Genomic DNA, 72,089 nt, shown 5'->3' on the forward strand with positions numbered 1-72,089 from the left:
ACATTGCACAAGCATCGACTATATAGATATAGCGTAGTAAGTGCACTGCAGGCGTAGTGGCGGCCTCAGCAAAGAACACAGGCATGGAGCGACGCGCCCGCATGACCTATCACCGGCAATGCTATCGCGTAAATTGATATATCTCGTCACGGCACGGGCACCGTTTTCTGCCCGCCGAGGTGCCGGCGCCACTGGTACTCACCTGCTCCGGCCGCCGAGGTTCAAGTGACGGCGTATCCAGTAATCTGAACCCAAGCAGGACACCTGTTACCGCCAAGCAGTACGCTAACAATAAAGAGGTTCTTATACTCCGACCGGCAGCTCATGCGGCGTTGACCCGTAGTGCCGTTGGAAGCTCACCACACGCTTTTAATACCACAAACGCGCCGCCGACATTTCACGCCCGTAGATCAAAGTCGACGGGCGCAGGCTCTACATGCTACGTGCCGCAGTCGCGCACTGCCTGCACAATCAACGACGTGGGCGCGAAGAGACACAGACGATAGAAAGGAGCGTACTGGCAAATCTGCACCATGCGCGCTAAGTGGGCGACCTACTGCACACAATCGCACGAGCTAGGGGATTGGCGCCACGTACGCGCCAACTAGCAGATACCGCGCACAAAGAAGCGCCGCCGGTTCTCGCTCAAATGATCGCTGTACAAACACTCACACACGCGCACCGTAGTAAACCCTTAACGAGCCGCCACATTTTCAGGCCGCGGTTAGGCGGCGAAGCTTAGCTCACCTCGCACTGCACGTAACTATTATGGTAGTGGCTTGCGCTTCGGGGATCATGTCGAATGCTCACATCCGCCCAATTAAAGACGCGGCAAAGTCCCTCATTATATAAAACCCTAATTTTTAAGTACACTCGCTTGACTCTGAGCACTCAAGTCGCCTCGATTACGACAAAGCTCGAAGAAACACAGTGATCGTGCAAAATGGTTCTGGACGGCCAACAGTCGTACCATGTTGTACCGAGACCTTCAATAAGTCATATCAGCGCGTCTCCTCACTTAGAACACTTGCACACTCAAAGAACATGTAATAATCGTTCAAAGTCACTTACCGTGGAGGCTTGGGGGTTCAAAGCAGTGAGAAACATCAACCACGGTAGAAGAATGTGCCGTCCTGGCAAACGGCTGCTGGATCGCAGCTTTCAACACGCGCGTGCGCGCTCCGAAGGCTGGTGTTCCTCCGCGCGTAGTTCCGACTTCGGCGTCCTCTGCAGCACCAAGGCGCGGCTACTCCGAACAGAAAAACAGCGCCGACACACATTGCGCGGGATATTTCGAATCTGACTGCAGAAATATTCCTACTGAAATTGTCGCTGCCGCTGACTGCCTTGTTTGTCATGGCTGACTTATTCTTTTCTCTGTTTGGCTCGTCTCAATTTCCCCTACGCCACCGTTATTCCTTGAAAACCCCCATTTTACAACCGCAATGCCCCTTCAAATGGGGTCGGGGGTACAATAATGGTTCTAGCTTATTTTACTTCTTCTCGTGGGAGCACTCATTTTAAGCTAGGGGGGAAAAATGGCATATCAACTGTTAAAACGCCCATATGGGCTCATTTGTGTTTACAGTGTGTGAGCGTCGGAAGACGCCAGGCGCGTCGGTTAGCGTTGGACGCGTCTGCTTACGTTGGCGGTGCCAGTGCGTCGAATCATCGAACTATACACGCTGTTATTCTCGGCAAAGTGACGTATCTTGCGCGCGCGCGTTCACGTTAAGTCTGACTATATTTATGCCTAAACGGGTGGATCGGTGTGCCGAAGGTGAGCCCTTTCACGGGCGAGTTCTCGCCGCTGCTCGTCGAACACTGCCAGTTCCTCGGAGAAGCGTACAAAGCGTCGCCGCCCCATCCGTTTTCCGAGAATGAACTGAACGGAAACGAAGCCGTCGTAGTGCGCGAAACCATTTCATACCCTTTCCCTCCCCGGCGGAAGCGACACGGGTTTGATTGGACGATCCTGCGCCAGTACAGCCAAAGCCACCTAGAAAAAAATGTAAGGCCTCCGCATCACCTCCTCTCCCCTGTCAATACGTCACGAGAGTCGGATGGTAGCGGTGGATGGGGGAGCGCTGCGCTTCTAGAACGCGGCGCGCGTTCTGACAACAAATTTTCTCCGTGGCTGCAACGCTAGAGCGGCAACGCGTGGAGCATTTGCTTGGTGGCTTTGGTGGGGCATGCTGCACCGTAAACGCGATTGCTTTTCTTCGATTGTGCGTGGTTCGTCGTACACGGAAGCGCAACGATGCCTGGCTGTTGTTGCGAACCAAACTGCAAGTCCGATTATGACGGAGGACGAAGTGTCCGAGTGCACAAGTTCCCATCTGACCGAGCCACTCGGGAAGCATGAACGAGAGCAGTTCCTCGGAATGACTTCTCGCCAACGAAGTACACAGTGGTAAGTATTTCTTCTCTCTATTGTTATTCTGGGTTTCCAGACGAATAGGTTTCGTCAGCATAGTGCGCAATGCATTCGTGCACGCGTGCACAATAGATGGGTCTCTGCACCTGTCAACGCGTTTGTAAATTCAACGTTTTCTTCGAGCTTCATACCTGTAACGGCTTGTTTTTTTTTTATTTCAGCTCTGTGAAAAGCATTTCTTGCCATCGGATTACTTGAAGACGACATCTTACACGGACGTCAAGACAGGAAAAGTGGTCGAATGTCCATGAAAAACATCCGTCTGAAGAAAACTGCAGTTCCGAGCACGTTTCCCAATTGCCCTGCCTATTTATCGCGTCCGCAAGTGTGCGTTCGAGAAGCGCCGGCTGCCAAAAGAGCGCGCTTGGAAGCCACATATTTGCAAAAAGAAATAATGCTTTCTCAGCAAACCCAAGCAGAAGAGGACGCCAAAAATCTGGTTGGTAGCTTTGCGGACTTGCTGAAGGCCTTGCCAAGCTTTCAGTGTTCGGACTTCTGGACAGTTTTGAACAAGGGTTCCAAGGTTTTCTTTTTGGACTTGTCACTTCAATCTGCTCCTGCAGTCCGTACTTCGGTGATCGTGTCCACAGACCTGCGCGTCGAAGTATTTTTTGGTGAAACGGGTGTGAGGAAGTGTGGTGACGTTTTAGTTCCTGAAAAGCTGTGCGACTTGAGAGATTTGAAAAGTGTGTTACACATGATCGAACACACACGTACGGATATCAGCACTGAGCGTTCTGAAAAGGCCCGTCATCTACTGACATTGGTTTCGACATTGCTAGGGGAAGGAAGTGGAAAACATTTCGCATGCGAGTTGCAAGAATGGCATTTGGAAGGGCTTAAATTCTTGAAGAGTCAAGTTGATCTTGTTTTGAATGATGCTGGCCGATATCGCCCCGATTTATTGGTTTTTGCTAGCCTTTTTGTTCACAATTTCACCTCATGCATATAGATTCCTGAGAAGTTCGATGAAGCTTAAGATGCCGCATTCTGATACGATCAGAAGACTGTTCATCGTACGATGTACGCCCTGAAACGGAGCAGCAAGAATGTAGCTTTCTTTCCTATGCAAAGCGTATTGTAAGCGCATATAAAGAGCATGAAAAGACTGTAACGTTAATGATTGATGAGATTTGCCTTCAATCATTTTTTTATTAAAAGGCTGGGTTGGTTACTGGTGCTGCGGTAAATTCATCGACTGCAGCAAAAACTGCCCACGTATTTATGATACAGAGCCTGCTTTCTTCGAACAAGGATGTTGTGCACATCCTTCCTGTGGCACAAATCGATGCTAAGGCGCTGCACGACTTCCTTCGGAAGATTGTTGTTGATCTAGAGGCATCTGGTTTTAGAATAATCGCAGTGATCTCGGACAATAACTCCATAAACAGAAAAGCCATGTCCTACTTCGCTAAGCCGGCAAGTGTCAGCATTGTTTACCAGCATCCTGCTTACCCATCACGACCCCTGTTTTTTGTGGTGGACCCAGTTCACATACTAAAGTGTATAAGAAATAACTGGCTGAATCAAAGAAACATTGGCAAATGCATGTACTTTCTTTAACCGAAGAGTGATGAGGCTGAACCAAAGATACTTACAGCATCTTTCAAGGTATTATGCCAGCTGCACGAAGCTGAAAAGCATGAGCTCTTGAAGCTAGCACCAACGCTCACTTTGAAGGCACTGAACCCTCAAACATGGAACGGCAGAACGTTAAACTGGCCTTAAAGATTTTTAACTCATCTACTGTTGCTGCTCGCAGTGTTGCAACGTTCCAGCATGCAAAGGAAACCTCTCAATATGTCGACACCATTTTGACTTGGTGGAACATTGTTAACGTCAAGACGCCAAGAGAAGGAGAGCGGTTGCGAGATCAATTGCAAGATCCAATAGTTTCATCGTCGTGTCCTCAACTCGAATTCTTAGATAGAATAGTTCAATGGCTTGATCACTGGAGAAGCCTCGAACATGACAATGGCCATTTGACACGTGAAACGCACATAGCCTTCAGCCACACTACCCATGCCTTGCACGAACTTGCCATATACTGTCTCAAAGAGCTTCATTTCGAGTATGTTCTTTTGGGCAAATTTCAAACTGATAGCTTAGAGGATCGCTTTGGAAAGTACCGGCAATTGTCTGGTGCCAATTACTACGTGTCTATAAGGCAGATATATGAATCTGAAAACAAATTGCGTTTGCAGAAGGTTCTGGACCTGCCAGATTTGGACATTCTACTACCACCGAGCGCGAACACGTTGGAGACAAGTGTAGATTCAGGAAACGGCCAGTTTCAAGTCACTGTGACCGACTCCGACATTGAGAAAAAAACGTCAAGGCTACCGGCACTAACCTATGTTGCTGGCTTTTGTGCCCATGCAGCTCTAAAAAAGCTGACATGCGCATCTTGCAGTGAAAGCCTTGTGATGCAAGACGTCGATCTAGATGACCCTGAGAATGCATTAATCACGAAGATGACAAGGGGTGGCCTGAAGTTTCCACGAGCAGGTGTAGTTAATGCTGTACTCTTTACTGAAATTATATTGGACAAGCTCAGGACACCAGAATATGCCGTACGATTTTTCAGCCTTCCTAGGCGGAAAGATACTCTTGTCGGCCTTTTGTTCGCTACCCTTCATGACTTTGAGGATGTCGATGTGTGTGATTTCGGTCATCCTGCACAGGAGGTAATGGGGCATGTTGTAAGTGCTGCAGCGAATACACTGCTGCACAACTTGTGCCGCACAGAAAACGACAAATTACGCAACGCCAAGAACGACCAAAAATTGCAGACCTTGAAGGCCTGAGATGTTTCTCAATATTTATTTTTTATTCATGAAGCTCTGTTTTGTTGAACATCTACGTATGTTTGTGTTGGCAGAACCCTTGTAAAAAGAAACCTGTAGCGTAGCTAGGACTTATTTGCCTACATTATCAAAATTTAAACCGTGCATTTTGGCCAATTCAAATGTTATTTGAGTGCATTGTGCTGCCTGTTTATGATTCGAACTCTCCATGCTACCGCAATCCATTAATTGCATGTTTTCCTTTAGGACTGAGAGAGGCCTCTCGTTTTTTACTTACTTTTCACAGTTATCCCAGTATTTTATGAAGACCAATAAGGCCTGCAAACAAGGCGGGTGGAAATAAAATAACCACAAGAAATGGTACAACAAAGACGGAAGCTTATTCTATTTGAGAATTAGTTGTGCGTGACTCTATAATAATAAAATTTTAACAATAAAATGAACCTCGATATTCGTGTGTCCAGCGAGGACTGTTTTCCGCAATGCAAGAGTGAGGATGATAATTGTATATGGAAGACTTAAAATGTTTGCTTCTGGATGCAGTTCTTATCATTTGTGAATAAAGTATATTCTGTTTCTTCAATACGCAGTTTTCCTCTTTCTTTCTTTCCGTCTAAGGTTAAAGTGACTAAGCTGCATGCAGTTTGCTTGTCTTAGTCACGACCAAACATCACAAGCACAATAAGGCAGGTCGTGTTGCGATACACGCAAAAAAGAAATGTCGCCAGGCAAGTAATCTAAGGAAGGTATGAAATAATGTTGCTTTCTATGGTGGTGTTGACTGCGGTGAACCAGCGGCTCCCCCTTATTTTTTGCGTCAGCTATACGTGTCTTGCTTTCGAACCGAAGCATATGCATTTATAAGGTGCTGGCACTTTAAGGACAGCACTAATTTTCCCATGCCATAGTATCCGCGACGCGCAAAGAGACACCCTGCAAGCGCAACGAACCTAGGCGCGGAGAGGCCGACGGCGTCGACTGTCCGGCTCATCCGACTAGCGTGACGTCACACCGGCGTGCGGAGGCCTTCCTTTTTTTTCTAGGTGGCTTTGGTTGAGCCCGGCTTGCAGCTGTTGTGACGTCAGTGCCCTAGCGGGAGGAGCGGGAGTTAGGCCGCAGTACCATCTGTGCGACCGCAGGCGAGCGCACGAGCTTAGACCCGGCTATGTAGCTACGCTATGCTATTATAAGAATAGCTACGCTATTCTTATAACAAAGAACCGGGCACTTCACCCACTACTGTTAAGTTGATGGCCAAATAAAGCCGTACTGTTGTCGCTCCACCTGCCATGGTTGCTCAGTGGCAATGGTGTTGGGCTGCTGAGCACGAGGTCGCGGGATCGAATCCCGGCCACGGCGGCCGCATTTTGACGGGGGCGAAAACACAGTGTGCTTCGATTTAGGTGCACGTTAAAGAACCCCAGGTGGTCCAAATTTCCGCAGTCCTCCACTACGGCGTGCCTCATAATCAGAAAGTGGTTTTGTCACGTTAAACGCCATATTTAAGACTGCAAGGGTCGCAGAAAACTGGAAGAATGCAAGCATTATACTAATCCGCAAAAAAAGATGATAAAGAACTTCAAAATTATAGGCCCATTAGCTTACTCCCAGTATTATATAATATATTTACCAAAATAATCTCCAATAGAATAAGGCCAATTCTGGACTTTAGTCAACCACGGGAAAAGGCGGGCTTCAGGAAGGGATACTCTGCAATGGATCACATCTATGTTATTATTCAGGTTATCGAGAAATCCGCAGAGTATAAGCCTCTCTATACGAATGAATGAAACCACGTTTATTCCACATTAAAATGCGCCGAAGACGCTGCGGTGGAAAGAGGAGGGGTGTTATTGGAAAAGGGGAAGGATAAGGCTGCCTCCGTTTTATTAATGAACGTCCTGGAGGCAGCTAAGTGGGGGCGGCACGACGCTTGTGGCTGTCGCGGAGCCGATCGCGGACGGGTGGTGCTGCAGGGTCCTGAAGGAACAGCAGCAGTGCTCGCCAGAGCTCGATGGCATGGTCCGGAGACGTGGTATCCGGGCAAGCCCAAGTCCGGAGAGAAGAAGGCCAGGGTCCCCGCTGTATGGTAGCCAGGGCACGAAGCCTTGGTGGGATGTAGAGGGGGCACTCCCAACAAAGGTGGTTTAGATCAGCACGACATGTGCACATGGAACAGAACCCACTTACGGGTGGTGGTGTGCCACCCTTGTGGAAACGGTTCAATAAGTGAGGAGTAAGGAGGGTACTTGTCTGGATTCTCCGAAGTAAGACTGACTCTCGCCGTGTCAATACCTTCGGTGGAAGCGACGGTATAGAGAGTGGATTGCCCACTGCTGCGAGGTAGGCGGCATGCCGTTTCATAGATTACGAAAAGGCATTTGATTCAATAGAGATACCAACCGTCATAGCGGCATTACGTAATATAGCTATACAGAAGGCTTACGTAAATACCTTGGAAAATATCTACCGATTTTCTACACCTACCTTAATTCTACACAAGAAAAGCAGGAAGATTCCTATAAAGAAAGGGGTTTTAGCACGTAAACCCCATGATTTTCTTTTTCGCTCCGCGTTGCGCTCCCCTTCCGTCAGACGCAATAAGTCAGTGCCAAACGAGCACTGAGGCAGGCGGAAACGGATCAAAAATTTGGAGGACGCTTAAGCCTCGCCTTCAATAGTGGAACGCGATAGCGTAAACGCACCCCGTTCGAACCGCCCACTCATTCGGTCGGCATGCTCTTGAGTCATGCAGAGACACACGGTGAGCGCTGAGCAATGCAGCGTTAGGCGCGGCAACGAAACTTGCGCCTGAGCAAGCGGAACGAACCAAACAACTTGGTGTCACGGAGGGATAAACGATCTACGCGAGCCAAACATCGTGATCGGCACGTAAAGCCGGACCGCGACGCGCCATTAAGGCGGACGCGATCATGAGGCTGATGCCTCGATAGGATCATCCTCTATCTCGCTTGGGAGACCCACGCAGACGCATAACTCCTCGCTAGGAGCACGGCACACATCGCAGGAGATGCTTTCCCACCAGACGCGCTACGGCGGAGCGATCACGTAAGAGGCGTCCCGCTTCGGACGCTGCACCTAGGAATCGCGCTGTGAGCGGCAGGATCATCATCATCATTATTATTATTATTATCATCATCATCAGCCTGGTTACGCCCACTGCAGGGCAAAGGCCCCTCCCATACTTCTACAACTATCCCGGTCATGTACTAAGTGTGGCCATGTCGTCCCTCCAAACCTCTTAATCTCATCCGCCCACCTAACTTGCTGCCGTCCCCTGCTACGCTTCCCTTCCCTTGGAATCCAGTCCGTAACCCTTAATGCCCATCGGTTGTCATCCCTCCTCATTACATGCCCTGCACATGCCCATTTCTTTTTCTACATTTAACTAAGATGTCATTAACTCGCTTTTTTCCCTCACCCAATCTGCTCTTTTCTTATCCCTTAACGTTACACCTATCATTCTTCTTTCCATAGCTCGTTTCGTTGTCCTCAATTTAAGTAGAGCCCTCTTAATAGGCCGCCAGGTTTCTGCACCGTACGTGAGTACTGGTAAGACACAGTTATTCACTTTTCTCTTGAGGGATAATGGCAACCTGCTGTCCATGATCTGAGAAAGCCTGCCAAACGCACTCAAGCCTATTCTTATTCTTCTGATTACTTCAGTCTCATGGCCTGGATACGCGGTCACTACCTCTCCTAAGTAGATGTATTCCCTTACCACTTCCAGTGCCTCGCTACCTATTGTAAATTTCTCTTCTCTTCCGAGACTGTTAAACATTACTTTAGTTTCCTGCAGACTAATTTTTAGACCCACTCTTCTGCTTTGCCTCTCCAGGCCAGTGAGCATGCATTGCAATTAGTCCCCTGAGTTACTAAGCAAGGCAATGTCATCAGCGAAGCGCTAGTTACTAAGGTATTCTCCATTTACTCTTATCCCAAATTCTTCCCAATCCAGGTCTCTGAATACCTCCTGTAAACACGCTGTGAATAGCATTGGAGAGATCGTATCTCCCGGCCTGACGCCTTTCTTTATTCGGATTTTGTTGCTTTCTTTATGGTGGACTACGGTGGCTGCGGAGGCGCTATAGATATCTTTCAGTATTTTTACATACGGCTCGTCTAAACCCTGATTCCGTAATGCCTCCATTACTGCTGAGGTTTTGACTGAATCAAACACTTTCTGGTAATAAATGAAAGCTATATATAAGCATTGGTTAAATTCCGCACATTTCTCTATCACCTGAATGATAGTGTGAATATGGTCTATTGTTGAGTAGTGTTTATGGAATCCTGTCTCGTCCTTTGGTTGAGAGATGTTTAAGGCGTTCCTGATTCTATTTGCTATTACCTTAATAAACACTTTGTAGGCAATGAACACTAAGCTGATCGGTCTATAATTTTTCATGTTTTTGGCGCTAACTTTCTTATGGATTAGGATTATCTTAGCATTTTTCCAAAATTCCGGAACGCTCGAGGTCATGAGGCATTGCGTGTACAGGGTGGCAAGTTTTTCTAGAACAATCTGCCCGCCTTCCTTTTGCAAATCTGTTGTTACCTGATACTCCCTAGCTGCCTTACCCCTTTGCATAGCTGCCAAAGCTTTCTTTACTTCTTCCGGCGTTACTTATGGGATTTCAAATTTCTCTAGGCTATTCTCTCTGCCATTATCGTCGTGGGTGCCACTTGTAGTGTACAAATCTATGCATAACTCCTCAGCCACTTGAACTATCTCATTCATATTAGTAATGATATTGCCGGCTTTGTCTCCTAACGCATATATCTGATTCTTGCTAATTCCTAGTTTCTTCTTCACTGCTTGTAGGCTTCCTCCATTCTTGAGAGCATGTTTAATTCTATCCATAGTATACTCCCTTATGTCAGCTGTTTTACGCTTGCTGATTAACTTCGAAAGTTCTGCCAGTTCTATCCTAGCTGTAGGGCTTTCATACATTGGCGCTTCTTGATCAGATGTTTCCTCTCCTGCGATAGCTTACTGGTATCCTGTTTAGCGGAGTTAACACCGGCTTCTATTGCACACTCCTTAATGGTGCCCATTAGACTGTCGTTCATTGTGTCAACACAAACGTCTTCTTCCAGAGTTAAAGCCGAATAGCTGTTCTGTAGCTTGATCCGGAATTCCTCTACTTTCCCTCTTACCGCTAACTCATTAATCGGCTTCTTATGCACCAGTTTCTTCCATACCCTCCAGAAGTCTAGGCTAATTCGATTTCCTACCATCGTATGGTCACTGCAGTGCACCTTGCTGAGTACGTCCGCATCTTGTAAGTGCCAGGGTTAGCGCAGAGTATAAACTCTATTCCACTTCTAGTCTCGTCATTCGGGCTCCTCCACATCCACTTTCGGCTATCCCGCTTGTGGAAGAAGGTATTCATTATCAGCCTATTATTCTGTTCTGGAAAGCCTACTAATAACTCTCTCCTGCTATTCCTGGCGCCTATGCCACTTGTCTCCAGTCTGCTTCTTTCCTACCTTGACATTGAAGTCGCTCACCAGTATAGTGTATTTTTCTTTGACTTTACCCATGGCCGATTCCCCGCCTTCATAGAAGCGTTCGACTTCCTGGTCATCATGACTGGATGTAGGGGGTATACCTGTACGACCTTCAATTTGTACCTCTTAAGTTTCACAACCACACTTGCCACCCTCTCGTTAATGTGTGTGAAGTGATTTTAGGAAAGGAAACGGAAGAGATGAGTGCAGCGCCGTAACTGTCTCTCACAGGAGGACACCTCAACAGCACTGCACGGGGAAGGGGGAATGGGATAAGAACATAGCTGGTAACATACAGGAATTCTATAGTATTAACCCTCTCGTTAATACTATAGAATTCCTGTATGTTACCAGCTATGTTCTTATTAATCAGGAATCCGACTCATATAGTTCTCGTCTATCCACTAAGCCCCGGTAGCAAAGGACGTGCCCACTTATTTTAGCACTGTACATGCTTCATTTGTCCTCCTAATTTCACTGAGCCCTATTATATCCCATTTACTGCCCTCTGATTCCTCCAATAGCACTGCTAGACTCGCCTCACCAGATAACGTTCTAGCGTTCAACGTTGGCAGGTTCAGATTCCAATGGTGGTCTGTCCGGATCCAGGGATTCTTAGCACCCTCTGCTGCGTCACAGGTCTGACCGCCGCCGTGGTCAGTTGCTTCACAGCTGCTGGGGACTGAGGGCCGGGGTTTGATTGTTGTATTCATATAAGAGGTTGTGGCCAAGTACTGCACCAGGGTGGCCAATCCTTCTTTGGTGAGAGTGCGTTACCGGCTCTGGTCACCGGGATCAGGCCTGTTTATGCAATTTTACCAACACGCGGATTTTTTTTTAATACGGTGGAAAATTCACGGCACCGGGATTCGAAGACTCGTCCTCTTGCACGCGAGGCGGATGCTCTACTCTACGTCACCGCTGAACCGCTGCACCGCGCCACCGCAGGAGGGAAGAGTGGCGTCGCCTAAACACGAGGGTTTGAGGGACGCACGCTGGAAGTTGGAAGGGGAGAGAGCAAGAAAACTTATTAAACGCTCAACGTGTGCGCAGAGCGTATAAGGGTTCTGCGTGTGCGCCAAGCGCAGGAGAAATTTACCGGAAACGTACTTTGCTATTCGTTTAACTGCGTCTTCTGTAATTTACATGCTCACAATTACCAATATGCACCGCAGTAGAACTTTCTACGGAAAGTTTCTAAGGCAACACCGCATTCACTAGAGGCGCTTTTGTCCCATTTCAACCATCGAACTGATGGCTGAGTGGTAGCGTCTCCGTCGCTCACTCCAAAGATCCTGGTTCGATTCCCACCCAGCCTATTTTGCAAGTTCTTTTTATTTATGAATTGCCTTCCACCATTTTCGCGCACGGCCAACGTCGCCGACGCTAACGACACCGGCTTTCCTGCGACACGAGCTCCTTAACGCTGTCGCGTTAAAAGGCATGATCGCGCTCTGGAACCCGGTAGAAAATGGCAGATAGTTTCATTTTCTGAACGCGCGAGTGCACGACGTGGTTAGCAAACAGACGAAACGGATGTAACGTCCCTCTTTGCTACTGCAAAATGTAAAGCATTCGGCATGAGCGCATGGTTGTCTCCCTAAACATCATATTGTCTAGTGGAGCAATAGTTGAAACAAAAACTAATACAGCCTTGAATAATTCTCGAAGTGTCGAGGGGAGTGTTGTTTCAGCAATGAGAATTACGTAAGCGCACTAGTTTCCTAGCTTGAAGTCAACTCTCCGACTGGAAGGGCGGCTCCCTTAGAAGAAAGGCGCGAGCGTTTAGGTTGAAATTTCAGCGGCTTTCGCGGCGCGCAGTGGTGTAGTATACTCTTTAGATACGATCGTCAGCGCTCATTGTATACATTGCGCTTGTCTTTTTAAAATGGCTAAACCTGGTGGGGGGCGCTATATAAAGACGTTTTCTTGTGACTATAACTCCCACCCTTACATCCTTAGTAAAATGTGTTTGAGGGAACTAATATACCTGTAGGTGAGATAGATTTTTTTTTGGAATTGCACCTTTCCACTCCGGTGGGTGTTTTGACAGAATGCGCACTACCTTTTCTTATTACAGTGACATCCGTTATTCTATCACCACCCTCGTCATTTGGATGTCCATCAAAGCGATACCGATGTGTTTTCCGAGACGTTTATAAAAATTGGTTGACACTTCCTTCAAAGGAATCAGTCATAACACGATGAAACGCGTATTATGAGGATCAGTGGCAGCTTTCTTGCACATTAAAAAATACAAGTCGCCGTAAATATACACAATCCTTTATTGATTAAAGTTTCGCTAGCGAAGACAAAAGTAGTGACGGCGATAGCAAACACGCCAGGCATGTGCTACTGCGCAGGGTAAACAGAACCCCGGAAGCTACCGGGCGCCGTATGTTGTACATCCGACGCGACGGTCAGTGCGTGTGTGGCCAAACTGTGTCGTTAGAGCACGGAGTCCACGGCTAGAGCTCCGGCGGCAGTACGTGCGCGCGCCCATGCATTTCTTTAAAAGGTGCGTTAGGCGAGCGCGCTCATCATATGGAATATCTGGCTGAAGGCGTGCATGCGTGCAAAAGCGACCGACCGGCGGGGCGAGCACACCGTTTTCCTCCGCATCCCCTTTCCGACCGCTCTGTTTTTTTTTGTCCTATTTTCCGGAGTTAGACATTCAACACACAAATATACAGGCTGGCAACTAGGGGTTTTAGTAGATAGCCACTTCGCCGAAGCTGCCGCAGATTATAATAGAGCACCTAATAAAGCGGTGGTGCGCATACATAGCAGTTACGATAGACTGACGTCATGTTCCTTGATGAGCCACACAAACAGAATAATTAAAGGGGACCACATGCCCAGGGGCTCAAGTAGGCGTCAAAGTTAATTGAAGAACGATACGTAACCAGTGTTCCGACTGCAAGCTGATCCGACCATTGGTTTCGAACCCCGTTTCGTTAGCACTGTAGCCCGATGCGCCGTCCGTTGGACAGTGGACTACTCAGTGATCCAAGTTGGCGGGAGAACGGTTCGAGAGTGATCCTCAGAGTATCCTCATCACGATAATCGCATTAAAAATTATTTGCCGCAATTGACCTGTTCTCAATATTTCAGTGAAGATACATCAGACCTCTTCAATTATTGTTGCTGCTGCCATAGCAAAATAACTGAGGGGACCTGTGATGCGTCTCTGCAGATAGTCATGCAAAGACACTGCCAAGGAGCTCCTCTCCCCTTGAAATAAAAAAAAATCAAGAAAAAACGTTTTCACTTGACGCAACTGATCATTTCTTCAATACCTTATTGCGTTTCCTCAAAAAGCTTGACAAAACTGAGGAATATTCAAACAGCTAGGCAAAATAGCTGCTTTTGCGTAGGCGCAAGGAATTGCACACCGCCGAAATGGAACACTTAGTGAAGAGCCTGTGAGAACATAAATGACTACTCGTACCTTGTCTCAAGCAATGAAATATACGTGAGTCCGCGTGCCTTCTGGTTTCAATGCTGTTTCATTTCTTACGTTATGCCGCGGATATTTAAATGCAGCAAGAATATCAAATGCCGAGTTTCCGTAGATTGCTTCTCTAAAGACGAACCTTTCGCGAGGCAAACGAATTTCAGCGGCCCTTCCGAGTTCGCCAAAAAAAGTGTAGTTGAGCGCCTTCGTAGTGCAGGGTTAACATGGGCTCTGAACGAGCCATCGCTGCCCCCCCCCCCCCCCCCGGACCGCTTCTCTTCATTTCATTCTTTTTTATACTTTCAGATGAAGGCAACGTGTGCTTTGATTTCACCGTGTACGGTCTCCGAAAGTGGGGGGAGTGCAAGAAGGGCTTAAAGTGCAACAGAGCGATTTCCAAGTGCGAGAGAACCCGCAATCTGCCCTTCAAGCACGACGACGACGAAGACAATACGGCAGTCATACTTGCCTATTTGTAACACTCGTTTCCTGTCCTATAACGGCGCCTCGACCATGTGTCGTAGTAACACACGTTCACGCATGCGCGGAACCAGCGCAACTACTGTACACAAGACCCTTACAGACGCGCAGGTCCGTACAGATGTGTTTACGACCTATACAGACGTACGCAAGACGCTCCAACGTTTTTGTCAACTGCAACAGCCAACCATATTTAGTGCCTGTTGAGGCTGTCTCACTAATGTCCAGAATTAGTTAGCGCTACTAAGCGTATGTCCGATAGAAGCACGAAGGCGCCCTTTGCAGCAGCATCACAGAAGCAAAAGAACACGGCTACGCTTTTTGAATAAACGCCGCCATATAAGCCAATATTATTTAGCCCTTAGTCATTTAAACAGCGGGAGACCTGAACGGGGAGAGAAATAGTTCAGTAAATTGTGACAGAAGGAAATAAAAACGAAGAAACGAAATGAATATCTGAATGTACCACTTCTTATGTCGCTGTTGTGTGTGCACGAAGAAACCATTTGGAGGACTGCTGAAGGTCATTCAGAATTTTTAAATAAAGCTTACTTCATTTATGTTCGAAAAGAAACAAAAAGCTTTGGAGGACGCTTAAACTTCGTCTTTAAGAGTGGAACGCGGTAGCCTTGGAAGACCTACTGCTTTTCATGCTTCCCGGCAACTGCAGCTTATATAACCGTAACGTTTACGGAGAAACGCTGGCTGCGAACGCTATGCAAGCCGCGGAACATTCAGGTTGAAACGCGGCCTCTTGCATGGGCCCATCTCCTGTTATTGTTTCGCACTTTTAATATTGAAGTGTGAGAAAATCTAACATAAAGGATGCGCTGTAGGCATTTTTTTTTTCATTACATTTGTTTGTGGCCTGCCGCTCTCAAAATTCCAAGAAATAACAATGTAAACAATGAAAGACTAGTTATTAGCAATATTGGTGGCAGAAGAGTGGTTTTGTTTGCATGGTTCGGAATTTGGCTTTTCCTTTGACCAGTCGACAGCAGTTTCTGCATGCGACCTTCACGTAGATTACGTGACGCAGCGGTTCCAAATGTTGTATGAAAGTCTTCTGAACATCAGCAAATTTTAGAGTCAGCAGCGTAGAGAAAACGAACGCGATCCAGCAGGTAAGGTGACCGTGTAAACTTTGCTAGAACAGAGCAATTTGCGAAAGCAAGGGCTCGGCTTTTGATAAATTGTGAATGTGAACTGGAAGGTTTGCAAACTAATCGCAGCAACCCTCTGAACCTGGTTTTTGCATGTCGCCTTATTCTTCGTTGAATGCTTCGTTTATTCTTTACAGTGAAGCTGTTAAGGGCTACTTCCCGCACTATTGTGTCCGCGTGTAGAAAAAAAGAAATCCCGAAGATGGTGGAATTTGTGGCCGACCCGCGGCGGAGGTACAGTTCGCCATTAAGGGGCCTACATACAGAGCTTCGCTGGCCATCCTTCCTCACAGAGTGGAAGGGCACTAATAATTTTTTTTTGTCGCACGTAAGAGTACAGGAGGAGCCAGCGCTTGCAAAGGGCGCCAACAACTTGCATACATTTAGTGAAAAAATACATCTTCTTTAAAACTTCTTCGCTACGTGTCCTATAAGTGGGTCTGTCACTGTGTCCTTACTTAATTTGCCGTACTGGCATGAAAGCCACCTACATTTCCCTGTATTTCCCACTTTCCTTTTCACCAATGAGGAGTAGCAGGCTAGGGATACGCTTTCCGGGCCAACCTCTCCTCCTTTCTCTCATTGAAGACTACTCCCTGCTGGCATGAAATCAATTGCCAAATAAAATTATGTGCAAGCAACCTGCAGCACGTCACGTGGCATATGTGCACAATGCTACTAACAGACAGCTCGAGTTTTATATAATGACGCAGATTCGGTGCAGACACACTACAAACTTTGCTTCGAATGCCTTAAACGTTGCCATATCATAAGAAGCCAACAAACACTGACACCAAGGATAACATAGAGGAAATTACTTGTGCTTAACAAATAAAATAAGAGACGATAAATTATCGTTTTGTTATCGATAAAGTTATCGTTTCTTTATTTCATTTATTGAGCACAAGTAATTTCCCCTATGTTATCCTTGGTGTCAGTGTTTGTTGGCTGCTTATGATATGACTAATAAAAATCGGGCCCCTCGGTTAACCCCCTTTCTTCTCGTTAAACGTTGCCAGTGGGATGAAAACCGCAGCGGCGGGTGTGGTGTAACTGCATGTCTATCGATTGATTTAATGGAATTGAAATGAATTGAATTGCCTTTATTTTCATATACGCACAAATTGTGGGGAATTTAAGGAAGAAGTTGAACACAACAACATGACGGGCCTTAAGCGTCTGAGGGTAGCAGCGGCATGCACTGTTTCAGGACCGACAGCACAGACAATACATTACAGTACAATACAATGTTGGCACAACTTGTGCCTGCAAAAAAAGAAAATTTGAATTTAAGACGAAACACTGCAAAAGACCGAGCAATCCGCAGTTTACACATAAGGAAAAAGCTAGGAAATTCCAATAAGCAGCCTAAAACAGTAAATACGGTCATGGTCAAATTTCCTTGAAAAACTCACACAAACGCGAAACAGGGCAGGAGGTAACATCGATATTATTGCGCATGAGTGCGTTTAACAGGCGTGGTAAGCGATGATGTAGCATTCGAAAAGCGTAGTTGTTCGACGACGTGGCACATGTCCGGGTGATCATGTGCGGTTTCTGTTTCTAACTGCGTTAGGGACAGTTCTAACAACTGCGTCGTTGAAGTTTCCGTTTCGTGACGTACGCACTTATACACGCTACTTGCAAAGTATACGGGCAATGATCTCAGCCAGATCATTGCTCGTATACGTGTTTGATTCCTCATCAATTACACCATACAATTTAAAATGTACAGGTACCTCGGGCTCCATATTGCTTTTTTAGGGATAATTTTATTATTTCTGAGACAAACGGGACTCCAGCGACACGTTTTTTTGTTTATTTGAGCACACATCACCCGCCATCCCGAATTTAGCAGGACATTGCCGACGTTTGAGTATACGTCCCGAGTCCCGGCTTGACACAGTCGGTGACGGACAAATTACTAGATTTTAACTTTTCCTGCTACTGAAAAAAACACACTAAGTTCCTTTTAATAACGCCTTACAGCTATGTTACACGTAGTCCGGTTTTGTCTTTTGTCGTGGTTCTACCTGTGTTGTAGGCTCTAACCATTTACAGCGTACCTGTGTGAACGTATTGACAGCTGTGCTAGCCACGCAACTACTGCACCTTTGTTACTGTCGGCTACAACATCGTATAGGACAAAAATATACGTGCGACTATTTTTGCACGTATACGAACTGATGGTAACGGATTCTGTAGTCACCGTACTTATACGGCCTTCTCGCTCGCCATCCTGACAACGAGCAAAAATTGATACTAATTATAAGCGCGTCTATTCTGTGTCGTCACGTTTTAGGGATACAGAAAGCTGGCGTTTGCGCACAGGGTAAGGCTCCTCTTAAACCTGCCCCAGTACCCATATACACAAGCGCTTTTGTACTTCACTCCCATCAAATCTTCGAGCTCATGCTCAGCCTTACAATGGCAATGGAAGGTCTGTATCGCAAACACGCTAAGTAAAAATAAAAGGAGGCTCAGTAAGAAACTGAACTTATTGTGTAGGTGCGTTTGTTTACTCATAATAGCTTACATGCGTCACTGACACAAACACACATATGCGCACCCTGTATGCTGGATTGGCTAAGGATTGAAGCGACTTGGTTTCTTTAAAGTGCCCCAGGTAGACCTCACCAGAAAGAGGCAGCAGTATATCTGGCGTCAAAAACACGGTATTTAAAAACCTCGGCTTTACAAATCAGCTAGCACGGGCTGCGTGGCATAGAATACGAATTTAACACTACTCGTGAAACTTTTCCGCGCTCTTCTGCAGTTGTGGCTGATAACTAACCGATTAACCTGAGCTCCATGCGAGTCCCACGACATCAGGCACATGCGCTGGCTGCGATGGGCATTGTATAGTGGAGATTTCCTTGCTTTACCTTTAGTAGACTTGGTGTTCTGTTCTGTTCCCTTGGGAGCACTTGCTCCCAGATGCGCAAGACATCACTGTATCTGTCAGCTATGGCCATCGATGTAACATCATCATGTAGTATCGGCTGCTGAACAACCGTTCCAATCGGCAATCAAGGACACCTCGATTATCCCAGCACCTAGTCAAAGCCATCAACAATCGAATGCTGTCAGTAGGCGTGTACCGCTTGGCTTTCGAGGAAGAAACCGCACTTGATGATGGGCCGCATGACGTTCTGAGTTGGGAGTCGGGACATCGTCGGGGCAACACAACTTTTGTGCGCAAACATGGTCACGTTCGGGATAAGGCCTAATCCTACATTCTGCGTTTATTTTAACGTCCGTTAGCCTGAGTACGCGTCTACGAAGGGTGTTATGGTAGTTCTGATTTCACAACGCTGATTCCGGATGCATTATATGCCCTTTTTTTTTCTTTTTTCGCGTTGTGATCTCAGTGTTGTGAGCGCGCACGTGACTAGTTGTGCGTATAAATATTGTGTTGCTTTCATAAAGTTGCAGGCCAGGTTCCCAGTGCCTGCTCCGTCGTTGCCTTTTTTTTAGTTTTTATCACCTGTCTGTACTGTGTGCCTCAAAACTCCGCAATAAGAGTTGATATAATCTGGTATACGAACCCTCATTTGGCATCACGTAGCCTTGACCACGCACGTAAGGTATTCGATCTCGCATGCAAGACTGCTAACTTTTCAAATTCATTTTCCTTAAAAAATTATAATGAATGGAAGCAGGTTCCACTTTTTATTGCGAGTACCGCGGACGAGTTAGCCAATTGTATTGCATCAGAATAAAGAAATTAGACAAGCTTGTGGACATATATATATATATATATATATATATATATATATATATATATCCTCACAGAACTTTGACATTTATGCATAAAAAGAATATATGTGCACAGTTATATTACAGTGCGTTAATTTGTCATGAGGGGCACTGTGATGCTAACGGCAAAGGTTTGTACATAAATGTATATTTATGTCCTCTGGCTTTCGTCTCTGTCTTCCTCTGTAATGTCTAAAGGCCTGAACCGTAAAATAGATAAGACGGAATGATGATCTGCCCTTCTCACTTTTTACCTTTCCCTCCACCCTTGACCAAATCATCATCATCATCATCATCAGCCTGGTTGCGCCCACTGCAGGGCAAAGGCCTCTCCCATACTTCTCCAACAACTCCGGTCATGTACTAATTGTGGCCATGTCGTCCCTGCAAACTTCTTAATCTCATCGCCCACCTAACTTTCTGCCGCCCCCTGCTACGCTTCCCTTCCCTCGGAATCAATTCCGTAACTCTTAATGACCATCGGTTATCTTCCCTCCTCATTACGTGTCCTGCCCATGCCCATTTCTTTTTCTTGATTTCAACAAAGATATCATTACCTCGCGTTTGTTCCCTCACCCAATCAGCTCTTTTCTTATCCCTTAACATTCCACCTATCATTCTTCTTTCAATAGCTCGTTGCGTCGTCCTCAGTTTAAGTAGAACCCTTTTCGTAAGCCTCCAGGTTTCTGCCCCGTACGTAAGTACTGGTAAGACACAGCTATCATACACTTTTCTCTTGAGGGATAATGGCAACCTGCTGTTCATGATCTGAGAATGCCTGCCAAACCCACCCCAGCCCATTCCCATTGTTCTGATTATTTCCGTCTGATGATCCGGATCCGCCGTCACTACCTGCCCTAAGTAGATGTATTCCCTTACCACTTCCAGTGGCTCGCTACCAATTGTAAATTGCTGTCCTCTTCCGAGACTGTTAAATATTACTTTAGTTTTCTGCAGATTAATTTTTAGACCCACTCTTCTGCTTTGCCTCTCCAGGTCAGTGAGCATGCATTGGAATTGATCCCCTGAGTTACTAAGCAAGGCAATATCATCTGCGAATCGCAAGTTACTAAGGTATTCTCCATTAACTTTTATCCCCAATTCTTACCAATCCAGGTCTCTGAATACCTCCTGTAAACACCTTGCCCAAATATAATCACCTAATTCGTGCATGCAGAGCTCGCAGCACCCGCAGAGGCTGCCTTCAGTGTTGAGTCGACCGTGGTAGGTCTCCACAGATACATTGGGGCACTTGGTGTTTTCGCACATGTTTGGAGGACATACGAAAGGTGTCCCCGTCTGTGCGATCAGAAGCACCAGCCACGGCATTGTCGTCATAGCGCTACTCCTGCAGTTCTGCAGGGTTGAAAGAAAATTTCACTCGAACAACCACGAAAGCGCAAGATTACGCATACACGCATGTACGAATTTCTTTCCAGCAAGCATGTTGCCTATCTGTCCTCATTTTACTGGTCATTATACTTCAGAGGTAACTATATTCATACTCATTGCTTGCCCATTTGGCAAGTTTTCCTCGACTATTGAAACTATATTGGTGAGTTCAGCGTTCACACTTGCACTGTGGATTCTTCGTTCCCTGCTCACTTTCCCAACAACATATCCGATTTTCAAAATTATGTGTTTTGTCTGTTGCCTATGCTGTCACATCCTTCCTCATCAATGATTATTTCTATCAACGCATCACAAACTCCTTCAGTCATCAGAGACCTGCACCCTGCCAGATATTTCGGCGGTCACCCTTTTATTTCATCCTCCGTTGTTGTTTTTCTTTTCTTATTTTCACTCTCTTCTTCCGTCATTACTTTTTTTGTCAAATACTCACCGACAGATTCCAAAGTCCCACAAGCCACAATACATTTTTCGGCACACACAGGCTGTCGCCATTTATGTATACTGCGGTGACGATGCCTACGCTGAACTACTATACTAAAGTTAATCTCCCATGATAGACCAAGCCGCTGCCTTCCAGCTACCCCATGCATTGCCCCCAACACCTTCTCAACACCTTCGAAATTACCCGACACACTGCTGTTACGCCTAAATCATTCTTTCAAGTAATTTTCTTTTAGTTACTCGCTGTATAACGGATTGACCGGCTTTTTTAAAACAACGAACGGATGTACCCTGCAACAACCATGGCTTCTGTTCGGTTTTCTGAATGTTGCGTAATCTCTCCGTCCTCCAAAAGCCCTTCTATGTCCTTCTTTTTCTGTGTCTTCGTATTCTCCTTTTTTTTCTCTCCTGCCTTCTCATTCTCCTGCTATTCTCCCCTCTTCTTAGATATCACGCCTTGAGGCGCCAAGTGACAGCGCTCATTTTCTTCAGTTTCTGCTTTACAGCCAGCTACCACCAACAACAATCACAGATGACATCACTCTATAACCTGTTAATACCAAACCTGCCAAGAATAACAAAGCCGCTTTGACGAAGCCCTCCTACTTAAACGGTCGCAAGGCTTTCTCAGACAGCTTTTTTTGCTGTTTCCTTTTAAACCACACTCTTCATGTTTCAAATAACTTTTAAGAGCACACTCTACGTAGTAGCCATTCCTGTGAATCATGTGAGTCTGAAACGTTGATTTCCTGTAGAAAAATGGGACTACAGAATACTCTGAACCCCTTGTTCCATAATCTAAGATACGGTTACAGCACGTCAACTTTAAAGCAACTTTTTCCCAAACATTCACTTTATTTCTGAGTGTTTCTTGGTTGTCGATTTCATGCAAGAAATTTGCCTTCAAAGACACCTATACAATGCCAGCAATTTCCTAGTAAGCTGTACATACCAAGTGTCCAGTAAACAGTAAAGCTTATTACAATAATTACTAGGGTGCCAGCTTCTACAGGAGCTGCAATGGGGGTGGTTCAGCCAGCATAGAGATTGTGCGAAGTGGATGGGTTTGACTAGACTTCGGCCTTCTGCCTTCATACGACTCCGTGACTTTGTAAGCTCGTCAGTTTTAATAGTGTGTTGCATGATAAGTAATTAAATCAACATTATCAAAATTGTCCAACCACTTGATTCGAACACAGGACCTCAAGCGCAGACGCCTGATAATCAAACTATTACGTCACCCACGCACGCATCAACATGAATTTATAGGGGACAAGGTAGTGCCTTAATATTCTTTGGCGCGTTTTGATTCGGCCATCTCGACAAGCTTAACCATTGCAATCAGTAGCGATTGTCCGTCTTCCAAACATCTTCTCCACCTAGAGAAGTATAGATTGCTCTGCAATTTATGATGATGAAGGCATACGAAGCATAATAAACGAATTCTCAAGATAGTCTGAATCCCAAAGCACCATGAACAGACAAATCCATGTACATCCCATCCTTCCCACTGTGGCTCAACCATTACCGCAGCCGAGTTCCCTCCAGTACATTGAAGGAGACTGTATTGAATAAACCCAGCTTGTTTCATTATGCGAAAGAACGCACGCAAGCGCAATTTTGAAAAATTCTTCTCTCGTCAGCCACTGTCCAATCTAGTGAATCAACACGAAGCTCAACACAAGACAATGCAACTTCCAGTGCAAGAAGGACGATTCGCACCAGTATTACTCTGACAGGTTACGATACAGCTTTTGTAGAACAAAAAATTTTAGTATAAAAAAACTGTAATTCTCTTTTCTCCTGTTTGCCCAAATTACGCACCTGGGTGTAGGATGTAATAAGCCGCGAATTTCTTTCGCGTTAATGTGGTAATAATGGCTACACCGAACTTTCTCATGGCAATAAACTTGGTTCCGGTCATCCTGTCTCTGTAGCCTGTGTGTTAGGACCCCGCTTTCAATTTACTTCTAGGAGGGTTGCAGTAACAAAGGAATGCCAAGAAGACCAGTAATGGGCCTGCGACCTGTGGAGAAGAGTTTGCTTCCGTTCCTCGGACTTGCAAATACATCTTGTCGCGTGCTTCGCCAAGAGGACTTGAGTATGCGAGCAATGCGATGGAACGTTCGCCTCGCGTACGATGACGATAATCGCACATACCGCAACAGCGTCTGACCCTTGCGAAGAATGTTCGAAGCCTAAAGCCTGCCCATGGGTAAGAGGCTATATCAGTGCCGGGATCGTGCCTCTTATTCGTGGCGGAAAAATAGCCTATAACCAGACATTCCCATTTAAAGCGTCGTAACTATGTTTGCTGTGCTGCTGCTTTTCTTCATAACATGCCCCTAGTGCGCATCTTTCTGCGCACAAAATAAATAGGCGTTTACGTCATGATCGATGCATGCAAGAGTTAGCTCGTCAACAGTTCCTGCAGCACTTACAGCAACGTGAGAAAGCAATCAGGGACGCCATGGCGCGCCTGTATTTTAATGCTAAGCATTCTTGTAGAGCGCAGCGCAGTGTTTACTGCCATGTGCCTAGCCTTCTCGTGTACAAAGCCACACCTTCAACATATAACTGAAAGTCTGCTTGCTTTTCGCTCGTGATGTCACGAGCGTGACTTTTCGTACTGCGCCGGAAGTAGGCGAAGCGCCGCCGGCTTGGAAACACGACTTTTTGGGAACGTCATATGTCGTGCCGGCAGTATACTTTAACCCTTCCTTAAGCGATAAAAACAGACGCAATTGCCTACATAAAATGATAAATAAATTAAAAACATTAATTAGTGAGCTTTTCAGCGCATGCACATGATGCAAATACATAAGCATTACCAGCGCTGTAAGCATTTTCAAATCGCGTATTGATGCTAACTATACTGCATTTGTAATAGAGTATCGGGTAGCTGCTACCAATAGAAATGGCACGCTAAATGATGTAGAACAAGTTTGAAAATATCAAAGTTTTATCTTAGCTCGATTTGTTCTCAAGATACATTCATGCTTTATTCGGTGGCAATTCTTCTATACCGCCACCATTTTCATATTGCTCTGAAAGTTGGCGTAAGTGAAGTAAGTGAGCGTGATAAGTTAAGTAAGTGAGTGTGGTTCAAACGACGGCGTGAGCAGTAGGTTTGAATGCGCGCACGGCGAGAGCGCAGGGAAAAATGAGTCGACTACCGACTCGGCTTGTTTGTATTAGCGGCTCCATCATCATGCCACATCATATTCGGAACGTGATAAAGCGCTCACGCTTGGTTCGGTGCATCTCATATTTGGCTTAATGTGCGACACAAACCTATGAGTTTCGGAGTGGGCAGCAGCACATTTAATCTAACGACCACAGCGTTCATCGTAATGGGCATTAAACGCAATATTTGACTGTGGCCTAAACAGTGGCCGGGGCGTGAAACTGTTCCTAGTGTTTGAGGCCTGACTGAGCTACGGCTACTCACGACGCATCAGCGTTCGTCACTGAAGAAGTGCATAAAGTGCGAAGCATATGCAGTCCTATACTTGAGGGGGGGGAAGGCAGCACTGAATCTGTGGATAACGGAACCAAGGGAGTTTCCCTCATCAGGCGACAAGCGCTATCTGCTTCATTAGAACAGAGCGAGCGAGTCAGCAGAATTGTCGCTTCTAGTAACCATAAGCTTGTTAGGTATAACTAAACTTGTATACCTCCTAAAATTTCATGAGTCCTTACACGAGCAACAATTTCTCCTCTGCCAACTGTGCATTTCACTTTCATAAGAGCAAGAAAAAGGGCAATGATGTCGTCACATGAACGCTTTTTTTTTTAATGAGGGTTAGTTTGGTTAGATGATTTGGCAGAACGATAGCAAGTTTTATAGCGGTGCCTCCGTTAGCATTCGAAAAATTCCACTTTAACGTCAAGCTAGCGGCGCACTCTATCGTCTCGTTTTTCCCAGATATGCACTCTCAATTTATTCTACATCTCGCAGTTCGAAAAGCTGTAATTGCTTCCGTTTGTATTGGGCATTGAGTGCGCATGCGCGGAGATTCAACATCGCGCATACCTGAGTAGACGCCAGTTCGTTCCCATCGAAACATCAGGCATGGCTGAAGAAAGAAGCAACGAATACACGCCTCCTGTGTTCAGCTGCACGGACGAAGCAACCGTAAGTTCAAGCCGTGAAAACACCCAGGCCGCTTCGTCTTCTTTGAGCGCCTACCCAACGTGAGCTTTTACCGCTTGTCAATTTTTCATTGAATGCTGTTATCCTTAGACATGAACCCGGTAATAGACTTGTACATCTGTACAGATGTTCCCACCTATACCGAGTCTTTGTTGACGGCCAACTTGAGCTCATAAATCGGGGACTTTCTTATAGACGCGTCGATGCACGGGCGGGGAGGGAGCATTGTTATGTTCAGCGCAGATGTTTCGCGCTCGGGTTAAAACTTATCACCACGAAAAATGAATTTACTTAACGAAGGTAATATGTTTCGCTTATGTATGATGATTGCACTCCACACGCGGCACTGGGTGCTGTAGCTCGAAGTCCCGGGTACCATTCCGGATGTGACCACTGTATTTCGATGAAAGCGCATTGTATAAAGACTCGTGTTTACCTGTATTTAGATGCTCGTTACAGAAGCCCCGGTGGTAAAAGACTAATTGCAGTTTCCACAGTAACATGCATTTTATCAGCTCCCGGTTCTGGCGCAGAAATGTAGGGATTTATTAGTTTTAAGCGCACTGCCTCACTAGATATGCCAAATTGGTGCGTTCTATCACGAGCAATATGAATGGGCAAAGAAGCATAGCTGCCGAATAGGGGCCAAATAGCCTCGAAGCCCAGCTACAGCGATACAAGAATGGCGCTGTCTCAAACAGGGGAGACAGGAGGACAATAATAATAATAATAATAATAATAATCTTTATTACATGGAGTGATGTCATGGTTACAGATCCAGCCCGCATAAGCAACATTGCTTGTGTGCGAGGCTGGGAAGTCAACTGGTAGCACTGATATGTGTACAAATAAGTAAATTAATAAAAAAATACATGAAAGAATGATATTGCAAAAAGTGAACAAAAGATATTATTTGAACAAAATATATCATTGCATCAACAGGGAAAAAAACACATTGACATTAGAGATGACTTCGCAATCAGGTTCCCGCGATATCATTCTCATTCAATTTATTGAAATTAGCCGGCACGTAGAAAGCACGAGTTCTCTTGCCGTAGTTTGTGTACACACGAGGTACCACATATTTTTCTGTCTGACGTAAGCTGCGAGATTTCACGTTCAAGTTTTTGAATTTAGTAGAAAAATACCTTTTACACATGGCGTCGAACAAAACGTGTTGCTCGACAAACATGTCTGACTGGTACATGCTCAGCAAGACATCTTCCCCATGACCAAGTCTGGCATACGAGAGGCCATAGGCAATTTTTTTTAGGATGCGGTTAATTATCTTAAGTCTACTAGAAGAAGCAAATCCATAAATTGTTATTACGTACTTTATGATCGATTTCCCAAGTGCTTGGTACACCATTTTATGAACATTTACATCACAGAAAGATTTTAAGGCATACAAATGAGCGCACACAGCACGTAAGGGCTTTGCGAGCTCTTCAATGTGGACATTCCATGACAACGTGTCGTCAAAGTGTAGCCCCAGGTATTTTGTGCTATTTAGCAGAGTTACCGGAGGACATGAGCATGCAAGGCAGTCACTGGTGGGGAGATAAACAGGGGAAATATCCGCGACTGCATTATATGGGCTGTCAAAACATATCATATTAGTCTTCCATTTATTAATGAACATTTTGTTATTAATGAACCAATCAAATAGTTTACAGACATCATACTGTAACACTCTAGCGGCTTCGTTCGGAAGTTATTTCGATACAACCAAAGCCGTGTCATCAGCGTACAAATAAGTTTTTAATTTTAGTGGTAAGCAAGCAAGATCATTCATGTAAATGTTAAACAAAAGCGGTCCCAATACGGACCCTGGCGGTACCACTGATTTAACACGCAACAAAGAACTATAGGTCTCCGCCACACGGACACACTGCTGTCTGCCTGTTAAATCATTTTTAAAAGATTAGTAATACGGGCCTCTGAAACCACATCTGCATAGTTTTGATAGTAACTGTTCATGATCTAATGTGTCAAATGCTCGTTCTAAATCAACGAAATAGTCAAAACAACATTGTTTTTATCGATTTGGTTACAGATATAGTCGTTAAAATCTTCCAACAGACCCACAGTACTCAGACCTGAGCTAAAGCCAAACTACGCTGGTTTAATAAGGCTAAACTTTTCACAGAATGAGGCCATATTAACATAGAGTATTTTTTTCAATATGCTTGCCAAAGACGAAAGAATTGAAATTGGTCGGTAATACTCGTAAGGTTTTCGAGATCCTTTCATACAAAGAGGTCTCACAATGCTAACTTTCATGTTTTCATGTATCTGACCGGTTTTTAATGTTTCATTTAGGATGTAAAGTAGTGTTGATTTGAGCACATCGAAATTCGTAGCTATATCTCTTATCCTAATTTTATCAAAACCTGGGGATTTTTTTAAACTCATGGATCGTATAATATCCCACAATTCTGCTTCATCAACAGTAGGCAAAAAATCAGAATGAATGTTAGAGAACGTACCATTATTTCGAAAATTTGCCGCTATGCACCCATTTTCTTATGGTGTTTACTGATTCGATAAAGTGTTTGTTAAAATCATTCGCTATCTGTAGAGCAGGTGACTCAAGAAAGGCGTCCACAAGAGTATTATCAATACTCTTTTTTGCAGGTCTCCCTATTAGAGTGTTAACCAAGTTCCACGTTTTACCGGTATTACGACTGCAAGCTGCAAACTTGCCTGAGTGGTAGCGCTTCTTAGCTAGTCTTATTTTACCGTTTACTTTGTTTCTCATCTGCCTAAATTTTTCTCTTGCAAGAGCGTCCCCGGGTTTATCTTGGCATTTTATAAGGAGTTTCTTTTAACGCTGCAAAGCTCCAATATTTTGTTATCAATCCAGGGGCTATTTTATTTCTTCTTTTAAGCTTTATTTTCTTTTCGGAGTAAAGGTAAATCTCTTGAAAGGCCTCTACAAACAGTTCGTAAGCCTTTAGGTGGCTGTGCCGCGTTAAAGAATCCCAGTTGAATGTTCTCACATGTTTATCTACCGCATTAGAATTCAAAACATATTTCTCTACAGTCTTTGTTTCAGTCAGAGCAACAGCATTTCCTGAAACTGCTGTAGCGATAAAGTAGTCGTCCGCTACTTTTTCCTTAATAACACAGCCAAAAAATATTTGCACATTTTTTGCTGATATGGTCTACACACGACCTTGTTAAACGATGACCGAGAATTTCCTCTCGTGTATAACTATGAATTTTGTTTTAGAGTCCGTAGCTTGCCAAAAGTGTTAAGTAATCAAATGTTGCAGGCTTATTTGCTGTAAAAATGTCTATATTAAAATCACCGGCCAAAATAATGCTGCTTCTGTCTGCGTACTTTTTGAGGAAGCTTGCCAAATCGTCTAAAAATATATTTAGGTTTGTGCTTGGTGGCCTATAAACAGCACACACCGTAAACTCCAGATCTGCTTTAGTCATTAGTACAGTAACTACTTCAGCATATGGAAAATCAAAGGACACTCGTTCACAGTGCCAATCACTTCTTACATAGACCGCTATGCCACAACCTCTTTTGTTATCCCTGCACAAAAAGAAAGACTGAAAATCATGCAGTGCAAAATGAGCGCATTTGTCTTTTGAAATATTGATTACGGTTAAAATTAAAACATGTAATGATGGCAGTGCTTCAGCTATGTGAATCTTTAACATGTCTGTATTTACGCAGGCTCCTCACATTCACATGGATTAGCTGAAGCAATAAGCTGCTAGAAACATCTGACGCCCACTCGTCTTTCATTGATAGCCATTGTTCAGTTGAGTGTACTTGGTCAATCATTTCAGATTATTTTATTTGGGCCTTGTTCATTGTCAATGCGTAACACTGACGTTCCTTCGCGTTTTCATAAAAGTATTCTGCCATTTCGCACCCAGACGAAGCGATATTGTTTATCTTTCGCCAGATTTTTTGTCATCCAAAGCAGTTTCTTCATTCGGGAAGTTAGATTACCGTTCAAGTATATCTTTTCCCCCTTCAGTCTGTTCCGCTTTTCAATCCAACACTCTTTTATTTCACTCCTTGAAAATCGCAACAGAATAGGTGGGACGGAGTTAGCTTTGCCTTTGATTCTGTGCAAGGCTTCAATGTCGTCGTGACTGGGCCTAGGAAGTTCGAGTTTGGTTGCAATAGATTCCACCAGCTTTCGTGGGTCCTCGTTATCACTCACTTTGACCACTGAAGCGCATCGTGTGACGAGTTACAGACACAGGCTTATTTCCCAGGGAAGTAGCTCTAGAATGTTTACGCGTCAGAAAAGTGCGGCTATTGGCCACGCTTCGGTGCAAAGTTATCAGTAACCACAATATGAAACAGCTGCATCAATGTGCGTTGGTGACGTGTGAAGTTCTGCACTTTGTATAGAGAGACCAATGGTGGGAGTGCCAACAGTTATTACAACAGCGTCCTCCGTTCCACTTTGTTTCCGACGACGGCCGTCGCGTATCGGCCATAGCACGGTTCGAGCCTACCTGACACGCGCTCCTCTGTTCTCGCTAATATTGCCCACGACAGTACTTTCCGCACGAGACGTCAAAGTCCACAAAAATACTGTAATTTGCCACATAAAATTGAAGCCTCACGAAGTGGGTGGTTCCCGCAAAACACTTTATTTTTAGAAAACATAAGCCCGGGAGAGAAAAAGGCACAAGTTCCTTTAAAAGGATTGCGTGTCCGTTTGCCTGTGTTGCCTAAGCGCCACGAATACGTATTAAAGAAAATACGTGCAGTTGCGCAGGCTGACACATTTGCCGCTCGGAGTAGTTTGGTCGATGAGCCCACTTCTGGTTTTATGTGAGCGTACTTTTACCACTGAAATTTAGATTACAGGGCTCCAAATCGTTTCTAATAGAGCAAGCTTGGGTGGCTTTGCACTACAGCGATAAACAAGTGGAACGTCACAGTATTCTAAGGTACCTTTTCGCATTTGTGAAAAATCGCAGTAGCACGTCACGTTTCAGCTGCACTCATGCTGTGCATTGCATCTGGCATCGGACACTTTTAAGGCGAAAGCATTAGATCTGTTTCGAGGTCGCGTTGTGATTGTACAGAATGCGTCGTTTTATTCCACGTCGCTGCCCCATCTCTGCCGCTAATCATGCCATAAAAATCACAGGTAATCAATATAGAGTTCATTCAAGCACTCGAACTCACTACCGAAGACGACAGGGAACGCTACCCGTGGAAAAATTATGCTTGTACTCATTTTTCGGTGGCGTGCTAGCACTGATGCCTGGAACTACGACTGCATCAGCACATTGGAGCATTCCACCGGTGGCGTTTGGGTTGGCATACCTAATAGTTGCAAGACGGCCACTCAACACGGACAGAGTAAAAAAAGGTTAGGCAGCATGTTGCACTCCTGTGACACGTCAAAGCAAACTTTAAGGTTGGTTACGTGGTTACTCACTCCCCCTTATGGAATATATCAAGATAATGAGGAGAAAGATGCTCATTTAAAAGAATGGGCATAAAATAAATCTGAGGATGTCTTAGTTTACCGAGACAATATAGCGTGGGTACTGATGTAGAAAGCCAAGCCGACGAAATTAATCCGTACTCCTACACTACAGCATACATAATCAATAGACAACATGAAATATATCAGAATGTCAAGGCATGTATTGCGTAATCCTACATTTCTTTTGTGGCAAATAGCCCTTCCCTATAGTTGATAATCTCGTCGTAAGATTTCATTTAAATGTACCCTGTCGTACTTCCGCGTGTCATTGAGGTGGATCTCACTTTACTTGGTACGTAACTGTGGTAGGTCAAACTCTAAGCCGACTGCACATGCGACCCTTGTACCTATAAGACGGCAACGTGCAATGCATATGTGAAAAAGAGGCAGCACACTGGCTATCCCAGAGCGCCCACTTTGATCCCATTTCGCGCATTCTTCTTTCGTTCCACTGAGAGGGCGAGGAATAAATGGTAAAAGGACAGCCTGACGGAGGACACTTGCTCTGGGCAATCCCTTGCGCATGCGCCAGCACGTTCTCGATTGTTCCACTGATTCACTCAGGTAAACAGCGCTCATTAGCACTCCAGGGGACTTTCGCCGAATATTATGAAACTGCGCACGTGTGCCCTGTACCAGAATTCTTCAAAGGCTTACGCGTCCATTATTCTGGCATTGAAGGCGATGGTCTGATTTCAAAGACGTGCGTGGCCTGTGACATGCACGCACGCTTTCACTCGCACATACAGTGTTGGGGGACTGGAGATGGCGTTATGCACCTTGTTTATACGGAACATCCCGGTGACGTCAGCAGCACAACTGCGTCTGGAGAGTCCCCGTACTTGCTATCGCAATAAAAAAAAAAAACAAGCCTCCCATAGAGCGGAAGAACTAGCCTTGGCAGGTCGGTCGGGTCGCGTTGACAAATGAAGCTTCTGTTTCCAAGATTGCTATAGATGGGTGCGCATGACTCCGGCATGAACAATCGCTAAATAGCAAGCGCCACTGCGTTGTTTCGAGATGTTTAGATCATCGGTGGAATATTGCAATTAGCCTCTCAAGTTGCAGGTGAGGGATCTATATCCAGTGTTACATTCTTGGCTAATTGCTGCGTGCCGAGGAATATTATTTGGCTTCCCTGATGCAACCGTCAATCAGTACACATTGCTGCGGTTCGCTCACCGAATGGAAAGAGGGTTCCCGTGCACCTTCAGCAAAGGCGGCTGTCTTGACGCGACTCTCCGATATACATCAGTTTTTACCTTCGGGCACACATCCACGGAATATGTACAGCCCTAAAAGCACCTGCGTGGGCAAGTGCTCCCGTATGCGCGTGTTGTGTAAATGGATTATCCTAGTGGGATACAATTCGCAGTAGGTGCTCATAACGTGGCGTTCTCTATTGCTTGTAAATACAGGAGCTATGTCAGTTTTTTCTACATTACGTAGAATATCTCCCCCTCCCCATCGCCCCTTAGTGTTGCATGCATAGGAAATCTGGATGTGGATACTTAGGACCGGCATCGCTCTCACAGAGCCAGGAAACCTCGAAGGCGCTAGTGGCCAGCACTGCAATTGCACGTAATGAACAGTTTTTTCTTTATTGTTACAATTGTTTTTATATTCAGTCATGAGGGCTTCTGCTTCGAATACAATTGTATGAAATGCATATGGTGCCTGCAAGACACTGAAGTTGGAGAACGGACATGATTTGCCTAAGCAGTGCAAAATTTTGCTAGCGTATGCTAATCTACTGTAGGCGAGTAAACTTTAGCAGAAGATGTTGTGCCAGTATATGAAAACATTTTGCGAATATTTCGTTTTAATAAATTTGTGCCTACAAAGTCTCCACCATGTTTCCAGCCATGCCACTTTAGTGACCATGCCTCGGACACCCATATCTCGGCATTACCATGGCAGCACGATGCCTGTCAAGAAACTGGCGTAGACGGTGGTGCCAGATTTCTTTCTAGGGGATATTATGGGGAACATTATGATAGGAACTCTCGAGGCCTGCTTGCATCATCGCTACCAGCGTTCTATCCTAAGTGTCACGGCACATATGCGGCCCGGGAAAATTTGGAAGTGACGTGAGCTTCCGCACGGGGGGGGGGGGGGGGAGGGGCACGAGACGGTGGGCAGAAATGTCTTGTGCATTATTACCCATTAGCTTCCTGCTACCCTGTATTCTGCTTTGGAAACCACGTGTTAAGGAGAGCGGTATCTGGGAACGTTCGCCTTGGGAAGAGCACCTATAGTCTCTTTTGCCCGTCCTCCCCATCACACAATCTTTCGGCCGCGCATGTTAGAGGTCATTAGGTTACGTTTTATGCGTGTGATTGGGCACGTGGTACAACCTGTGTTCAGTCAATAAGCGAGCCTTTATTGGAGTATACAGTGTCTAAATACAACTCGCCTTACTTTTGTTATTGTTCTAATATACTATAGACGTATCAGCTTCGCCCCTCCGCAAAGACTGCGCGTATATTGGCACAACAAATCTTTCATTTCAATCTTGAAGCTCGCGGCATTTTGTTTCAGTGCAATATACCTGCGTGCCTGAAGGATTTTGGAGGCAAACGTATCCACAAGGGAGCTTCTCCAGATGTATCCACTAGCTACAATCTTTGTCTAACCACTGTTGAATCGGTGCTCATGAGAACAGGTGTTGTGTTGCAGAATTCCTGAGACCACCGGTGTTGACGAATGGAACACGCAGTACCACCCGGCTGGTGCGGTATCGACCGTCTCCGGTAGGTGCACGAAGCCTTTCGGCCGTTAGTGTACCAGGACTCCCCTTCAAGGAGATTGAGGAAGCTCACGTTTGCTATCGCATACGACACATTTAAACAACACGAATAAGTGAATTGTGGTCTGTTACGTGTCAAAACCACGGTCTGATTATGAGGCACACCGTAGTGGGAGACTCTCAATTTATTTTGACCACCAGAGGACATTTAACGTGCCACCAAAGCTAAATACAATCGCTGCTGGCTTTTGTTGCTTCCCCTAAGTCATTTTATTGCTAAAAATTATTTGGCTCATTCAATATACTGTGACGACATAAGAGTTGAGTCGAAGCTCCTCCTTCTTGTAGCCCGGAGTGTAACCGCCCTTATCCTGTGAAAACCAAGCCACCTGGAATCCGCTCGCGCGTTAATCACGTTGCTCTCCTAACGTAAATGTAAATCTAATCGGAGAACAAAAGTTGTTATTTCAAGTCAAAGTATTACCTTTGCCCCAGCGCTGAGATGAGAATCACCCATAAATTTGTCAAGATGTTCAGGTTTCGTTATAGCGTACGGTTCCAGGTTCCATCATAACAAATTACAATTTTCTCTTTCGTGAATCATTCACCGCTTTTCAGGGTTAACAGATTTTTTCGTAAGCCCGATTTTGCTCTAGCGATATTAAAAGTAAAAGATCGAAAGTTTACTTTATTTTTCAAAACCAGCAGCAAACTACTTGCCGCGATGCTTCAATACATGCATTTGCATATTCCATTTTCTTTTATGACATGCAGCACCGGCGTGTGGCACTGAGTCCCTTACCACAGAGCACAAGCATTATCAAATCGCAACAAGAAGCGAGAGAGCAAAAATCAGACATTTCAAAGTCAACAAAGTTCCGCTCTAGGCAGAAAAGACGAAGGAATTCAGCAATGAACAACTTCCTAAACACATGTGGGTCTTTTTAGTAGCATCACGTTGTGGCTTCCCACTTCTGTTGGTTGAACTTAGAGCATCACTTCAGACGGTCGCACTGCTGTCAGGGCTTCCTCTTGCTTCCTGCACGTTCCTATCAAGGAATACTCCAGCCTCGCCGCACAATGGTAAATCGGGACCTCTGCTTTCAGGGCATACACACAGCACAGAAATCGGAAGCACAAATTCCACACTTCTGGCTTACAGCAGCAGTGGCGGCGTCTACAATGCAGAGGCCAGCACAAGCTATGCGCGCATGGAGGAGCCATCCGGCATTTTCGGAAACGACGCTTGGTGAGCCATACTTTTGTATGAATTCCTTTCGATGAATCAACTCACTCAGACGACACGTAAAGCTAGCTATGGTTAAATTATACTTAAACTGACTAACTAGTGCGATGGAGGGAAGTGTTGTTGCCTGAAATGCGAAACGTCATGGGCAGTTCAAACAATATGGCACTGGCGTAAACAGGAAGCTTTAGCTCAGGACCGAAGTGCATGGGTAATGAGAAACCAAATTGCTCGACAACACACTGCGCCAACATTGAAGTTTCTGGCATTAAAAAAAAATGTGAATATATTGTAATTGAAGGAGCTGCGTTTTCGATTTGTGACATATTCCTAAGAAAAATACAGAAAGAATTCAGCCAAAAATACAGCGCCACCATTCTCTAAACTGCACCTAATGACACATATGAAGTGCATAAAATTGATGTCTTACACAGCGCACTGAAATCTTATGAGCAGATCTTTTGGATACCCAGGCAAACGCACACTTCACGCAAACTGGAAATGGATACAAAGAACAGTCCCCTTAGGACCCTGTAAGAGATTCTGCTAATATAACTGCGGTATATTTTTTTAGTGTAGTTAACTTAGTACAATTTGTGTTCTTTTTTCGTAACTTGGCGATTTCAAACTTTTTCCAAGTTGACGACCCAGATGAAAATTGTGCTTGATACAGCTGCTGGAATTGGAATGCTTGAATCAAATACCATAATTTATTTTGAATTCATACGGAAGGCATTGTATACCTCTTTTCTTCAGCCTACACCGGTTCTCCAAAAATGCTGCTGTGGCCATTTATTCCTGTTCCTGTAATTATTTATTTATTTGTTTACCTAATTAAGTTTTACAATGTAATAATTAAGTACGTAAACTGGTCTAGATACGGGCCAAGCACTCCATAACATTCCAGTAGTCACGTGAACAATCACTAGCATATACAAAAGCAAACAAATAAATAGCATATCAACAGCAATATACCAAACGTTGTTCATCCAGTGCATATAGGGCAGTAATTTGGAAAAAAAAAACAGGCAGGGAAGAACACATACACGAGGCACTTGTGCATGTGTCCTATTCTGTCTATACTTGTTTGTTTTTGCATTTCTGGCCATAAACGGTAAGAACGATGGTGCGCCAACAATGCCGAAACCCCTCGCATACGAACTTCATGACATTAACGCACAAAAAATATTCTGGCCAAGAAATCAAGAGAAAGAAAATACAGGTGTTTAATGTTACATTGACGAACATTGCCATAAGCATTCTTTTATATTTCTGCAATAGGATCTTTAAAGAAACTCTCCGGCAGCAGATTTTAGCCATTGTGTTTGAATGCTCTGAAATATTTCATATTTTTCGATATCTATTTGATATGTGTGTATTGACATATGTCCGACGAGGCGTCAACCCCCCCCCCCCCCCCTGTATTTGACAGAGATAACGTGAGTAGTACAGTACACCTTTGAAGCATTTCCAATTATGTTACTCCTGCTCACGTACAAAGGGTCCTCTAAAATAGCCAATGTATTTTATCTCAGCCAATACGACCTGTTTCAGTGCCGAACGTCTCACTTCCGAGGGCATGTTTCTGGACCTTTGCCTGCAAGTTAGCGCTTAGATTGTGCAAACAGCCTTGGCATAAAGGAGCGATTTAGTTTGTCGAACTCTTAATTGGCGAAAATTTATTTCTGTCGTACCGTAACGAGAGTCGCCCATATTGAACCCCATTGACCGTCTGCTTTCAGGAATTCTACAGGAAGCGGAGGAAAGGAAGAACAAGAGTTGTTCGGTGTCTGTGGCAATGTTTCGAGCGGACAGGACGCCTTACATGGACACGCCAACGAACGCACGGGCGATACAGCCCCCACTTGCGAAACAAGCGATGTAACCTTTGTCAAGGATTCGAAATTCTTAAAACATTGCCGGAATAGAACAGGCAAACCACACAAATGCGAATCTTGTGGCAAATCGTCCGGCCAGGCTGCTAATCTCGCTGCACATTGCCGCACACATACATGCATGAAACCCTACATTTTCATTATATGTGATCAATCGTTCCGGCAGTCTGTCCACCTAGATAACCATATGTGTACGCATACAGGCGAGAAACCCTACGTTTGCAATATCTGTGATAAATCGTACCGGCAGTCTGTCCACCTAGATAACCATATGCGCACACATACAGGCGAGAAACCCTGCGTTTGCAATATATGTGATTAATCGTTCCGGCAGTCTAGTCATCTAGATAACCACATGCGCACGCATACAGGCGAGAAACCCTACATTTGCAAAACATGTCGTAAATCATTCACGCGGTTGGCGAGTCTCCGTAGACACCAGCAGACTCACACAGACGGAAAACCCCGTGTCTGTCAAACATGCTGGAAACCATTCAAACTCTACTGGCACAGTAGTGATAAAGCTTTCGTTTGCGAAATATGTCACCGACAAAGGAAGCACGGAGATAAAACGCCGTATGAGTGTACGCAGGGTGGATTTATTTTCGCAGAGAAACACTCGATGAGCATCTGTGGCACAGTAATACGTGCTACTTATGTGGAGATTCATTTGGTGACGAAGTTCAACTGCTTACACACCTCGTGGCACATAGGGATGTGCAGCCGCGATATTCTGTCTAATGCGCGAGTTAGATAAATCGCCCGCGGCATTCGCATAACAACGTGAGAGAGAATTAGCGCAAGCTCTTGGGCCAGTTGCTGCATGATGACCTTGAAGGGTACCAGCGAAACGCAAAGTACGCGCACACAAGGAAAAGGCGTTAGACATGGACGGACGCTGGACTTTCAGCTGTACTTTATTGAAATCTACATCGCTGCACATAACCTCCGACGCATGCGCATCTTCAATACCTCGAAAGACATGCGCAAAGATCACATTTCGGCGATACGTTACCGTGTGAAAACAGCCGACGCATGCGAACTCCAACTCCTCCCAAGACCTGTGTATGAATGTCAGTTTTTGATCAATCATGTTTTGCCTACTCAATAGGTAAGCCTATATAAGCCTCGATAGGCGCTTACCTATCGAGTAGGTAAAATCTTATAATAAAAAACTGACATTTATGCGCAGGTCTTGGGAGGACTAGAAGTTGCGCATGCGTCGGCTGTTTTCACACAGTAATGGATATTCGAAATGTTATCTTTGCACATGTCTTGGAAGGAGTTGAAGATGCGCATGCGTCGGAGGTTATGTGAGGCGATGTAGGTTTCAATAAAGTACAGTTGAAAGTCCAGCGTCCGTCCGCGTCTAATGCCTTTTCCTTGTGTGCGCGTCCTTTCTATTTCACTGGTAGCCGTTTTAAAGTTAGTGAAGCCGTCCAGGGAAATACTGATATTTTTCACACGAGTGAACAACTAAATGCATCGTGTGCAGAGACCGACTTCTTTTGACATTTAGACGGCTGAGTAAAATGTTGGTTTAAGAAATTACTAGACAAGACGTCCTCGCCAGAAGTACTTGTGGAGCTTGAATGCCAAAGTACACTGCAGGCCCTCGCCAGCGCTTACTGTATGTAGGACTACATTGTTCGCGAACGAAGCTTTAGCAAACTCATATCAAGACAATCCCCAATGGGCTGATAAGTATGTGTTTTGTACAACTAGAATGCCTAAATGTCCGCAGAAGTTCCTTGACACCTCGTTTGGTTAGAGAAGTATCTTGTGCAAGCGTTTTGACTGTGTACTAGAAGACAAGCTTTGATTGCCCATGCTTTTAATGTTTCTGCTGTGTGAGTAGAACAAAACCCTTTTAATTGGCATCCGTTTAAAAAGCGAGGAATGTTTCTTTGTCGACTGAAAAGTAATCTCTGCCATTATTTGAGGTTCTTCAGCCCTGTTGTTTTCGGCAGACAATCATTGTAGGTATTCTTAAAAAAATGATCATCTTAGGTATAGCAAAATTTATTTCATTGAAATTTTGTTCAATGCATTGGATATTCTGGTTATCTCGTTGGCTCTTGTATTCTCACGGAATACCTTTCTTCGGCACCATAAACTAAGTGATGACATTAATAAGACTGTTAAGTTCAAGTTCAAATGATTTGGTGCTTCACTATATGATGTTCTCCCTCTACAAAATTTTAGTTTTTGTTGTTTAATATGGAAGAACCTCTGTTTGTTTTAAAAAGTTGTTTCACACCCTACGAAGTCGCATGTTTTGACTCGGCTTGCTATCAAGTCATAGGTGTAAAATCTTAGTGTGATGTGACAAACGCATCCGTGCGAGCAATGACATGAAAGCAAGATAAACGTTTTATGCATATTGACGCGGGTACTTCTATATCTCTTTACTTTGAACGTCTTTCAACCGTTAGCTAATGTGAAGTTACTGCTCAGCGCATGACGCGCATGCATGTATCTGAACATTCTAGAACTTTCTCGCCCGTTATATATCTCGTCTACGTTGCATTTAAACCTTTTGTAATCAACGTGCACGGACGACGCGAACAGAGATGTGCATTCTTAAACGCGAGCGAGACGCAGCGATGATGGTGGAATCTACAACGAATCATGCGGGAATACCCGACGCCCATTAGGCACAATGTAAATTTCATATCACCAACATATGTGCTAAAGCGTCGCAAACGCGGGGTTACTTACATCGAAATATGCCTCATTGCTCAGCTCATGCACGCAAATTGGCATATTTAACCTTCGTCCGCCCACAGCTTGAATTTGCTTCATACTTATGGTCACCTCATCAAGAGCATCTAATCTCAATGCTAGGAGCCGTACAAAATATAGCAGCTCGATTCATTTCATGTAACTATAACCGCCATTCCAGCATAACAAAAATTAAGCTAGGCATTCCGCTCCAGACATTAAGTGTTCGTCGTTCTGTTGCTCTATTATGCTTATTACACAAATATATTCACAGCGTAACGCCATCCCCACTGCCACTTGAAAAACCATTACGTATGTCCAGGCTCCTCCATTATCACCTCAGCATCAAACGCATATTAGGTAACACTAAAGCTTTCAATTCCTCCTCTTTCCCACAAGCCATCGCACTTTGGAACGATCTTCCAGATGCCATTGTTTCAATCACTCACCGCGAACATTTCTATGAGCGCTTATACACACATTTTACAAACTGAGACTGTATAATGATGCATTCTTTTGTTCTGCTTACTGTTACTTTTCTTCGTTCTTGTTCATGCTCACCACGTATTTGTTTAATCCCCCATCACTGAATGCTCCGACCAGAGCCTGTGATGTACCTTCAAATAAACAACTTTCTGGGTGTTGGACGCATGTGCCCGACATCATTTTTCTGCGCATAACTTGTGTTGCGAGTTCAGCTCTTGCTAACTTCTTGCGAGTTCTTGCTGCTGTGCTGATCCGCATTACAACATATCTTTTAGATTTGCTTCGTTGTGACCGGATACACCCTGCAAGAGCCGTGACTACACCTTGCAAGCCCAATTCTAACTAGCAACAAGAAAGTTATGGTCTTTCGCGACCCGCACAATGTATCCTAAGGACGCAACACTAACTTCAAAGTAATCCTTGTACTTGCTAAATTAAGGACAACGACGAAGCCAACATCCGGTGCCTGTGGCAACATCAGGTGCTCAAAATGCAAACATAATCAATTACCTCAACAAGCTAGCTTTAAATTTCACCTCCAGATCAAGCAACGTAGATTACTGTCTTGAATATACCAATTCTAAAACACAATGCATATACAAACATCTTGGCGTACACCTAACCCCTAACTTTACGTGGAATAATCACATTGACCATAGCCTCACATCTGCAAACCGTTCGCTTGGTTTTTAAACGCAACCTCAAACATGGTCCCATACACTTAAGCAAATTGATATACACAACACTAATACGCCCTAAAGTAGAGTAACCGTCAGCCATATAGGTGTCAGTTATAAGACATACCTTATAAATGACTTAGAATCCCGGTAAAACGGTGCTGTATGCGTCATCTTTACAGATTATTCACCGCGAACCAGGCTATCAGCCTTAAAAATTCGTGCCAAGCTTGAAGCCTCGTCCGTTCATCGTAATATATCGCGTTTAACACTATTCCTTAAGCTTTACTATCACGTATCTCTTCATAACGAGTAATGTTTGAACCCTCAGCCATTTTTTCGCGTCGGGATCATTCTTGCAAACCCAAATGCATCATGTGTCGCTCCCTGGCATTTAGTTAGTCACTTATTCCTTGCATCGCGATAGAGTGGAATAATCTGCCATCGCACATTGTCACGGAAAGAAATGCCTCGAAATTTCCAGGCGCTCTACGCACTACCATTGCATGCCTAATATATAGCGTTTCACTCTCTGATGTGTAAACTGAATTTGTTTTCATGCGCGGATAAACAGTCTCCGTACCGTTTTCATATTTTGCGCAAATCATTTAAAGTTGCTGTACTGATAAATATCCTAAGTTTTTCGTTTTTTCTGTGTTTTCACGTTGATTCACTGTAATTATATTTGTCGCAGTTTTGTTTTGGTGTTGTATTTACATTTACGCACTGTTTGCCTCTCCGATGTAACCATTACGCTATGCAATACATTCCCTAGAGGGCCCTTAGAGTTGTGAAATAAATTATGAAATAAATATGTTACTGAGGACAACAAACTTATACCAGTCTCCACGGCCATCGCGCACCTACAAATCACAATTTACATAAAGAAGTAGCCAACCGCTTAAGTGAACATGTCCATACAGTCCACATAGCAAGGCTATATGAATCGTAAACTAATTTCTGTTCCCCTCGTGAGAGTAAATAAATGAAATTATACATCATACACAAGTTCAAATGTCTGCACTCGATAGGAATCAATTTTGTGCGTGGCAACTTAGAATCGCTAGAAGCTTTAACGCGAAGCTGCAAGCCTCAGGTCGCTAAATGCATAAAACAAATTTTTCCACCAGCTAACCTCGATTTGTAATGTCAGCTATTCCTCCGTTTCCAGTTCTTCTTTGCTTCTCCCGTACCACTCAATTTCATGTTCTCTTCCAAGCTATTGCTCGGATATCAAACATACCAGCTCCCTTCCCATGTACACCTGCCCCCTGCCAGATATTTCTGCCGTCACCCTTTCCTTTTTTTCCTCCGTTGTATTTGTTTTCTCATTTTTACTCTCTTCTTCTTTCCTTTTTTTTATTAAATACTGACCGACACATTGCAAAGTCCAACCTGCCACAATACCTTTTCGGCACCTCGACCACCCAGGCGGTCGCCATTTCTGTATACGGGTGGGACGATGCCTACGCTGAACTACTATACTAAGGCTAACGTCCCATGAAAGACCAGCCACCCCATTTATTGCCCGCAGCACCTTCTCAATACCTTCACAACTGCCCAACGCACTGCTGCTGCGCTTAAATAATTCTTTCAAGTAATTTCTTTTAGTTACTCGTTCTGTGACTAGTTGACCAGCTTTTCTGAAACCACGAACGGATGCAGCCTGCGACACCAATGGCTTCTGTTCGGTTTTAGCGCCGCAAAGGACCGCCTTCGGCACTAAGCTACCGCGGCGCGTATCACGCTAGAAACTTTGCAACAATTAGTCATAGATTTACAATGACCAACTCTACAGAAAAAAAGCTTCTCATAGCGCGAATGCATTGAAATCAGCAGCTGCAAGGCCGCCGCCATATTACTACGTTGCACCGGTGCGCAGGCGCCGACGACGAGATACAGTTCAGACGAGACGCGCAATCAGCGTGATACGGCGCCTCCTTTAGTACGGTGGCGCAATCCAGTTCAGGCGCCTGCAATCGCATCCTTTAACGCACTATAAAAATTAGATAAAATTGTATTTTAAAGGCCTTGCGACGTTCCTGGAAAAAAGAAAGAATTTGGAAGTCACCTAAACTTTGGCTGTAAGTGTGGAACGCGGTAGCATTGAAAAATATCCGACTGCTTCTCACGCTTGCCGTCAGCTGCAGCATATGTAACCCTAATGTTTACCGGCAAACGCTGACGCTGAATGCTATGCGCGAAGGCAAGATTTCTGTAGAAACGCGGCCTCTCGCATGGGCCGGGACGCGGTTGAGTGGAGCGCCATCTGGAGGTGTTGGAAGGAAACAGGCGCGCCACTCCGTGACGTCAGAGATTTGCGCCCCCGGCGCGCGGAAATTTTGGACGTCGTTGCCGGTCTATCTATGGTAGAAATGCTGGAAGAGGGGATTGTGTTTGATTTTTCGCGTAGGAAAATTGTGTTTTCTCAAACATTCAATTTACAATTCCACGCTGTCATCTCCGTAGCTTATGTGTAAGTCATACTGTACAATTTTTTTACCATATTTTACATTGAGAAATTCAATTACTTCAGTACTTTCTTAACGCTAGACGAAAGGTGTGCGTAGTTGGGTAAGCCTGATCGGGTTTGCATGGTTCGGAGTGATTTTTGCCGAAAATATGGCGGACGAGGAACGCGTGACGGCGATGCTAGATTTTCTACGACATGGGACTCTACCGATATCTCGTCAATAGCCCTACCTAGCTTTCCCCATTGTCCGTACGTAAGTGCAACTCGTAAATGATTGTTTTTGAATAATATTTTTAAGGCGAAAGCATGAATTTTGTTTCAAGGTCGTGTGATGAAGTACAGAAAGTATCACGCGACCCAAGGAAGGCCAGGTGTGAACCAATGTCCAGCCATGTACAAATTAACGAATATTAGAATTAATTAAGGATTGATTAGTGAATGTATTGAGGTGGATTCTGATGGATTGAAGTAGATTAAGGTGTACTAACGGGGCTAAACGTGAATTAGGGTGGATTAATGTCAAACATTGGGGATTAAGGTGGATGAAGGATGATTAACGTGGAGTTGGGTAGATGAGGATGATATGAAGGTGAATTAGGGTGTTATATTTCAGAATAATGTGAATTCAGGTCTATTACGGTGGAAGGAAGCGGACCAACGTGGATTAAGGCTTATGACAGTAAGCTTTACAAGGCTTATGTCTTCACCTCTCTTAGAGAATAGCTAAGGACACCTGGGAATATTCACCCCCGTGTTCAGAACTGCAACCTAAGTCGAAGCCCATGCTCCACTTTATTTAGATGACGCCTGACGTTAACGTGCCCAAAGGGGCTCCCTGCGTTTCCTTCGGCGCGTTCGCGATAGGTGCCACTTGGATCAAGTCAAGCGTGGGCTTCAACTTAATTTGCATTTCTGAATACGGGGGTTAGTGTTCCAAAATTTAGGGACATATGGCGGTGCCTTAAGAGCTGCCGTTTTGTAGCACAGATTTTTCAAGCGAAAAGCTTCACTACGCTAGTAAACACCGCGCTTCGCGCGAGCCGGCGTCTGTCGGAATGGGCTCCGTAAGCGTGTTCGGAGTCGGCGCAGGTGGCGCCGCCGGCTCCGTCGCCTGACCTTTCGCCGCTGCCGCAGGTAACGTCACGCGCGGTGCAGGTGGCCACTGTCGCGTGCTATGCGTCATCGTTTGACGTTCACCGCAAGCGCGTGTTTATCAAGAAGGCCGACTGTATAACAGCTTGCCAGAGAATAGGCGTGCGCATTTAACATGGAAGGACAAGAGAGTGATACTAACGATACAGAGAGCTGTGTTTATGGCTGTACAGAAATCGCAGGACAATGTGCCCAACAATGATGAATAAAGAAGTTTAATAATCCTGCATAACTTAAGGCATATATCAGTGATAAGCGATTTGTATAACTACACACGGCACACGTATAGCCTAACCATAAGCTAACCAAAGCATATCCATAAGGTAAACTGTAAGCATAACCATAGGCTAAATCATAAAGCTTAACCATAAGCTAAACCGTAAGCCTACCCATAACTTAAACCATAAGCATATCCATAAGTTAAACCGTAAGCATATCCATAGACTAAAAAATGAAGCATAACCATAAGCCAAACTATAAGCATCACAGAACCTTTTCCCTTGGAGATATACAGGCTTAACCTTCGCTAAGCACCAGCCACTTTTTTCTCTTGTGCATTTATATTTAAAATTTTTATGATGTCATAACTTAGTGTGGTGTAAAGCTAGAACTAGTAGGAAGGAAATACACTTTGCAAAGAAAAAAAAAGAGGCGACCAGCATTCTTTCAATAGCAGTAAAGAAAACCTTCAGTGTAAAGATACTCGTTGCAGGAATTTCAAGTAAGTATTATTTCATCACCCTTTGCATTTGCCTAGTACGTTCGGGGTATGAAGAGAAACTTTGTCTCCCTTTCTTTCTATCTCCTCCTTCCACTCTGTTTCTCTTTTTATCCCTCTTAACCCTTCCCCCTGCGCAGGGTAGCCAACCGCAACTACCTCTGGTTAACCTCCCTGCCTTTCTCTGCATTATTTTCTCTCTCTCTCTCTCTCTCTCTCTCTACCTAAGGTTCCAAGGGCACCCATAGAGTCTGTGTATCGTAGAAGGAGTGCTCTTTTCATTAGGCTGTCAACTCCATTCGCAGGTACACTGCACCGTTCCGTGTCCATCTAGCGTGAAAATAAAACAAAAAACTCGACACAGGGGACGTAATCGCTTTCGCCTTATCACATTCAGTGCGCGCAAATTTGACCCCATGAGCAAAACCGGATGATCTGATTGGCTTGTTGAGCACTCCTTCACGCAAAGCCAATAGTATCGGCGAAAGTGATTGTCCGAGATTACGTTTGCGGGACGAAAGGCCAGATGCTTCACTGCTTACAAAAGGAAATCGTTCAATTACAGGTTGGGTGCCGCAAAACTATTCGTAAATTAAATGTACCTGAACTATGTGTGCTCTGGCTGTCTCCTAGCACCTAACCCGCCCTGATCTGTAGTTTATTAAAGCGTTAGGTCGCACAGCGCATCGTTTTTTCCCACACTTAGTAGACAAAAAGGAAACCTTCTTCAAATATATGCGTGTGTGTACACCCACAAAAATCGACCTACGCGAATACATTCTCGAGTTTTCTAGTAATCATTTCTCGCGAAGCCTATCGTAACAACACGAATGTAATGAGGTTTGTTCTTTCAATCTGAGAAAGGACCACAGTTGTTGAAGTTTTCAAAGTTATCAATGAATTGTTTCTGCCATAAGTAAATAATAGCTTTTCTCGCACAAGTGTACTATTAGTAATTTCCTATTTGCTAGAGACAAAACGAATACGCAGTAATTGGTTCTTGCTTATTCGCTTTTTCCTCGTGCCTGAATTGCAGAAGATAATACGGTCACCGCCAATGCAGGTCCCCTTAGCAGGAATTGTGAGACTACCGATAGTTATGGTGTATTCGTCCTCAAAATCTATCAAAAACTTCACAGGTGTTCCACTTTGCTCTGCATTTCTCGACGCAGGCTTCTTCGAGCATTGCATTGTTAAGTGCAGTTATTTCCCAGCAAGGTTTGGTGTAGAATACCGCGTAAAGTCGGCTAGTCACTGGTTGAACTTTACGTCGGGACATGTGCCGTAATTGTTGGATGAAGAATCTATTTGACAGAGATGCCTAATAAATTATTCAATGCTTACCACACATTCATTGATATTTGCTATACGAGGTGCCTTCATGTCTTTACCTACAACGTAAAAACGTTTACACCTTTAAGGGTGTTTTCTTGTCGCACGCGTAACACCAGTACTTTAGGACCTTAACAAAATTCAGAGGACAACAACGGAGCTCTAATTAGACGTGTGATGACAAATGCATAGTTGAAAATTTTGTAATCTTTCTGATAGCCTTGGGCGCACAGAAACATTCTAAAGAAGAGTTTCACACCCATCCGTGTGAAAGTCTCCTGTCGGATATTTCTGTGTGCCGAAGGCTGTCAGAACGATTACATTGCTTCCAAGTATGGCTTTTGTTATCGCACGTCTAGTTAAATATCTGTTGTCGTCCTCTAGAAATTTTTGTTATACACTAATGGTATGTGTGTTCCCCAGTCGACAAGAAGACACCCTTAAGGGTGTAAACTTTTTTAGCGTGCGTATGGTATAGAAGAAATCACATGCAATGCTTCAGGCTGTTTACCGCTCTCACTGTGAACTTTGTGCGTTCTGTATCTGCAGTGCATTTTGAAATAGCTGACGCAAGGCTTTAACGAAGAAAAAAGAAAACATTATTATGCTATAGTTGCTATATGCGTTAAGGATACCCCCACTGCTCAACATTGAACTTCACTGATTCGTCTTGACTGAACAACAGACCTTGAAATGCAAACTGCGGAAATTTTTCGAGTTCCACGGATGTTTGAATAAAAGTGCGGATGTTCCTCTTCACATGAAGGCCGGCCATGTCTGTAAAACAGCTGCGTTGAGAGTTGTGCAGATTTTTTACAAAAATAATTTCATCAAAACCACATAACTTGCCTTCTCTTCAGTTTTAGGGAACATTCTCGGTTAAGATAAATAACTTGTAAACGCAGATCATGGTGGCAAATAATGGCAGACGGCAATGACTAGAAGTCCTTAATCGTGAGCTAGTTTCAAGTGAGACGTTGCTGTCGCGATAAGTTACGTTCCCTCTGAACGGCGAGAAATGGTTGAAAAATGGTGATGCATTGTTGGATACACAAGAGGCAGTCTTCGTGAGTCGCAAACACAGTTTCAGTAAACGTTGATCGCATTGATCCTAATTGGTTAGCCCTCGCACAGTGCCCGAGTTTGTGCACCTGCTATTGGCTGACCTGACCTGAACAATAAGCCATGCGGTTGAAAAAATATTGCTTTCATATAGTTGCTTTGATCATACGGATGTGAAATCTACCAGTCTTCATTGCGTAGAGAACACAATCAAATAGTGGCAAGTGGTGACACGGCGCACTGTAAACATCGGTGCAACTTTAACAACACTGTAAACAACAAGCAGTGACAGAAGCGTGCAACAACCGCCTCGTTCAGCTGTCAACTACTTCACTTTTGGTACCGGCGCGCGTTCTGGCGGAGAAACTATGCGTTCCCTAAATGAGACATCATAGTTAAAAAGTCTTAACCGAATAGAAATCTTCCGTGGAATAAGAGAGCTGTGCGCACCTTCTTTTGTGCAACGCATATACCACACAGTCTGTCCAAGACGACGGCACTAAATGCAACAGTAATGAAAACCGGAACACTTATTACGCACGACCAGGGCTTCATACCACGCACAACTGGCACAATGCGAATCTGCGCCAGCAGCTGCCTAGTGATTAACAGCACGTAAACTGCATAACGCCGAAGCATCAAAAGGCGCTTTACTCTTTTGATATAGCCCGAAAGATAACTTCTGCTGCTAAACTGTTTATAAAACAGACAAAAAGAAATAATCTTCACACTACATTGAAACGAAATGCTTTCGGTTTGAAACTTGTAAAGGTACTTCCCGAAGCGACTAATTTCTTGTTCTTTCAGTTTTTCGGCTAAGTTGCGAAGCTTCGAGTGACTGAGCTTATAGCAGGGTTCATGCTCCAAAAGCGCTTGTGGTTGAATACATTTAGATTGGGTGAATCTAGATATTTCTTCAAGTATCGTGTTTTGCTTGCGGTAACTTCCCAAAATTATTTAGATTGGTTACCAGGAACCATAAAAATACACCTACTTTTAAACTATACAAAAACGGCAGCGCACACACTGCTGATGCACGCCCCGCAAACACGGCCTTTCATCCGAGTACGCTAGCAGTTATTCAACTATACATCTCTGTTTGAAGATTCTTCATGCTAACAGAATTTCGAGATATATACATAAAACGTGTCACGAGGATTTCACTACACATGCGGCGCAGCTTTCATCGCGGCCACCACACTAGCTGCACTACCACACTGGCTGCCAACACACACAATCCGCTTTGTGGCAGCTCAGTATCTAGGTAAAACATGGTGCACGTCTTTTTTTACGCACATCAACTATGACGCTAAATTTAACCAGCGTGAGCAATCGCTTGCCGTAAAACATTCTGTATAGTAGAAGTGAGAACAAGAGCGTGTTATCAAATCATGAAAACGACAAGCCGATATTATGCCCGAGACCCTGCGCTATATGCAGCCGGTTCGCGCTACGAAATGCGCTCCCCTTATCATGAGCTATTGACGCAAAACAGCTTTGATAAAACTTACCGTTCAATATAGTTGACGTATGACGCCACAAAGAAGACACCCATACACAGACACCAACGTTCAGGCAGACAGCGCACACAGCTACAAGCTTTTACGTGCCTGGCGCACTCGTTGAGAATTCCAATTACCGCGGACAGATGGCGCTCATTGCGCAGGCGCGATAAAGCGTCATTACCGTCATTATGCCGCCATCGATCTAAAAAGGCGCTAACAGAGGCGAAATTAGAATGTTGGAATACCTATAAGAACAAAATTCACCGACTATTACCGTACTGCCTAATGCGAAATTTGAGCGCAGCTCTATTGTGTTGTCATTTCTCCATTTATTGGCTAGCCCGGACAGCCTGGGGTGTGCGGCACGTTGAAAACGAAGCGAAGCATTGCAACTAAAAATCAAGCACAGTGATAGCGGCGAGAAGAGTCAGTGATCATCGAAAATGTTATCTGTACGTCAAGCGTAATGGCTTTTATGCATGACTCGTTGAAAATGTCAGTGTAATCACTGGTGCCTTCGTTGCGTGCAGAAAGTTCTACGCAACTCGCGTCGCTCGTACAATCAAATTACAACTGGTATGGCGCCATCTCGTAGTCTCGTGCGGTACTCCACTTTCCTTCTCACTCTTTCGTCATACTCTCCTCCTCCGCTTTCCGTCCTATGCCTTCACTGTAGGCTCCTCCTCCACTTTCCTCCTTGCTCCCCCTTCTTCCAATCTCCACTGCGCTCCGCGTTCGCTTTCATCATTCGCTGTGTTCGTTCACCTGGTTATGGGGGACAACGCTGACTGTCGGCGCATTAACGAGCGCGGAAGAGCGGCGCTCTAAAGAGAAAGCCTGTTCAACACGTTAGCTTAACCGAGGGCAATGCTATTGCGATGCGGTACGACACACGTACGGAGAAGTCCACTATCCGATGTCACCTAGCGCGCAGAACCACTTTCCATTGCATCGCACCGCTCATTGCAAACATCGTCATCTTAAGATGCTTTTTATGATACTGTGATGGTCATCATTCTATGGCCGTGCATGCTGTGCTCTGCACCAGTTCAACGATAAAGACAAACCAGGCAAAGCATATCGTACTGCGTATAATACCTAGGCAAAGGTATGTTCGGAGAAACAACAATCTCACATTTCTCTCCCACACCTCACGCAAGGGCACAAGAATCACGTAACTGCGGGATACAGGTACACGTACTGGTGACTGCACATTTTCTGTCTTCCCGCGCGAATCATTCTGAATGGCACGTTATTTGATGTTTCGGAGAGGTCTTGAAGCAACAGGCCGCAGGAGCGTTCGCTCCCCATAATTTGCGCTTTTCCTGGTGCCAGCGTTGTGGCAGCTAGGATTACGCTCATCGAGTGCGGTTTCTTGATGTCTATGTGCACGCACGTAACACCACGCTTGTTTGATGAATCATCAAGCGAGTAGTTATTGCGATATACACAGCCGATAAAAACCGCAAACCTTATTTCGTATAGTTGTGTAGTACTTTCCTGTCGCTATCAATAATTCGCCTTTCGGTTCAAATTGTGACTTTTCTTGCTGTGTCTGACCATGGTCAAATGAAGGAACACGGCACTTACATTTTGTGACGATTTCTTTGAACTTTGCAACATAAACATCTGCAGTAAATTTCGCAACCACGATACAATCGATGTATACAATTAATTTTTTACCATTGAGTCACCACTTTGCCAAATGATGCCCGCATGCGCAGCTTATTCGTCTACGGTGATGCAACTCGAGCAAATTTTGTAGGCTCAGAAAAATATTTAAAAAGCGATTCCACTGTATGTTTGTGTATTTTTCTTGTAGGATGCACACCAGATGCACAAGTGACCGTTTACGCTTCGTGATCTTTTTATCTTAGAGCAAGTGTAGGCTCTAATGCTATGCGTCTCACAGCTGCGCAGTAAAGACATGAATCGGTTGATTCATGGAGAAAGATAGGAAACAAAATGAAATATATTGAAAAACATTCTTGTCATTCTATTTTATTTAATATATATTCGGAGCTTCAACTCGTACATATGTACATAAATTACACATCCACTGCAGTGCCAAATTGACCACCATACCGGATCTAAAGCCCTCACAGAATTATGAGCATGCATTAGTTGAGATCCTTCTTCTAATGAACACTAAGTGCAACTTAAAAATTACCACCAACCGTTTCTTCGCAGGGTCGCCTTAAGGAGGAAAGGAGTCAACTTCTCAGTGCTTACTACTCGAATTGCGTAGAGAAAGCTGCTACTGGCAAAGTGAACGTGGAGGAAGCCACTCAGAATATGTTTAAAGTGTTTCACTCAGAATACGATCTAAATACAGAGAGTGACGTCATAAGGCTGATCGGCATGCCTTGTATTCAGCTCGGACTCAACGTGCCTCTTCACGTGTATGCAGGAGTGGATGAAGAACACGGTTATGCATATCTGGGCCTCGCGCCTGCCAAACCAATGTCAACACCTGCGTTCTTCATTACAAGACGCCTTAGACCAATCGTAGATCGCTTCGTCAGGGTCGTGCAGACAAAAATACAAGCGAACTTGACTGTTACAATCTTGCGTAAGTTTGACTACCTCGCGAGGAACGTTGAAGATGGAGACAGCGAAGGCTTCCTGAAGGGAAACTTGTCAGTTTTGGATGCACTCCGCCCTAATGTGAGTTTTGACCAATGGAAGGCCTACCTGCTTGAAATTTTCGTTTCGTGGGCTGGAAAAATCCAGGGTGCCAGTAAGGACTTCCGCGTCAAATTAAAGGGCCCCGCGGAGATCGACAAGCTCCTACAGCTCTACGCGCTCCCGCAACAACGCTTCGCAGCATGGGCCCACCTGGCGCTTTTGAGCGTCTATAAGTTCTTTAAGGAGGAGATTAACCTGGAGGCAAAGAAGTGTGCAGCGGAGTACACTTCCATGTGCCAGAGGAACATTCTCCACTACCGATTCCAGTGGGCCAGAGTTGCAGTGGACAAGCTTCGACAGCCGCAGCCCGATGCCCTCATAGCGGGCCTTTACAAGATCGTCATCGCTTCCGTGTTCACAGAGATAGGGGATATCTTCGAGGAAGTATATTCCCGAAACCTGACTACACTCGACTTCAAGGGCAACATCTCCAGTTTCCAGGTCGTGCTGCCAGGTGACTTGACAACCGCGTATCCGGAGCAGCTACCCCGTCTCACCAGGAACTACTGGAACAATGCGTTCCTGATGAGGCAACTGCAGTGGAAGGCCAAGCTGGTGGACAATGTACACGGGTTCTCCGGGTTGAATACTATCCGCTGGGACGCGTACGCGGACCCGGTTATAATCTACGGAAGCAACGTCGTGTTTTTGCCCACGTTCTACTCGTTGCTCAACAGCCAGTGCCAAGACGAGAAGGAGCGGAGGCTACCTGACGCGTTGACCACGGGCGTGACCATAGCCGACCACTTGTTCAAGTGGCTGTACTACTTGCTCTATCGCAATAATGGCCGAGGTAACCGACTGGTAAAGAAGTGGTTGCTATGCCATCGTCGATCCGTCGACTCAGTGCATTCGCAAGATAGGATGATCAGTTACCCGTGGCTTTCTTTCCGCGTTGTGCAGCGGGTGGCCGAACTCGATTGGTGGGACGGCGTCGTCATGCACTGGAGTAAGTGGACAGTGCGGCGGCCTGCGCGGATGTTCTACGACCTCTTTTACTCCCGCAACATGTGCGGCCGCATGGCTTCGACCGAAGTGTTGAACACGACCTCCAAGATGATGCACGCTGCCTCTAGGCCCTTTTGTTTTAAGGGCTCTGGCGAGGCAGCAGCGCTCCAAGTAATTTTACCATCTTATATATTTTCTATTTTGCATCATTCTTTTAGGATGGATTTTAATGTTCATAGTATTCGTCATTAGTCATCGCAATAACTTTATAGCACGTAGATTTTACGCACTTCACAGTGACTATTTTTAGGTCACTTTACAGCCAAGTCACACCTTCTATAATACATCGTCAACATTACCACTAGTCATGGCGCTCTTTGGCCAAACCTGGCCATTGCGTCATGAAACACCACACATCATCATCATCATCAAGTTGATGCACGCGCTTCCCGGTTTCAGCGCCGCAATTCAGTGTCCGGGGTTGCCCACACTGCCACGTGACTTATGTCTCGTAACCGCCACTGTGACCAGGAACAAGAGGTTTCTAAGCAATTTGTACGCAGAAATTTCTGAACTCAATCCATGGGCCCGCCAGGTATGCTGGCCACGTGGCGGGGCTCATGTATTTGTTCAATGCTTCCGGCTACGAAATAGCAGAAAATGGCTCTATGTTATATAATAATTCCACTCCTGTTACTAATATGTTCAGTTTTATAGCTTATCTTTCATTGTGCTAGTAAAGCCATTCATTCACAATGCGTCCCTGCGTAGCATTGTCTATTCATCCATTTGTCATTCTTATTTCGACGAATCAGTTATAGAAAGTTACAAAAACTGCAGTTTACGAAAAATATCCGTGAGATAATATATTTTATTCTGTTGTCTATGACTGCGCAACGTTCGAAGTACTCATATATAGCGTGAATAATATCATCGACATCATTCCGCAAGATGACAGGGAATGTGACAGAACACCCCCAATCCTGCTTAACTTAGAATCCAAATAAGATGGTGTTTATGGGAGCTATAGGCAGGCAGGCAACCTGCAATCAAGTACTTGATTTGCAGGTATCCTTGTAGTACAAAACTTATTTCTAAACATAAAGCAGCTGGTTTCACCACTTTCGGCGCCTCAGAAAGAAAAATAATAAAGGCTTATTATTTCTTACGGCTTTGAAACGGGTGCTGTATCGTTACACCAGAATCACATTTCTTGAAATACAAAGTCATTCTCAACGAATTACCACTACTTTTCGGTATAATGTATGTTTCTTGACTCTTATCATGGTATTACCCTGCAGAATGTACCACCTAAATATCGGAACTCATATGTGCTACTGGGACCGCTAAAGCCACCATAATGTTGTGAATATAGAGGGGGTCCTAACCATCATGCACCAAGATTTAGAGATACGCAAATGCCACGTGGCTGCACAAAACGAAGGTGGTATTGTTTACCGTCGCCTGCAGATGCTCGGGTTATTTTTGCATCGCGCCGCATCGCATTAATAATCTTAATTAACCCATTTCTCATTTCTGTAATTCGATGAAAAGCGTCAATGAGAAAATTGTAGAGCGACATGAAACAATTCCTATGCAGCTTTCCGTTGCTCAACAAGCGCTATGCATAAAAGTGTTTTTGCGCGCATGAGAGGCGCCCGCGGATGCACACAAACTTCCTCGAGGAGCGCGTCGCGCGGCAACGTTGCTTGTGTTCGCGGCCTACTTTCACGCTAAGAAAAGAAATATTTTATGTAGAAAGTATTGAGCAACACAAACTGTATCCGTAGTTTTTCTTGTTGCTCTCCAATTTTCTCATTGACACTTTTCGTCTGGTTATATTATTTGAAATTTTGATGGTGTAATTAATTGGGATGATTTACATAGTTATGCGCAACGCAAAAAGTAATCTCAGTATCTCCAACTGACGGCAAAAAAATATTACCTCATTCTGTCCATCTAATTGACATTTGCATATCTTCAAATGTTGGTGCGTGAGAGTTGGGACAACCTGTATATATAGGGAGAGATATAATAAGCAAAGTAAATTGTCCGATGGCTGCTGGATTCGAACAGAGGGCCCCTAGGCACTCAAGCCTGCTGCTCTAGCTATTACACGACGGGCGCATGCCCCAATAGCGGTATAGAATATCGTTAAGCATTCCGCACGTGTAAGCCAGCGCGCTGACGTGCTAGGCGCATTATACTGCAATATCAATTATATGTTAAAATAGACTATTTCTTAAATACTCTGCCGCAAAACGGACTTTAATTACTACAGTAAACTCTCAGTTGTACGAACGTCGGTTTATCAAATATTTCAGAATAACAAAATTTTTAAAAATCCCCGGCAGTTTTTTTATAGATTCTATGCAAAAATGTTTCACGTAAACGAATTTCGGAACAGTCAATATTTCAGTTTACCGTACTCACTTAGAGGACCAAGGCTTATTTTTACGATCAGAACCGATGCCCGCCCTCATCAAACCACCGCGCCAGCGGCAATGTAACGCCGCTGCGCTACAGCGCCACTGAAAAGGCGAGGAAGACGAAGAAGAGACGAAGAAGAGGCAACTGCCGAGCCAGTTTCAAGCCCTATAACTCTGGCTGAGGTCGTATTGTACATTGGAAAGCAGAGAGTTTGTGTCTCAACAGCAAGCTGTGCCAGAAGAAGCGTACAAAAACATTGACTCTTGGGACAGTTTTCTTACTTCCTGTGCTTTAAAAGTACAAGTGCAAAAGAAGATTAGAGGTTTTTTGTCTAAGTGAGAAAGGCAGCATTATAACTGTTATGAACCTTGTACTTGTTGATATGTACAAATTTCATTTCACACAATTCTAACACTATGGATGCCTTGTCTTTTGCTCCATGAATTCCACTTCAAACTTTTGACTCTGTATGCCATGCCTTATGTTGGTCTAGTGAATATTCAGTTTAGTGAACTTTCAGTTAAGTGAACTATTTCCTTCGGTCCCTTGAAGTTCACTCAAGTGAGAATTCAATGTATTAGCATTCTGATGCCGAGTGTATCTGATCTGATGATCGCTTTTTGCTGCTGCTTCCTTGCCCACAAAGTCTTGTATGCTGCTGCTCACATGCATTGTATTGCGCAAGTTGCCTCCTCTGGAGCGGAGATGGGGAAATCAACCCTGACCCGGGCCCTCTGTCTAAGTCTAGGCGTTGATCCCGTTCAGCTCTCGATGAGAATGATGATGCTCGCCCTTCTTTTGATAGCCATGACCACAACAGCCCTTTGGTATCCGAAATGTTCTGTAAATAATTGGAGGGGTAGACTCAGTCTGCACGAGATGTTGCGGAAATTAAGTCATTTCAACAGTCAGTTGCGCGTCGCCTTGATGTTTAGAGTGACGTTTTCACGCATTAGAATCCTCTCCTATGTCCAAAGGTTGTAGTTTACTGTGTGATTTACGCGCTGAAATAAATGCCTTAACTACTAAGGTAACGGACTTGGTCTTAAAAAATGACAGTCTTGAAAATCATTCTCGTAGAAACAATCTAATAATACACGGTATTCTTGAAGTCCCGGATGAGAACGCTACCATCCTGATGAGTACAGTTTCATCAGTATTTACTGAGCACTTGAAGACTAGCTGCCCTCATATTAAGCGCTGCCACAGGCTGGGTAGAGCACGCACTGGTTACATTCGTCCCGTAATTCTAAAGCTTTCTAACTTCAACGACAGAACCGAGGTTCTTAGGAACATCTCAAAACTCAGGGGCTCAAATTTTGTCATTAAAGAAGATTTTTGTTCTAGGGTTCGCTTAATTCGCTAAAAAATTTGGGACGCATCCACCTCTTTTTGGGACAGCGGTTTTATTGGGAAGTTGAGATATGATCATGCTTTCATTAACAAGGTTCGCTATAACTGGGATGACAGTTCAAACCCATTAGTAATGGCATTCGCTCAACGTGTTTCTTCTGAGCCTGGCCATTTTACTTCCGTTCCATCCACTTCCTGAATTCATCCTGGCCGTTCTGAGAACCTCCTTGTCTTCAACATAAACGCTCGTAGTATTGTGAAAAAGTTTCCCGATTTATTTTTCCTTATGTCTGTTCATTCCCCCCATGTTATCGGACTTGGCTGCACAATGGTATTTACAATAGTATCAATCGTCACTTACAGCGCATACATAGACGGAGGACAAAAAAGGACGACGTAGACAAGCGCTGACTTCCAACTGATTTTTACTTTCAGAAACAAACGTATATACCCTGAAACACCAAGACAAAAGCGCCCTCTACAAGCAGCAACCCGACGTGAGAATGCATTCAGAATTTATTACCTAAGATGAACGAGAGCGCATGTGCGACCTCAGGAAAACCAGTTCTTTGTCTCTTAGTGCGATTGATGGCTTACTAACCAAGTCGCCATCGGCAATCTCTGCTGCTTCAATGATAATTCTGGTACTTTCATTGGAATGCCTAGCTAAGATAGTCTTCTCCTAAAAATTGGGACGCAGCCGCATTGTGCGCAGTGAACACCTAGGAAGCTTTCCCGCCCTTTGCGCACTTTATTGCTGTGTTCTTGTAATCTAACGTTAAGACATCTACCAGTCTGTCCTATATAAGACCTACCGCATATCAGGGGTATCTTATACACTACACCTTTCGAACGACCCGTAAACTTCTTCCTATGATTAATGCTGCAAATACTACGTTTCTTAGCAGCAGGATTGGTTCTGACACAAAGCTGGGCAAGTTTTTTTGGAGCAGAGAAAACAACGTGGATACCTGCTCTTTGTCCTATTTTCTTTAGTTTGCGGGATATCCCATGGAGGAACGGGATAACAGCTGCTTCTTTTACTTCGTTCATGTACCTGAGACTCAAAGCTGTGAGGCTCGGTGCTAAACTTATTGCGCAGGCTTTCCGAAACTGAGACGAGAAGGTTGCTCGGGTACCCTGCAGCCCTCAACCGAGCTATCTGCGCACTGAAACTGGGTTCTATCAAATGATAACATGATTTCGTTAGTGCATTATGCAAGCAAGCCTGAACGATACCTCTCAACGATTTTTGAATGGGCAGATGCATAGGATAACAAAGGCTTGTCAGCTCGTGGCTCGTACATCCAGCATACATGTTGCCGGGTAAAAGATAACTTCAAATCTAAATACCTAAGTGACCCAGTATCCTGAAGCTCATGAGTGAGTGTGAGGGGAGATAAGCATCCTTCGAACAGGTCTAACACTTGACGAACAAAAGCCGCTACACAGCTCTCCTTACAATTAAACAGAACCAAAAATTCATCGACATCGCGAAAGTCTGTTTTGATTTTTGTATTGCCCATCCGTGACATGACGTTCCTGTCTAGGTAAGCCAAAAATAAATCGCTCAACAAGGGGGCGATACATGACTCTATACATATCCCACTTTTTTGAAGGAAAACATTTCCATTCCATTCGGCGAAAGTTGAGGAAAGGTAAAGTTGAAGAAATTTTATAAAGTCTGAAACAGACACACCACTTTCATTCTGGAACACAATGTCACCAAAACTACTAATGGCTTCTTCGATAAAATAGAACAAGTCTTTTATATCTATGGACATAGCCTTAAATGGGACATCAGAATGTTGTGACAGGTCTCAGTTTCGGAAAGCCTGCGTAATAAGTTTAGCACCGATCCTCACAGCTTTGAGCCTCAGGTACATGAACGAAGTAAAAAAACAGCTGTTATCCCGTACATCCATGGGATATCCCACAAACTTAAGAAAATAGGACAAAGAGCAGGTATCGATGTTGTTTTCTCTGCTCCAAAAAAACTTGCCCAGCTTTGTGTCAGAACCAATCCTGCTGCTAAGAAACGTAGTATTTGCAGCATTAATCATAGGAAGAAGTTTACGGGTTGTTCGAAAGGTGTAGTGTATAAGATACCCCTGATATGCGGTAGGTCTTATATAGGGCAGCCTTGTAGATGTCTTAACGTTAGGTTACAAGAACACAGCAATAAAGTGCGCAAAGGGCCGGAAGGCTTCCTAGATATTCACTGCGCACAATGCGGCTGCGTTCCAATTTTTTAGGAGACGACTATCTTAGCTAGGCATTCCAATAAAAGTACCAGAATTATCATTGAAGCAGCAGCGATTGCCGATGGCGACATGGTTAGTAAGCCATCAATCGCACTAACCGACAAAGAACTGGTTTTCCTGAGGTCGCACGTGCGCTATCGTTCATCTTAGGTAATAAATTCTGAATGCATTCTCATGTCGGGTCGCTGCTTATAGAAGGCGCTTTTGTCTTGGTGTTTCTGGGTATATACGTTTGTTTCTGAAAATAAAAATCAGTTGGAAGTCAGCGCTTGCCTACGTCGTCTTTTTTTGTCCTCCGCCTACGTATGCGCTGTAAGTGACGATTGATACCATGGAATACCAACTAGGCCGTACTCAAACCTTGCTTCGGTATTTACGAATCTGAGTTCCCTCCACCCGGTTTTGTTGCCGTGCGCTTAGACAGGAATTGTGGTACTGGTGGTGGCTTGGCACTGCTTATCCGGTCGGGTCTACGATTTTCAGTTTTGCCTTCTCCTCCAGAAACATAATCCTTGTGGCGTAAAATCCACTTACATAATCGGTGTATTGTGATTAGTGTTATATATCGTCCCCCCGGCTCTACTCCTGATGTCCTTCGTGCTGTTGCAAATTACATGAGCGAGATTAACATTGCTTCGTCGAGTTTTATCTGTATGGGCGACTTCAACGCCCCTGGCATCCACTGGCCATCACTATCTGCAGTCGGTTGCGACACAGCTATTTGTAAAGAACTAATAAACATTTCCTTGTCCTTTGGTCTCACCCAGGTTGTTCCTAGCGCAACTAGATTAAATTCCGTCCTTGACTTGGTTTTTCTAAGCGATAACCTAGCCGAACGTGACTTTTCTTGCGAGGTAATTGATGCTATTTCAGACCATAAAGGCGTTTTAGTGTCACTCTCTTGTCCAATTTCTAAATCCGCCTACACGTTTAGTAGTTTCCCTGTTTCACTCGTGCAGACGACAACATCATTACTGATGTCTTATCTGATCATTTCGATACCTTTAGTGCACTTTCAGATAACAAGGTCGTCAACTGCCTTGCTAATTACTTTGAGCGTCTTGTCAAATCATGTATCGAACGTTTTGTGCCCATAAACTAAGAAAAGAAATTCTAACATTCCATGGATGACTCATGATATCTTGCAATTGTCCCGTCGCGTTCGAAGGTTAAGGGGTTCCAGAAGTGGCAGTGATCCAATGGCGTTGGATAGATTTGTTAAGGTAAAGAAAGAAAGAACTCTTAATTTGCAGAAGGCCAAGGATTTCTTTTTTCGCATTCGCCTGCCTAATTCGTTAAGAACTAGCGCACGAAAATTTTTGTCTTCTATTTTACCTCGCGATGCTTCATCCACTTCTTTCAGAATAGATAACGACGTCATCAACGACCCGGCGGTGATATCCGATGCTTTCAACAAGTATTTCCAGTCCGTGTTCGTTTCCGATACACACTTTATCCCGATACTTACTAATATAGTTTCTTCTGAAGCAATCGGTGACGTTGAGATAAACTGCGAAGGCATCCTCAACCAGATATTAAACCTGGATGTTAAGAAATGCACCGGTCCGGACGGGATACACAACGCGTTCCTTGTTGGTTATTCGTTGTGGTCATCGAAATATCTGTCAGTCATATTCAGAAAGTCCTTATGATCCGCTACTGTACCTTCTTCATGGAAGTTAGCCAAAATGCTCCCTCTTTATAAATATGGAAATAAGCAGTGTTTGTCGAACTACGGGCCAATTTCACTGACGTCACATTCATGCAAAATGCTGGAACACGTCATTCATAAGCACATCATGCTCTTCCTGGAATCAAATAATTTACTGTCTAACATGGAGCATGGGTTTAGGCGCGGTTTTAGCACGGTAACGCAGCTAGCTGAGTTGACGCATGACATTTCATTTAATCTTGATGTAGGCAACCAGGTTGATGCCATCTATATAGATTTCTCGAAAGCATTTCACACCGTTTTACATTCTAAACTTATTGCTAAACTTAATGCTGTACTGAATAATCCTCATTTCGTGAACTGGATTTTAAGCTTTCTCTCATTTCGCTCCCAGTTCGTCTCTTACAGTTCGACTGACTCCGCTACTGTTAATGTGACATCAGGTGTGCCCCAAGGCTTCGTCCTTGGGCCGCTTCTTTCTTTATTATATATAAACAATTTGCCACTTCACTGCTCTTCTAACATCCGGCTTTATGCTGATGACTGCGTTCTATATGAAGTGATTAACTCCTCTAATGATCATTATCGCCTTCAAAAGTCGTTTTCTAGGTTTTGCGATTGGTGTAATAGTTGGCAAATGAACATTAATTTCAATAAAACCGTTCTGATCTCTTTCTGCAACAACTATTTCCCCTTCCTCTGTCGCTACTCATTCAATGGCCGCGCTGTTGATAGGGTTTCTGAGTATAAGTGTCTTGGTGTCATATTTACGCACAACATGTCATGGTCTAAACACATTCATTTCATGTGTAGTAAAGAAGTAAAAAAAAATAGGTTACTTGAGGCGAACGCTAACCCGATCTCCTAAAGACACAAAGTTACTAATGTAGAAGTCTCTAATCCGCCCTCTTCTTGATTATGGATCTGTAGTTTGGAGCCTGCATGAGCAGTTAGAGATTATTAAGCTAGAAGCAATACAGAAAAAAGCTGTGCGATTTATATGTCATCGTTACTATCGCGACTTTTCGCCCTCTTCAACACTTTCTTCCTTGAACCTTAACAAGCTTTCTTCTCGTCACCGTGTCGAATCAATAAAATTCTTGCATTGCATTGTAAATTCTTCGGTCAGGCTCTCGAATGATAATTACATTAACTTCGCACCAGGATCATCAACGAGAAGACATCTTCACCTAAACATGATACCCTACTACGCACGTACTAACATGTTCGAACTCAGCTTTTTTCCCCGCTCACTCGAAGGCTGGAATTCATTACCTGGGTCCATTCGCTCATGCTCATCCCGAATTTTCGCAGCCGCCATCCTAGATGCATAATCGTGCTCACCCATGCCCCGCAGCATTTGTATAAGTTGTTGTGTGTTTTCCTTTCACCAGTGCTCTTTTGTAAAAGTGTTCACTTGTGTTTACCGCTGTATACTCCAATGCATTTTCTGTACCTTTTCTCAACCCACTCCTGCTATAGCGCAAATTGCGCTGCAGTATGTATAAATAAATAAATAAATAAATAAATAAATAAATAAATAGTGTGCAGCATGACGGGAGTTATTAGCAATCACAAATCCCTCCACGGCGCTTCCGCCCACTCGATAACGCATTGCGAAGACTACGGCGTAGCTGGCCGTGCCCACAACCTTCCGGCTACTGAACGCCACCGTGGCGTGCAGTTCAAGTTTGATTTTGGATGGGCGCGTTGACACCACTACTCGTCTTGGCGCCTACCATGCGCGAAACGCTGTTGTCCTCAGCGAGCCTCAGAGCGCTTAGCCAGCGGCCCCGTTGCCGCACCCCGCGGCGGTCGCGGTATCTAGTCTACGTAGGAGACCACAGCTACATGCAATTGTATTGCCTAAGCGCAGCATTTTCTTTGCGCACGACAAGGCCTGAGTGTGCAGGTCATGGTACGTAGGGTGGACTGGCTTTGTTTTGCACCAGTTTGACCCGTGGATGGCCCGCACCAGTTTGACCAAGGAGAGGCCAGGAGCGAGCGAGCGCTGGCAAGCGTGCAAGTGGCCTCACCTTATGTTTCGCGTGGTTCGAGGCTAGTGGTGGGTTCACAACTAAACGAAAGTAGCAAGATCCGATGGCTACGACACCAGTGCGCGGTGAGTGGGTGGGGAGGGGTCAACGTTTAATTCCTAAGCGAGTGGCCACGGCCGTGCGTGAGCAGACGATAATCGGCTTCTTCTGTGAGTATGTAACCAATATCGAAATTCGAAAGCAGCTTTTCGCTTACATCAGCTTGTTTATTAAACTGCGTCAACAAATGTGCACTGTAACAGCAGGAAGAAGCGCACTGATCCAAACACCATTCATGAATGATGTCAGCTATTAGCCAATAGCACGAGTATGTGAATCTGCTATGTTAAGAAATAAAGCGTACAGAAAACAATGAGGAGCAGGGTTCTGTTTAAAAGGGAGCGTTGGAGAAATATGTAACTTCGCACTTCTCTTGCGAGCTCCACGCCTCTGCAAAATTAGGCCAAAATGTTCACAGCGGCGTCTACTTGCCGAGGACTGCGCTTTTTTGCCAAGTTTCAGGGCTGGTTCAGCGCTAATCTTGAAGACCGGAATTTCCTAAACACCATTACTCTCATTAACTTCACGCTTTCCCTTTGAATCAGAGTTTGAACTCCAGGTGGTACACGTTCCAATCGCACAGACTTGTGCACAGAAGTAGCTGTGCTCTAAGACCTTAAGCAGAACGGCGTTGCTTGCTGGAATGAATTGTAGCGCAGCCGTAGAGACGCCCCTAGCTTGTGCCATCGTCTTCGTACACCTACACTCTAAAAAAAGTTTACACCCTTTGGGGTGTGTATGTGCCACACAACAATAATTGTTTTGCGCCATGCTTGCGTTTCCTTTCTTGAAAACGCCACGCCCGCTACTTTCCTGTCCGCAATGCTATGCCATGCTGATAACGCGCATGCCGTTCGCTACTGGAAAGTACCGCGCTCGCAGCGGTAAAGAAAGGAATGTGGACATAACAGATGATGTTTATTGTTCTGTGGCAACATACGGCTCAGAGTGTAAACTTTTCTTTCAAAGGGTGTAAACATTTCTTATAGCAAATGTTTACACCATTTGAGTCGTATCTTAGCACAGAAGAATAAGCATCATTCGTCTTGTCCGCATTTCCTTTCCTTAACGCTGCGAGCCCGGTACTTTCCAGTAGCGAACGGCATGCGCGTCATCAGCGTGACAGAGCATTGTCGACAGGAAAGTAACGAGCACAACGTTTTCATGAAAGGAAATGCGGGCAAGACAGATGACGATTATTGTTGCGTGGCAAATATACACCCCAAAGGGTGTAAACGTTTCTTACAGTGTAGTAGCACCAGTCGGTAGGATATTTCTGCAGGGAAGCACCATGTCTCTCACATCGCGCAAACATGTCCCCACGTGTTAATAGCCAAAACGCCAGCCGAGAAGCTCCTGTGAAACGCTGATCCATCTGTAGCACGGAGTGCCCGCATACGTGTCAAGAACGCCCTGCATGTCGTTCGCACGCAGGAACAACATGCTGCTGCATGTGCGGTGCTTGCTGGAGCTCAACGCCGGAAGCCCCCGGACGTGACGCTGCCGAAACATGAGGCTTACGCTGCTGGAAAAACACTGTCGTTCAAAAGCGCAAAAAGGATTTCATGCCTGCCGTGAGCATGCCGCTGTAGAGGACGACGAGACGGACGAAAGGCTACAACACCGACAAGACCCTCCACTTCTAGCCGTTATGGCTCGCCTTTATCGAGTTCTTTCTGTTCATGTGTGTCTGCGCACTTCACGTCATACGTCTTTACTTTCCGAGCATATGTTTACTGCAACACATAGTGCAACTAAGATTGCAAACGTTGCTTCGTGTTATACCCTAACATATTGCTATGGTATTCTTACGACTTTTTTGCGCAGTCGATATAAGCATCGAAACGGCTGATCTCGGCCGCGCATGATTGAACAAATCGCTTTCGTTTGTCACGGCTTTTGACCCAATTAATAGTTATTGGTGGCTTTCAATTAGATCAAAGGCGAAAATGTAGTAGTTATACCTTTACAAAGTTCCGGCAATTGTAATCGCCGTCTTACCAGCATGTGGCCAAGCGCATCACAATGAATCTAAGGGTTAATAGGTAGACTGAGGACATTTTTATGCTTAGAAAGGTGCGTCAAATGGGTCCTTTTGGATCATGCTGTACTTGTAAATTTCGAATCCGATGATAACAAAAAATTTACGCAGTCGTAATAAGCTATCTAAATATTAGAAGTACGCCATCAAATACCGATGTCTTCGTACATGAAAAGTAATTATGGAATGTGGAACCCAAGAGACAAACGCAGACATACATTTCTACAGCAGTAATATTTATTTCGGTATAATTAGGAAGACGCTTGTACTTAATACAGAGTTAACTATCACGGACGACGGAGATCGTTTTAAATGCCACATCACTACAACCTTGATGAAAAGAACTCCACGAATATAGCCGCTTCCCACCTTCAGAGCCTGGGGCCGAAGAAGCTTTCAAAGAACGACAAGATGTTGTATTATTAACCTTTCCAAACCGCAATATAATATTTGTTTGCATATTTGCATGTACAAAAAGTTCTCGAATGTTATCGATAGTTTTATCTGCTGTCTGTTGTCAGACGGGAACTAGCTATTACTCTGGAACCTTCGACGAGTCGTGTAACAAAGCCGAAGCGCTTGACTCGCATATCGTATTTTCGATTATCGCCGACTCGGCTCCCCACCATCCTTTTGCTTGAGTGTCACTTGTTTTGCAACGATTCCCTCCGTTTGTAAGGCGCCGCACGAGACATATTGTCCGCCCCAGCCAATAAGTGGTGAAAACACATAAAGAGCTGCGCTCACATTTCACACTTGGGAGTACCGTAAGCGTCGGTAATTTTTTTTTCTTCCCCAGAAGTAAAAAGGAGTCGCCACACACTATAGTCACGCTCACGTTGGCTTAACAATGTATAATCGGTCGAACCCATTTCCCGTCAAGGAAAATTATAACAACTTGTTCACCTTCATTTGAAGTCATACAGAGTACATTTGTACTTAGAAAACTAATGAAATGGTACTTCAGTTTAGCTTCATTAGCATATTTTTCATATCGTAATTGGCTTGCTCAAGTGTCTGTCAATGAAAACACGCTTAAGGTTATGAAAAGCACTACTGTAGGGCACGCGGCAAGTTTCCCGCTTTCAATTTATAAGTTTACATTATAGACTAGACGTATCTTGTTTTTATAAAATGCCAGTGGATGTAACGAACATGGCATTTGGCAAATGAGTTTCGGAATTTAAAAAGTTGGCATTTGGTTTTTTATTGAAATCGTAGTTACTTAGCAACTATGGTGCCAGGCTGTGAGCACGAGGTCGAGGGATTGAATTCCGGTCACGGCGGCTGCTTTCAATGAGTCGAATTGCGAAAACGCCGGTGTACTTAGACTTAGGCGGACGTTAAAGAACCCCATCTGGTCCAAATTTCCGGAATCCTCCACTGCAGTATGTCTCATAATCAGATCGTAGTTTCGGCACCTAAAACCCCGTAATTTAATACGGAGTCAAAGACGTTTTGATGTATGCTCATTTTATTTTTAAGATTTGATAAAAAAGGGGTACAAATCCGGCAATATCGAAAGAGAACGCTCCCCTCTGCTACGACGCACGGAACCCCTCGTGACGAGGTGTGTGACGAAGTTTGAAGGATAGCGTGTTGGCGTCAGGTGCTTGCTAGAGAAAACTCGCCGTGTCGCCATGTCAAATTTCCGTAGTCCCCCGCTGCGGCATGCCTCATAATTAGATCGTGGTTCTGACACGTAAAACCCCATAATTTAATATTGAATCAATCACGTTTTACTGCACCCTCATTTTTTTATCAAATCCTGGGGAACTCTCGCCAAATTGGGTATTATCGAAACAGACCGCTCTCCTCCGTTACGCCACACAGGAGCGCCTCGTGACGAGTAGTGTGAGAACATTTCAATGATAGCGTGGCGCGTTTTCTAGAGAAAACTTGCCGTATGAGTATCTGTCACGACTCGCCACGACGTTCAGTTTGCCAATTCGTCCCGCGTTTCGTAATCTCGTGGCCCGGCGTTTCCGTCTCGTGTGATGCTAGGAGGGCCTTTGGTGCTAAGAGGGTCTTTCGATGACTCAGAGCTGCAATTCTACGATTTTCAAGCCTTAAAAAATGTGTTTGCATTTAAATGTTATTCCCTCATAAATTTGTCACAGAAACAACTGGTCCCAAACCTCAAATGACAAGTCCAAGAATCTTCGTTAATTAGCCTTCGGTCACATTATTAGTGGCAAATATGTGCGCCTCACCTAGGAAATGTGATGAAGGAAACGCAGAGGGCGCTACATTGATATTGATAAAAAATCTGCGAAGGTTAAAAAGAGGAGAGAGAAGACTCTGTATCCCCACCTAAGGTAGGTGCTCGCGCTGACGCCGAGCTCAGAGCTGCGCTCTTTTGGGGCCCTACTTCGGGCAGTTTAGGATGGTGTGCACCGTGGACTCGCGCAGCTGCAAGTTGCCGAACAGCGGCTGCGACTTCTCGGACGTCCCGAGCGCCGAGTCGGTGAAGTGACACTTTAGGTTCTCCTGGTTGTCCGGAAATAACTTTCCCCTATTAAATTGAGAATAGCGTGATATAAGTATTATCACTAGCTTGACACTCTGAAGAGAGGGAAACCTAGAGGTAGGGGTGTATGAGGTGTACTTCGAAGTGACTTCTACGATTCAGTACACGGAGTGTATCGGATTACCACCGAGTCACCCGCCACGGTGACTCAATGGTCAGAGCCTTGTCGCAAATCTCAAGGCCGTGGTTCAGATTAGCCGCTGCGGTGGTTATCTTTGGAAGAGGAATAGAAAATTGTGCTCGCACACTTAGTTTTCAGTGCAAAGTTGAATAGCCAAGGGTTGTTGGAGTTAGCCGGGAGCTCTTGTCACTAAGGCGCCTATCATAGCCATGTTGTCCCTTCCGGCTGTTAGACCCATTCAGTAAGTCAGTCAATCAATGAACCAATGAATCAATCAAGCAATCGATCAATCAGTGAATTCTTGCTGACAAAAATATTTAGTCATGACGTAGAACGACAAAGCTTGCGAACTAATTACGTCCACCAAGCGCTAATTTGACCTGCTAAGTAACTTTCGTACCTTTATACTATCTTTCCAAAAATTTTCTTAGTTGTTTGTTTAGTTCGTGACTCACTTAATGAACAATACTGCGAAGGCCTTGCTCAGGTCTCGGGAAATGCTTAGTCCGGGGCCTTCCATACGAAAGAGTAAATAATTTATTCAGTCAATCAACAAAAAAAATCGACCAGATCAAATTAGCGAATAAGTCAATCAGCCTGGCATGTCGTTTGCTTCCTATGAAATGTGCATAAGGAGATATTGGCGCCTCATATAGCCGATATATATATATATATAGCCGATATATATATATATCTATATATATATATATATATATATATATATATATATATATATATATATATATGAGTTGTAAAGCTGCGTAAGTTGTTCTCTTTTATATCTCAAATACGTTCAACATCAAAAAATTATGTCGCTTGCCATGACAGTGAAATCGAACCAGCCCCTAGAGCCACTTACGTGTCGCCTCGCACCAAACTTCCCAAGGAATGACCCTGAGTGGCCCTTAACCATGCGAAAATAAGCTTGTGACATGTAACGCATGAGAAAGTGGAACACCTTTGTACTTTCTCAATGATTTTGAGGACGAATACAACAAAAGTGGCGCTCATCTACCAATTACTACTAAGGGCACCGGCGTTGACGCTAATCATACAATTATTTTCAAATGAGGGACGAGACAACGTGCGAATATATAGGGATAATTTACCTAATATTTGATATTTCTCTAGTCAATCAGAAGAAACTAATAGTACATTTCGGCAAGAACAGATAATATCTCCAGCGCATTATTTCGGAAAATTTTAGTTCTTTCTGCTTGAACCATGTGGAATACGGACAGGCGATGGCCCACATTTAAAGGCGTCAGATAACACCAATGTTACGTCCTCACTTTGCTCATTGATGGCAGAAATAATATATTCATGTCTTTGTTGATTTGAGCAACCATGTTTCAATCACCCCCCCCCCCCCCCCCCGCTTGTCAAAGAATAGACCTCGTAATTTCCGTTACAATACTACGTGCTAGGTATGTCATTAGATAACTGATATATGTATTAGTTTATGTATATTTCAGTGGATGTACATAGATTCACGTGTTTGCGCAAGCTTTTCTTTTATTCACTAAGTGTTTGAAAAATAATGTGCCTTGCGCTGGAGAATTATTGCTTCAAAAGAAACCAACTACAATCAGACCGAGTTCAGTGTTAAGAGATAGCCACAGCACATATATTTGACGTCCTATACGTTTATGAATAGATTCGCTACTGTAAGCGAATGTCCGCACCGTTGATAAAATTCTGTATATGAGGGCAAGCGAAAGAACCATTGTACAAATGAACGTGCAGTTGTAAATGCAGCGAATACTTCAATGAAAACTCCACTCTTGCTGTGTTTCAACACCTGCGAAGGTGGATTGGGATTTTTACATTACTGTCTCTTAATTTCCCAACAGGTTCTAGGTATATGAAAACGGTGCTCCGATGGTACTTATGTAAAACATCCTCTGCTCATGTCTTTATTCCAGCATGCTCCATTTTGCCAGCGAAAAGTGCCACATTTCTTGTTTATGCCTGCAAAATATACTTCTTTAGGCGCTACGTAGTTAAAGAGAATAACACAGGACATAATAATGGATTTTACCGCTAAACGCATTAGAGAATAAGCCGGGTTGAAAAAGCAGCAACTGCAAAGGTGGCGGCATTTCCTACGACTGTTTTGTAAGGTTTTAAAAGATTCGCAATATTATTTAAAAGAATCATGTATTGGTACGTACTTGCGGAAAACGTTTAAAAATGTCCGGGGATTATTCGGAGAGATCGGATGGTCATTCATAAAATTCTCAGGAGTGATTGAAACCTTTTCAGAAAGGATAACCTGTGGCCTAACGCTCGGGTAAATGATCGCGTGAAAGGAAGGACGCCTGCCTCCTTTGCGAAGGACAGCAAAGCCTTAATTCTTCGGGTGGCGCCTCCTTGCGGTGCGAGTCACTCCGCGTACAGCGCTTCCCTTAGAGGTGCGGTGTGCTAGTCTCTGAGGCTCGCTGTGGCAGGACAGGACGAGTTCAGATTCTTTTGATCGATGTTGATCGCAGGGAAGTTTGGGGCATCTACTGGCTCAGAACAATTGGTATATTGGATGCTTAAGCTCTTGCCTTCAGGAGGGTAGCCTCGGCTGCTCTAGGAAGGCGACCGCAAATGAGAGGAAGGATGCTAGAAATGGACTGCCGAACTTTATTCTCGCGCTACAATTGGGTAATCTGGTTGTCGGGCACAGGTATAGATGTAGGGGAGCTATAGGTGTCGTCCGGTCATGGTGGGCTCACTTCAAAGCTGTCGTGGCGGTCCTCGCTAATTTCCTCGAATGTAGTCTCATAAGCATACCAATTTCCCTCTCCCCTCGTGCTGCGGCAAGGTTTCCAGGGCAGGAGAATGCGCACACGTCTATCATCCCGCAAACGTCGGCAGGCTGGCTTTATGCGGTGCGCTGTGGCAGTCGCGAAGGATCTGGAGTTCATCTGCTAGAGAACCTCTTGAGTGTCTGTGTAAGTGGGAACAGTGTCTTCTCGGTGCCTATCACGGCGTGTAATGACTTCATCGATGGTTTGTAGTTCAAGCTCTCTTGTTGTGAACTGAGCATAGCCGCTGTGGATCATTGCATGTGCCAGCCATTGGCATGTGCGAGCCATTGGCATGTGCCAGCCAGGCGTAGCGTTATACATTTTGCCGGAAGCTTTATGGTATTGTAAGACGTCGGGCGAAGATTCAACGAGCCAGGCGCCTTACAGGTACGACATTTCCTTTTGAGGACCTGGCTATTACCCTGCCGCTACGGTGGTCGGAAGCCGAGAACATCGTCACGAGCCTTATGCTCGTCCAAACGTAACAAGCCATATGAATGATGCTACGGGCCGTAATGAAACGCCTGGGGCCTTGCAAGCGTCACAAAGCTTCATAAAGCCGGCACGTTTGGTTCTCCACAACTCGGCATCAACTTCAGCGAATTCAGGAATAATGGCTGACGGTGAAGCCGAGAGCAAGAAGCCTCGCCTAGAAGACAGCAAGTACGATGACACAACATCGAATTATGAGCTAAGTGATGAAGAAGAGATGGGTGACGATGCACAATTTACTTTGGTCACGTGCAAGAAAAAGTGAGCCGAAGGCATTCCGGTTGTCTTCCGCCCAACAAGTGAAGTACTACTTTCTGGGAAGTAAATCCAAACCGAGTGTCTGCCGAAATAGTTTCCGCTGCCAAAGAAAAAGTACAGTCTTTCAGGACGAACAGAGATGGAAGCTTCAGTGTCAGCGTTGCTTCCTTAGCGTTGGCGAAACGCCTTTTGATGCTCTCAAGTGTAGGCTGCCTGGAAGTCAAGCCCTTCATCCCTGAGCCATACACGCGAAACGTTGGGAAAGTAAAACATGTGCCTCTGCAGTATACAGACGAACAACTCCTAGACTTCTTGAAAGACGCTGGAGTTATATCGGCACGCAGAGAGATAAGATATTCACGCCAAGAAGATGGAGCAGTACAGTCACGTCCACTTCACACGGTAATTCTGACTTTCAGAGACGATCGCCCTATTCCAGGAAGAATTTACTTGGGTTTCACCAGTCACCCTGTCGAGGAATTCCTAGGACCAGCACTTCGCTGTTATAACTGCCAGAGATTTGGGCACATGGCGAATACCTGCCGCAGTACACGTCGAAGCAAAACCTGCTCAGAAGATCATGACCACAAGGAGTGCAAGTCACTTTTTCAACCTAAATGTGCAAACTGTGCGGGGAACCATGCCGCCTCCTTCTCAGGCTGCCCTCAGAAAAAAGCAGCGGCACAAATGCGTCGACATGAACTAATCCATGGAAGACAACCGCGACGCAATGAACCCACCCCAAACCTTGAGATTGTTTGTCCAGTGCCTGATCACCCACCTCAGCGGGCACCGGAACCACCACAGCCGAGAGCATCAACAAGCTATTCCTCCTCTAGAGAACAACCAACAGTGCAATCAAGAGACCAATCAAGAGGACCACAGTCAAGTGCCCAGTCTAATGCAACAGTGCTACGGAAACCCAGACGACAACAGGCAGAAAGTAATACGCAAGAAAGCTCCAGTACTCGAACACATTTTTCTCAGCGACCTTACTCATCTACTGCAGAAGTAACACCAGCTAATAGCGACCATACCACAGCATCGGTGACAACTGATTTTGCCAATGCTTTTCGCAGCTCTTAAGGCAATCCTGTCTGCTCTGCCGGAAGCAAACAACCTACCAGAAATGAAAGCCTTGTTGCCTCTAGAAGCACTATTGTGTCAACAATCCGGGCCGAAACTGCGGCAGGCAGAGCATGAATAACCGCTACAAAAATGTCTCCATATTTCAGTGGAATGCCAACA

At 44.7% G+C, this 72,089-nt stretch overlaps 1 long non-coding RNA gene across 1 annotated transcript; it reads left to right on the top strand.

Annotated features, from left to right (window-relative positions):
• Positions 1–25,454: 25,454 nt before the first annotated feature.
• Positions 25,455–37,073, top strand: LOC129385311 (uncharacterized). Its single transcript, XR_011895376.1, has 4 exons — positions 25,455–25,689; positions 33,811–33,884; positions 34,988–35,129; positions 36,869–37,073. It is a non-coding gene; the product is annotated as an uncharacterized lncRNA (long non-coding RNA).
• Positions 37,074–72,089: the final 35,016 nt, after the last annotated feature.

The sequence above is a fragment of the Dermacentor andersoni genome, chromosome 7 (genome assembly GCF_023375885.2).
Source record: "Dermacentor andersoni chromosome 7, qqDerAnde1_hic_scaffold, whole genome shotgun sequence".
In the NCBI taxonomy this organism is placed as follows: Eukaryota; Metazoa; Arthropoda; class Arachnida; order Ixodida; family Ixodidae; genus Dermacentor; species Dermacentor andersoni.